Below are 72,089 nucleotides of genomic sequence, written 5' to 3' on the forward strand. Positions count from 1 at the left end.
ATAGAAATTGTGATTGGATGACATGAATAGTATAGCACCTAGTTCAATTTTGTCCTAATTGTTCATGTTAATTTTTGCTTGTTGAAAATTAGGAATAGAACTAGGAAAGATTTTGAAATTGCATCCTGATAAACCTCTATTTCATGGTTTATCTTGTGCTCAATTGAGTGGTTTTTATCAACTCTTTACCCACTTATTCATACTATTTGCATGGGTTTACATTCTCCTTCCTGATTTTGTGCTATGATTGAAAACATGCTTCTTTGACCTTATATTTGCTAATATTAATCCTCTCTTATTACCATTAGATGCCTTGATATGTGTGTTAAGTGATTTCAGATATTACAGGGCAGGAATGGCTCAGAGGATGGAAAGGAAGCATGCAAAAGTGGAAGGAATACGAGAAGTTGAAGGAACTGCAAAGCTGTCCAGCCTGACCTCTCTGCACTCAAACGGCTATAACTTTAGCTACAGATATCCAAATGACGTGGTTTCAGTTGCGTTAGAAAGCTAACATCCGGGGCTTCGATTTGATATATAATATATCATAGTTGCCCTGACACTAGGTGACGCGACCGCGTGCTCCATGCGGACGCGTCGCAGTGACGGAAATTCAACATGTTTGAATTCGCAACCAGCGAATTCTGGGTTGTTTCTGACCCAGTTCTCGGCCCAGAAAACACAGATCAGAGGCTATAAAGTAGAGGAATGCATCCATTCATAAGGAGACTTTCATAATTCACAATTTTAGGAGTAGATGTAGTTTTTAGAGAGAGAGATTCTCTCCTCTCTCTTAGGATTAGGATTTAAGACTTCTCTTAGTTTTAGGAGTGACTCTCAATCTCAGGTTCTTTATTTTTATTTATTTTTGCAATTTAATTCATGAACTCTTCCATGTTACATATGATCTTCTTTGAATTAATATTATTTGAGGTATTTCAGTTATTATTGCTTTCTTTTATTTACATGATTATTGCTTCCCATCTGGAGGCATTTTTATTCCAGTAGATTTATTTTCCTTGTTTTGGTTAAGAAATCAGTAACTCAGGAGTTATCCAATTCAACAGCATAATTGATCATTGTTATCTTTGTTAATTTGAGCTTCAATAATCCCAATCTTTTCTTAGGAAATAAATAGGATTTGAAGATCAACTTAATTAATCCCTTGATATTCCTTTATTTTAGTAAAGGTTAACGAAGAGGAATTAAGATTCAATTGTCATCATCTTTGATAAGGATAGCTAGGATAGGATCTCTTATTTCTTATACCTTGCCAAGAGATTTTATTATTATTATTTTATTTTACTTGATATTCAACATACTGCTCCCTAATTTCTAAAACCCCTAATTTACAAACTCATAACCAATAATAAGAACATACCTCCCTGCATTTCCTTGAGAAGACGACCCGAGGTTTGAATACTCGGTTATCAATTTCAAAGGGGTTTGTTACTTGTGACAACCAAAATGTTTGTACGAAGGGATTTCTGTTGGTTTAGAGACTATATCTACAATGCGACTGTTTTTATAAAATTCTTTACTGGCAAAAATCCTAACATCACATCCATCACAACATACATACATACATACATACATACATATAGTAAATAAGTTTTGGTAAAACAACAAAGAATTTTCAAGAAACCCCTTTTTAGGGCATTCCATTGATTATATTTGAAACTTGTTTTTGAACTTGCTTGAAGTATCTTTTTATGGAACATAGAAAAGAGATTGAACAAATACCAAGTGAAATTTGAGCTTTAATTGTGTGGTTGCACATTTTCAATCACAATTTTTTGTTCTTGTGTGATAAACTCCTTTTATGATTGTGATCTTAGATTTGCTTTAGTCTATATGTCCTACATTTGTTGTTTTGGATTGTATTTAGTATGATTGAGGCCATCTTTGTATAGCTCACTAACCCATATGGCCAACCCTTGCATCTATCTTTGTAAACCACTTTTTGAGCCTTTAATTCCCCTTTGTTCTCATTATAAGCACATCATTCACCCTAAGTGAAAAACCATTATGTCCATTGATTGTATCTTTGATTAGCTTGGGTTTGAGTGTGTGTGTGTGTTAATCAAGTGTGGGGGGAATTTGTGAGAAATATTGGTAGTTAGTTAACTTTGGGTGTTCATTGAAAATATGGCAAAATGGGTAACTACTCATGCATCTATTAGTTAAAACATATGCATCTCTTTCTGTTGGATTCTGCTTGCTTTTTCTTTCTATTTTTTTATTATTTTTTTTTTTTCGCCTAAATTTTTTTTTCTTTTTTTCTCTTTTTTTTTTCTACAAGCTTTGTTCTTTGCTGCTTTTTCTTGCTTCAAGAATCATTTTTATGATTTTTCAGATTATCAAATAACATGTCTCCTAGTCATCATTCTTTCAAGAGCCAACATATTTAACATTCTTAAATAACAACTTCAAAAGACATATGCACTGTTCAAGCATACATTCAGAAAACAAGAAGCATTGTCACCACATCAACATAATTAAGCTAAGTTCAAGGATAAATTCGAAACTCATGTACTTCTTGTTCTTTTGAATTAAAACAGTTTTTATTTTAAGAGAGGTGATGGATTCATAGGACATTCATAACTTTAAGACATAGTTACTAACTACTAATGATCATGTAATGAAGACACAAACACAGATAAGCACATAACATAGAAAATGAAAAACAGAAGAAATAAGAACAAGGAATGAATCCACCTTAGTGATGGTGGCGTTTCCTTCTTGAGGAACCAATGATGTCCTTGAGCTCTTCTATGTCTCTTCCTTGTCTTTGTTGCTCCTCCTTCATTGCTTTTAGATCTTCTCTTATTTCATGAAGGATGATGGAGTGCTCTTGATGTTCCACCCTTAGTTGCTTCCAATAATTGTGTGGAAGAAAATGTATCCCCTGAGGTATCTCAGGGATCTCTTGATTTGCAGTCAAATGTTCTACCACTGAGCTATAGACCCTTGATGGAAGCTTTTGTCTTCCCTTTCCTCTTTCTAGAGGTTTCTCTGGCCTTAGGTGCCATCAATGGTTATGGAAAAAAAACAAAAAGCTATGCTTTTACCACACCAAACTTAGAATGTTGCTCGCCCTCGAGCAAAAGAAGAAAGAATGAAGAAGATATGGAGGAGATGGATGGGAGTGTGTATTCGGCCATATGGGTGGGATTGGGTGGGAGAGAGATGTTGAATTTTGAAGGTAGTGGGTGTATGGATGTGAGTGGTAAATGGAAAACAGAAGGGATGATCATGAATGGAAAGAGAGATGATGAGGTAGGTGGGGATCCTGTGGGGTCCACAGATCCTGAGGTGTCAAGGCATTTACATCCCTACACCAATTTAGGCATGTAAAATTCCCTTGCACACAACTCTGGGCGTTCAGCGCCAGGTTGGTGCCCATTTTGGGCGTTCAACGCCCCTTTGCTGCCATTTCTGGCATTGAACGCCAGAACCATGCTTGTTCTGGGTGTTCAGCGCCAGGATGCTGCCCATTCTGGGCGTTCAGCGCCAGAACCATGCTCTGTTCTGGCGTTTGAATGCCAGACAGATGCTCCTCCAGGGTGTGATTTTTCTTCTGCTGTTTTTTTATTCCGTTTTTGATTTTTTTTGTTTATTTTGTGACTCCACATGATCATGAACCTACAAAGACATATAACTAAGAAAAATATAGTTAGATAAATAAAAATTGGGTTGCCTCCCAACAAGCGCTTCTTTAATGTCAATAGCTTGACAGTGGGCTCTCATGGAGCCTCACAGATGTGCAGAGCTTTGTTGAGACTCTCCAACACCAAACTTAGAGTTTGGATATGGGAGTTCAACACCAAACTTAGAGTTTGGTTGTGGCCTCCCAACACCAAACTTAGAGTTTGACTGTGGGGGCTCTGGTTGACTCTGCTTTGAGGGAAGCTTTTCATGCTTCCTCTCCATGGTTGCAGAGGGAGATCCTTGAGTTTTAAACATAAGGGAGTCCTCATTCCATTGAAGGACTAGTTCACCTCTGTCAACATCAATCACAGCTCTTGCTGTGGCCAGGAAAGGTCTTCCTAGGATGATGGATTCATCCTCTTCCTTTCCAGTATCCAGGACTATGAAATCAGCAGGGATGTAAAGGCCTTCAACCTTTACTAACACGTCCTCTACTTGTCCATAAGCCTGTTTTCTTGAACTGTCTGCCATCTCTAATGAGATTTTAGCAGCTTGCACCCCATAGATTCCCAGTTTCTCTATTACAGAGAGGGGCATGAGGTTTATTCCTGAACCAAGGTCACATAGAGCCTTAAAGATCATGGTGCCTATGGTACAGGGTATTATGAACTTTCCAGGATCCTGTCTCTTCTGAGGCAATGTCAGTTGATCCAGATCACTTAGTTCATTGATGAACAAGGGAGGTTCAACTTCCCAAGTATCAATGCCAAATAATTTGGCATTCAGCTTCATGATTGCACCAAGAAACTTGGCAGTTTGCTCTTCAGTAACATCCTCATTCTCTTCAGAAGATGAATACTCATCAGAGCTCATGAAGGGCATAAGGAGGTTCAATGAAATCTCTATGATCTCTAGATGAGCCTCAGAGTCCTTTTGTTCCCCAGAGGGAAGCTCCTCATTGATCACTGGACGTCCCAGGAGGTCTTCCTCCTTGGGATTCACGTCCTCCACACCCCTTGTAGGTTCGGCCATGGTGCTTATGTCAATGGCCTTGCACTCTCCTTTTGGGTTCTCTTCTGTATTGCTTGGGAGAGTACTAGGAGGGATTTCAGTGATCCTTTTACTCAGCTGGCCCACTTGCGCTTCCAAATTTCTAATGGAAGACCTTGTTTCATTCATGAAACTCACAGTGGCCTTAGATAGATCAGAGACTAAATTTGCTAATCTAGATGGATTCTGCTCAGAATTCTCTATCTGTTGCTGAGTGGATGATGGAAAAGGCTTGCTATTACTAAACCTGTTTCTTCCACCATTATTAAAGCCTTGTTGAGGCCTTTGATCCTTCCATGAGAGATTTGGATGATTTCTCCATGATGGATTATAGGTGTTTCCATATGGTTCACCCATGTAATTTACCTCTGCTATTGCAGGGTTCTCAGGATCATAAGCTTCTTCTGCATAAGAAGCCTCTTGAGTACTGTTGGATGCAGCTTGCATTCCATGCAGACTCTGAGAGATCATATTGACTTGCTGAGTCAATATTTTATTCTGAGCCAATATGGCATTCAGAGTATCAACTTCAAGAACTCCCTTCTTCATAGGCGTCCCATTATTCACAGGATTCCTTTCAGAGGTGTACATGAACTGGTTATTAGCAACCATGTCAATGAGTTCTTGAGCTTCTGCAGGCGTTTTCTTTAGGTGAATGGATCCACCTGCAGAAGTGTCCAGTGACATTTTTGATAGCTCAGATAAACCATCATAGAATGTATCCAGGATGGTCCATTCTGAAAGCATGTCAGAAGGACACTTTTTGGTCAACTGTTTGTATCTTTCCCAAGCTTCATAGAGGGATTCACCTTCTTTCTGTCTGAAGGTTTGAACATCAGCTCTAAGCTTGCTCAGCTTTTGAGGAGGAAAGTACTTGGCTAAGAAAGCCGTGACCAGCTTATCCCAAGAGTTCAGGCTGTCTTTGGGTTGAGAATCCAACCATAATCTAGCTTTGTCTCTTATAGCAAAAGGGAAAAGCATGAGCCTGTAGACTTCAGGATCTACTCCATTAGTCTTAACAGTATCACATATCTGCAAGAATTCAGTTAAGAACTGAAAAGGATCTTCAGATGGAAGTCCATGAAACTTGTAGTTCTGCTGCATCAGAGAAACTAATTGAGGTTTCAGCTCAAAGTTGTTTGCTCCAATGGCAGGGATGGAGATGCTTCTTCCATGTAAATTGGAATTGGGTGCAGTAAAGTCACCAAGCATTCTCCTTGCATTATTATTATTTTCGGCTGCCATATCCTCTTCCTGTTCGAAAATTTCTGAAAGGTTATCTCTGGATTGTTGTAATTTAGCTTCTATTAATTTTCTCTTCAGAGTCCTTTCAGGTTCTGGATCTGCTTCAACAAGAATGTTCTTGTCCTTGCTCCTGCTCATATGACAAAGAAGAGGGCACACAAAAGAATAATAATAATAATATGGATCCTTTATACCACAGTATAGGGATCCCTTTGTGAGTGGAAGAAAAGATGGGGAGACAAAGAATGTGATGTAAAGAAAGAAACACAACTGTGAGGATGGCAGAGATGTGAGATGAGATGTTAGTAAATGAATAAATAAATAGAATGAGATGAGAGAGGGAGAATTTTCGAAAAATATTTTTGAAAAAGAGTTAGTGATTTTTGAAAATAGTTTTTGAAAAATGTTAGTAGTTTTCGAAAAAGTTAAGAAACAAACAAAAAGTTAGTTAGTTAGTTGAAACAAATTTTGAAAAGATAAGAAGTTAGGAAGTTAGAAAAGATATTTTGAAAAAGATAAGATGAGAAGATATTTTTGAAAAGATATGATAGAAATTAGTTTTTGAAAAAAGATTTGATTTTTAAAATCACAATTAATGACTTGGTTCATAAGAAATCACAAGATATGATTCTAGAACTCAAAGTTTGAATCTTTCTTAACAAGCAAGTAACAAACTTGAAATTTTTGAATCAAAACATTAATTGTTATTGTTATTTTCGAAAATTTGATATAAAAATAAGAAAAAGATTTTTGAAAAATATTTTTGGAATTTTCGAAAATAACTAAGAATTTTGAAAAAGATTTGATTTTTGAAAAAGATTTTGAAAAAGATTTTGAAAAAGATAAGATTTTCAAATTGAAAATTTGATTTGACTCATAAGAAACAACTTGATTTTAAAAAAATTTTGAAAAAGTCAACTCAATTTTTGAATTTGATGAGAGAAAAAGGGAAAGATATTTTTTTTTTTGAATTTTTTATGAAGAGAGAGAAAAACAAGAAAAATGATGCAATGCATGAGAATTTTAGATCAAAACATGTGATGCATGCAAGAATGCTATGAATGTCAAGATGAACACCAAGAACACTATGAAGATCATGATGAACATCAAGAACACATTTTTGAAAAATTTTTAATGCAAGGAAAACATGCAAGACACCAAACTTAGAATTCTTTAATGCTTAGACACTAAGAATTCAAGAATGCATATGAAAAACAAGAAAAGACACAAAACATGAAATCATCAAGATCAAACAAGAAGACTTACCAAGAACAACTTGAAGATCATGATGAACACTATGAATGCATGAATTTTCGAAAAATGCAAGATGCATATGCAAGTGACACCAAACTTATGATGTGACTCAAGACTCAAACAAGAAACACAAAAAAATATTTTTGATTTTTATGATTTTCTAATTTTTTTGTATTTTTTCGAAAATTATATGAAAAAGAAAAATAAGGATTCCAAAATTTTTAATATGAATTCCAGGAATCTTGCATTCTTAGTCTAAAGCTTCAGTCCAGGAATTAGACATGGCTCACTAGCCAGCCAAGCCTTCAATGAAAGCTCCGGTCCAAAACACTAGACATGGCCAATGGCCAGCCAAGCTTCAGCATGTAATTCAGATATGACATGCCTGACATACTCATTCCCAAAGGAATAGACATGGATTTACAGCCAGCCAGGCTTCAACATGCTTCATGAAACACTAGAATTCATTCTTAAAAATTTTGAATAAAAAAAAAATTTTTTTTTGAAAACATTTTTTTATTTTTTTGAAAACAAAACAAAAAGAAAATTACCTAATCTGAGCAACAAGATGAGCCGTCAGTTGTCCAAACTCAAACAATCCCCGGCAACAGCGCCAAAAATTGGTGCACGAAATTGTGATGTCCAGGCTCGAACAATCCCTGGCAACGTGAGCAACTTGGTACGCGTAATCGTGATTACACTTTAATTATGTAAAATTCATGGCTCTTTCTTGTCTCTGGCAATGGCGCCAAGAACATGGTGCCAATACCATGGTTCACAACTTCGATACAACTAACCAGCAAGTGCACTGGGTCGTCCAAGTAATACCTTACGTGAGTAAGGGTCGAATCCCACGGAGATTGTTGGTATGAAGCAAGCTATGGTCACCTTGTAAATCTCAGTCAGGCGGATATAAAATAATTATGGAGTTTTCGAATAATAAATAATAGAATAGGGATAGAGGTACTTATGTAAATCATTGGTAGGAATTTCAGATAAGCGAATGGAGATGCTTTTCGTTCCTCTGAACCTCTGCTTTCCTGCTATCTTCATCCAATCAGTCTTACTCCTTTCCATGGCTGGCTTTATGTGATACATCACCACTGTCAATGGCTACTTTCGGTCATCTCTCGGGAAAATGATCCAATGCCCTGTCACGGCACGGCTAATCGTCTGGAGGCATCACCCTTGCCAATGGCTTCATCTTATCCTCTCAGTGAATAATATGCTCACGCACCCTGTCACGGCATGGCTATTCATCTGTCGGTTCTCGATCATGCTGGAATAGGATTTACTATCCTTTTGCGTCTGTCACTAACGCCCTGCAATCGCGAGTTAGGAGCTCGTCACAGTCATTCAATCATTGAATCCTACTCGGAATACCACAGACAAGGTTTAGACTTTCCGGATTCTCTTAAATGTTGCCATCATTCTAGCTTACGCCACGAAGATTCTGGTTAGGAGATCTAAGAGATACTCATTCTAGCTTATTTCATGTAGAACAGAAGTGTTTGTCAGGCACGCGTTCATAAGGGAGAAGGATGATGAGCGTCACACATAATCATCACCTTCATCACGTTCTTGGGTGCGAATGGATATCTTAGAAGCGAAATAAGATGAATTGAATAGAAAATAGTAGTACTTTGCATTAATCTTTGAGGAACAGCAGAGCTCCACACCTTAATCTATGGAGTGTAGAAACTCTACCGTTGAAAATACATAAGTGAAGGTCCAGGCATGGCCGAGATGGCCATCCCCCTAAAACGTGATCAATAGTCTCCTAAGATGAACAATGGATTAAAACTGAGACCAAAGATGTCTAATACAATAGTAAAAGGTCCTATTTATAATAAACTAGTCACTAGGGTTTACATGAGTAAGTAATTGATGCATAAGTCCACTTCCGGGGCCCACTTGGTGTGTGTTTGGGATGAGCTTGAGTGTGGCACGTGTAGAGGTCCTCCTTGGGGTTGAACGCCAGTTTTAGTGCCAGTTTGGGCGTTCAACTCTGGTTTTGGCTCCTTTTCTGGCGCTGGATGCCAGATTTGGGTAGAAAGCTGGCGTTGAATGCCAGTTTACATCGTCTATTCTTGGCCAAAGTATAAACTATTATACATTTCTGGAAATCCCTGGATGTCTACTTTCCAACTCAATTGGAAGCGCGCCATTTTGAGTTCTGTAGCTCCAGAAAATCCACTTTGAGTGCAGGGAGGTCAGAATCCAACAGCATCAGCAGTCCTTCTTTAACCTCTGAATCTGATTTTTGCTCAAGTCCCTCAATTTCAGCCAGAAAATACCTGAAATCACAGAAAAACACACAAACTCATAGTAAAGTCCATAAATGTGAATTTAACATAAAAACTAATGAAAACATCCCTAAAAGTAACTAGATCCTACTAAAAACATACTAAAAACAATGTCAAAAAGCGTATAAATTATCCGCTCATCAAGTATGCATGAGTGAATGTGAGAAAGAGAATAAATGGGTAGTTAGGTTATTTTGTTATGTATATGGGATGATATAGGATTAGGTGGAATACTTGAGCTAATCAAATATCCAATCTATTAGCCCACTAAACCATATTAATCCTACCCTTACCTAAGCCCCATTACAACCCACAAAAGTCCTCATGATATTTGCATTCATTCATCAAGTATTAGTTGATTGTTAAATGACTTGTAAATCTTTGAGAAACATGATTAAAGGAGTATTGAGTGATTAAACCCTACACACTGAGCGATTAGAGTGTAAACACATCCGGTGAGAGTTTCAATTGCTGAATTATATGTTTCCATTGCTTATTTTGTATCTTTTTGCAAGTTATTGAACTTAATTTTGAAAATTTCAAATCAATCTTTGGACATTGATCATATTGCTATATTTTCCTTGTCTTGGCCCTAAGTTCCTACTTTGGAATGATTGAGATTCTTTTGTTTGTTTTTGTCAAACTCAATAGGAATCATAGTGTAGATATATATAGATAGCATTTAGTATAGTTACATGTATGTAGGTAGCTGCATTAATAATTACCCCTTCATTCATCTCCTTTGGTTGGTTTAGCATGAGGACATGCTTGGTTTAAGTGTGGGAGAATTGATGAATCCATATTTTACGATATATTTTGGTTTGATTTGAGTGGATTCCATCACATAAACCCACATTTATTCACCTAAATAGCATGCTTTTGAGATTTCTTCCTAAATTGTGCTTGAAAGTGAAAACATGCTCTTTTGTGCTTAATTTAGTCAATTTTATTCACTTTAATCCCATTTGGTGCCTTGATGTATTTGTTAAGTGATTTTCAGGTTTCCAAGGCAAGTATGGGTTGAAGAAGTGAGGAAAAGAGCATACAAAAGGGAAGAATTCAAGAAATGAAGGATTTGGAAAGCTGCCAGCCCTGACCTCTCTGTACTAAATTGGTCATAACTTGAGCTACATAGGTCCAAATGAGGCGGTTCTAGTGGCATTGGACAGATAACATCCAGGGCTTCAAAATGATATGTAATTTGCTTTAGTGGACATAAGTCTAAGTGTGCGTACGCACAAGTACTTGTGCGTATGCACAAGTCAGGATTCAGCATGTGTGTGTGGACGCACACATCTGTGCGTCCGCACAGGTCCCTGCACGTGACCTCATTAACTGCAACTCATTGGCAATGATTTTTGGGCCCCCCAAAACCCAATCCAACTCATTTTTTTAAGCTATTTAAGTCCAAATTGAAGAAGGATGAAGGGGCAATTAGGGTTAGCTTTTATGATGTTTTCTCTTAGTTTCTAGAGAGAGAAGCTCCCCCTCTCTCTAGAATTAGGTTAGGTTTAGTTTAATTTCCTTTAATTTCTGTCTTTAATTCATGTTTTAATGTAGTTTCATTTATGTTTCTTTACTTTATTGTCTTACTTCTCTTAGTTCTTCTTCTTAATTTCTCTTTTATGTCACTTTTCATGTTATGAATACTCTTTGTCAATTTTAATATTATTTAATGCAATTTATGTTTCCATGTCATTTATTGCTTTCTTTAGTCGTTATTGTTCTTTTCTTGCTTTGGTAGCTTTAGAATTTATTTTAATATATTTTAATATTATTTTATTTTCATGCACACCAAGTGTTTGATAAAATGCTTGGCTTAGTTTTCACTTAGTTTTTCTTCACTCTTGGCTTGAAATTGTTGACTTTGGTGAACCTTGAGTCATTGATGTCCATTCTTGTTTGATACATTAGAGTAGTTAGTTGATTTGGTCTCCCTTGACTCTATGTGACCCTTTAGTGTTGACATAGGACTTAGGGATTGAAATTAACTATGCCTATTTGACTTATCTTTGATGTAAGGTTGACTAAGTAGGATTAACTCTTCATAATCATCATGTGTTTATGGTCAATGACTAGGATAGGTAGCCTTAATCCTCAATTACTTGCCAAGAGATTTCTTGCATTTGAAGTTTTATTGCTTTGACTTTTACTTGCTTTCATTTACTTTCTTGCATGTTAAGTTACTTTCTTGCCATTTCCTTTCCTTGCATTTAATTGCTTTGATGTTTAATTTCTTGCATGTTTAGTTTTCACACTCTTGGTTGAGAAATTGGGTGTTTGGGTAGAATTGAGTTGTGGATGTCCATTCCGCATTGTGTGAGAATGGTTAATTGATTTGGTTTCCATTGACGCTAATCTTTCACTAAGTAATTAGTGAGTTGACTAGGACTTATGGATTGAGATCAATTACACCTTTTGACTAATTCTCAAGGAGGATTGACTAGTTTGGATTGCTTCCACACAATTGTCATGTTTGTGGTCCACAACTAGGATAGGAAACCTAGATTACTCACTCCTTGCCAAGAGTTGCCATTTACATTCCTTGCATGCTCATTTAATTCCTTGCTATTTACATTGCCTTTCTCTCTTGCATTCACAATCCCCATGCTCTCTCTCTCTCTCTCTCTTTCCTTCATAGCCAATAATTGTACACTTAATTGCAACTCCTAGGGAAGACGACACGGGAGCTAAATACTCTCGGTTATTTTGTATTGACTTTATTATTTGATATTGAGAATTCATTGTTGGTTTGGACTATGCTACCAATGAATTGATTCTTGTTTTGATTGATTCCGAACCATACAATAATTCTCATTGTCAGGGACCATGATGAACATCTGGTCTACTAAACTCGCAACCCATGGCATCACTGGGGTGGTCGAAGTAGAGGGAGAGGATCCAGAAGTCCCATAGGTACCGAAAGAAACCCTCCCTCGACCCTGACCATGGCTACAGCCACAACCTGCAGCACCTCTACCTGTCGTCATGTCTGTACCAATTAACAGAAATTTAGCACAACAAGTCAACAATAAAGTGCAAGTATGAGGAACAAGTTCAACACTAATGTACTTCCTATAGTCAATAGCACAAGGTTAATTTCGAGAATTGAAAAGTGTTCCTAATATAAACCAAATAAACATCCAAAATTAACATACTTGGATTATATAGAATCAAGGAGCTTAAAATTGTATTAATCTTGGACTATTGGACAAAGAACCTCAATCATGAAAAAATTAAGATTTAGTCAATTAAAAGCATTTCACATCCATTCATCAATGGATAATAACAGTAAGAATGTGAAAGCAAGCTTTGATTTCCAAGTATTGAACCAAAATTTTATTAAGAACTCATTGAGGCATATTGTCGAACTCTTGGCATACCAAAGTGTAAACGGCACAAAATGACACTAACAAGCATCCTCTGAGCACCAATTTAAAAGCTCAACACCAATAACACCAAACCAATAGTATAACTCATGAACTTAGTAGCAAATCAATCAAAACAGCCTTAATAGTGAAATAACGCAATCAAAACTTGCAATAAAATAGAGAATCTTCATACAATCAAATAATTATCAAACAATATCAGCAATAATTTCTCAACAAAATAGTCATCAATGCAGCAATTAATACAATTAGACAATTTCAAACACTACAACAACTCAAAACCTAATGTATTGAATCTAACATAACTTAATCAACCTAAATCCACTAAGATTAGAAAACTAAATTGAACTAATTTTGAAACTGATACAAAATTAAAATTGAAATTCTAATCAAACATAAACTAAATTAAATTAAAATTAAAGAAATTGGAAAAGAGTTGTTCAAGAACCTATAATGAAGAACAGAGCAAAAAATAAGGAAAGAGGTGGATGTTGCAGCGGTGGTCGCCAAAGTTACAGCTAAGCTTGCTGGAATGAAGGGGACTACTGCAACTTCGGTTCTGTGTCAATGAGACAGAGAGAGCAGGAGGCAACGGTTGAGCCTGAGAGGAAAAAATGGAAGAAAGAGAAGGGGCTTGTAGTGGTGGCAGATGGTGGTGACGGCGCCACTGGAAGGAGAGAGAGGGAGGGAAAGAAGGAGAAGAATGAGGGGTCAACGGTGGGTTGCCGGCGACAAAAAGGGGTTGCCGACGATGGTGGTCTCAGAGATGGCAGCAGATGGTGGTGATAGCGACTGGAAGGAGAGAGAGGGGGTATGGTGATGATGATTTCGAATGAGGGAGAAGAAGGTTCGTGATTTACGCCCTTTACCGTCGGAAAATTCCAACGGTATAACACATTGCAAGACGCCAAAATGCAGTATTTCACTAATTGGAGTTACCTTCAGAAAAATCCGACGGTAAACCACCGGTAAATGACGCGCCAAAATAATTTAGTTTTCCTCCAGATATTACCGTCGAATTTATCATTAGAAAACAGAATTCAACAGTAATTGCTTAACCTTACGAATTCGACGTCGTTACCACCGCTAAATCCAATAGTAAATTCAGCGCTACTCTGCAACGCTAAATCCAAAGTACTCATTGTTTTTCTTATAGTGGGACAAAGGAATTAAAACTGGGATTGTAAACCCTAACATTTTACTTAACACTTTTGCATGGTGCGTATTTAGAAAATTAATTTTTATATTTATATAAATAAAAAAGCCGTTCTACATAATATATGATATTAGAAATAAATTTGTCAGAGAAGAAAATTATTTGCATGGTGAAATAAAAGTAATTAAGTAGACATAAATGGAGCAAGGGATTCAATAATAGGATAAATTTTAATACTAGCTTAGCTACATTAAAAATTAGTTGGCATAACTCCATTTTTAGCAGAGTTAATTCAAAACATAAGATTAATTATAAAGACTATATAGAGTAAATACCCATAGTCATCCTTGAGATTTGCGTAAATACTCAATGTAATCTTCAAGATCCCGATTTTTCTATTTTAGTCCTCCAGATAGAGCTCCGAGCACTCAAAGTGGTCCTTGAGCATATTTTTGGTGATGAATCATCACCGGAATGCTGACCTGGGCTCTGTTTGCCATGCTGGAGGGTTCCAATTTCCAATTTGTACCCACGTTGGTTTTCCCTTTATATCTAACCCTATATTCCCAAATTTTCGTAAACCTCATCTCTTCTTCTTGTTCATCGCACTCTCCTCACCTCACTTCCCTCCAACATTTAGCCATTGCTGATTGTCCCAAGTTGCAGAATATGGAGGGAAAAAAGCTGTCTGCTTCTCTAATACAACTCAACATCTGGGGAAGCCCTTTTCTGGGCAAACGATGTCAGATGAAGGATCCACAGCTTTGGCCCAAAATCTCCCACATTCCCGCCATTCAAGTTGATGACACATGGATTTGGTAATCCAACAACTTCAATAGATACACACACAACATTATTATTATTATTCCCTCAATATATATTTATGTTTTTCATCATGATTTATACTCTGTATATAAACTGACTCACGAGTTTTCATTCTTCATTCTCTCTACAATATTCTTATTCTTCATTTTTAATCATTCTTATAGATGTGTTCTACCATTCTTTGCTTAATACTTGTACCTTCTCGTACAGATTATCCATCGACCCAACAACACAACTTCTTCCATAAACGATTTCAAACACCTTCATTGCCTTCACAACCGCACCATTCTGGCGGTTCCGATTTTCTGCTCTTGGTTGGTGTTCTCATATGGTTCCAACTAGATGGAAAACGAACAGAGCTTCCACCTACAGTGCTACCCCCACCCATCATCGACATGAGTAACAGTCCCCGACGAAAGAATGAGGAGAGTGCGATGAACAAGAAGAAGAGATGAAATTTACGGAAATTTGGAGATTTAGAGTTAGATATAAAGGGGACCAACGTGGATAAAAATTGGAAATTGGCCAGCTCAGATAGTCGTTGGACCCCTCCAGCGTGGCAAACAAAGGCCACGTCAGCGCTCCCACTACTAGAATTTAGACATTTACTAACACTTTTTATGTAACATTTTTTAAAATGTTAGTTATACTAATAAAATTATACTTTTAGTAACATTTATAAAGAAAATATCATTTTTATTTTAAAAAAAAAAGTAAAAATATACAAACGTTACCAAATTTCATTTTCCCCCAATTTCATAAAACCTAGAGTCTCAAAGTGGGGTTCTGTTCATTTTCTCTTAATTTCACGCGTCTGAATCACTCCTACTCTTGGAGCTATGAAACCACCTCTCGCTCCTCCTCTTCGATCTCTCGCTCCGCCTCTTCGACCTCTCGTTCTGCCTCTTTGATCTCACGGTTCGCGAATTGAAACCACAATCTAGTGTTCTCACTCTCACTCCAGCTTGCGTTGTCTCGCCCCTGGTTCATTCTCTCGTGTCGTCATCTTCTCGCCTGCACTACCGTCTTCTCGCCGGTTTCATCGTCTGCTCGTCCCACGGCCTGGTAACTTCCAGTTCTCTTGTTTAGTTAGTTTCTTGCTCCTTCAATCCTCTTTAATCTTTACATAATAATTAATTTGATGTATAATTATTAGTTGATTTAAGTTTTTAATTGGTTATTTAGTAGTTAGGTTTTGAATTTAGGTTTTCATTTACCGATCTTGAAACATGTTTATTTGCTTATTAAGTTGTTAAAAATCATACATTATTAGGTTTTCATATCCTCTGTTTTCTAGTTGCTTTTTCTTACTAAGCTAGATTCTAATTTTTAATTTCTGTTTTGTTTGATATTGCCAATTGAAAAAACTCATATTGATTCTAGATGAAATTGTTGTATAGAGTAGTAATTAATTTGATACAAAATAAGAAGATTTAAAAAAGATGTTATGATAACAATTCTAGTTCAAATGAAATTAGACATGGTGGACTTGCTATCAAACAGTGATAAGGTATGATCTCTCACTCTTTCTCTAATTTATTTTCTATTTTTCCCCTTGAAAAATAGCAGATTAAGTATTTTCTTTACTGGAATGTGAAAGAAAGAAAATATATCTTTTTGTTATGTTTTTCCATTCTAACAAATGTCCTTCTATTCTTGTTTGAGATCAATTAATTATTCTTGTTTAAAGCTGCTTCTGTTGTTATTCAAATCCTTCTGAATTTATTGTTTGTATTTACACAATTTTTCTGACATGCTGCCGCGATGAGTTCTATTTTTTTTTTTTTAATTTCAGTAGACTCTAGTTATGTTTTCTCCTCTTTTACTTCTTTAGTTTTGTTTGAATATTTTGACAAATAGAATTGGAATCTGTGTAATCTCAAATCCTCAATTTTATTGCTCATGGCATAGAAGGACTCGTATATAGTTCTTTATTACACAGCCTATTCTATCTGGATGCTCTGCTGGAGGATTGGCTGCTATATTGAACTGCGATCGCTTCAAATCCTTCCTACCAAATAGCGCCAGAGTGAAATGCGTGCCAGATGCCGGCTATTTTATCCATGTGTATGACTCCTTACTTAGTTTTGCTCTGCTTCTTCATACTTGATACTTGCTTAAATATGTTGTGCAACAGACCAGATGTCTCCAGAATAAAGCACATTGAAAATTTCTACAAAGGAGTTGTTGAAACTCATGTACTCTACTCTAGTCTTGGCCTTCTTTAACTTTTGAATTTATTTTTCTACTTTTCACCATAATGAGTAACATAACTCGTCTCTGTTGTTATAGGGATCAGCAAAGTATTTGTCCAAGTCCTGCACTTCAAAATATGGTGCTGACCTAGTAAGTCTATGATTGATTTGTGTAACTGTGCAAGCAAGAAGCACATTATTAGTGTAAAGCACATGGTCTCTTCAAAGCACTGGACCTATTTATCATTCACGCATTATTAGTGCAAAGCACATGGTCTCTTCAAAACACTAGACATATATGCATTATCTAGCATTCTTTGCCATGCATCACCAGCAATATTACTCTCAGAACTTTGAGTCAGTTCTTAGCTATTGGTAAGGTGAAACTTGAAAATACCATCTTTGGAATCTGATGTAAGTTTAATGTCAAATCCTGAACTTGACACTCTCCTAACAGATGGGCAATCAAACGCCACAAAGTGTTCTAAAAATGGTGGAAGGCCTGGGATATTTTCAAGCTTCTTGCAATCACTTAAATCCAATGATTTCAAGCTTAAAAGATGAGCAATACTCTCAGGAAGGTCCACAATGCTGCTTTCGTGCAGCGACAATTCCCTTAATGATGACAAGTTTCCAATGTCGCTAGGAAGTTCTGAGAGTTTCTCACAGCGAGAAAAATCAAGCTTGGAGAGAAGGTTTAGATTACCAATGTTGTTTGGAAGAAACTCAAGATCTTTGCACAAGTTGAGCTGCAAGGTTTGAAGCCCAACCAAATAAGCCAAGGATGAGGGTATTTCTTTAATTGCTGCTTTTGCCAGGTTCATGTGAGCAAAAGATTCTGCAGGTTCCATGATCTCTGGTAAAGTCTTCAGCATTGAGCAACCATGCAAATCAAGCTTTGTCAACTTCAGGTTGAAAATGCTGCTAGGAAGAGATTCAAGTGCTTCACAGTAGGTAAGATCAAGAATGCAGAGTTTGCTGAAACGTCCAATTGAAGATGGAATGAATACAAGGCTTCTGCAACCATGCAAGCTCAACTCCTCAAGACCTACCAAATTTTGCATTGTTGAAGGTAATTCTTGTACTCTTGATTCATTTAAGATGAGCACCATTAAATTTTTCATATCCTCTTCTATCTCAGGGAGCTTCTCGAGATTTGAGCAGCCACGAAGATATAGTTTTCTTAGCCATTTTAGCTTAAAAAGGTTAATTGGAAGGGATGTGAGGGATTCACAGTAAGAGAGATCTAACCAACAAAGCTCTGAGAGACTTGGAAATAATGATGAAGGTGAACCTTCTCTTAACACTTTCAAGTTTAGTAAGTGTATATTATCCATTGGTTCATCATCTAAATTAGCAGCAGCACACCCATTGGGGTCAAAAGTGTCAGAAATTAAAGTTTTTATCATTGCCATTTCACTACTAGTTTGTCTTATGTTACCTTTCTTATAGTTTTCTATCTCCTTTTTTATTGTCATTGATCAAAGAAACAAATATAGGAGTTTATTTGCTAGTATATATATTTGGAAGCTAGACATGTGTGACTGTTTAAGTAATAAGAAAGGTTCTATTTTCATTTCTTGCATCATTCTGACAACAATGATTTGTACTGTTTATGAAACCCCAGTTGCCACTAGTCCATAGATGATGGAGAATCCCTTGTGCACATTGTTTTTATATTTATTTTGGTTTAGCTCCATTCCTTCACTTGATTTTTGCTCTTGTTTAGTCATCCAATAATATAAGCTTTCACTATGGCCTTGGGGTAACTCACCGATTCGAAGCCAACCAATAAAGTGTTACATTCATTTGAGTTGGCTATTGTTCTTTGTACCTCTCTTAATTCCTTTTTATTTTTATGGTCTTGCAAAAATTTGTTCTACAAAAATTGGTGGTATTTCCTCTCAAACTTCAAGATTTGTGGTTTTTGAACAATTATATGGGGAACTGTTTGGATAAGGTAAGAATATTAGAATAAATCAATGAAATTCTTCATTGCTATGCTGATTAAAAGTTGAAAAGCCTGAAACTTTTTTCCTGTTTTTTGTGATGAACTGTTGAAACTTTCCTCTCCTGATTTCTTGTTGTAGCTTGTAGATAGCTATCAGTTAGGTCAGGAAAATTATGTTAATAACCAATTTTATTTTTTACTTTTATTTTATTAGAGGTGAGTGGTTGGAAAGTGAAAACTTTACTTGGGATTCCAAACCACCTGCAGAGGTGATTCCATGATTATTTTTCTTAAGGTTTTATTTCTGCCCACTATATGAGTTCTTATTGCTTTTTTGTTTGATGTGCATCAGATGAACTTGGTTGACTGGTTTAAGGGAATGGTAATAAGTCGTCGCAGCGATGAGCTAGTCAAGCAGATAAATACATTTTTCTAGGATTAGTATAAGGATTAAGTTTTTTATGTACATAGTATCATTTTTTCTTTTCTTTTTTATATGGAATGTTTATAGAGTTTAAGTGCTATAAGTATTTTTTTTCTTTTTCCATTTTATTTGCATCACGAAGCAAATTTGTACAATGATTATTGATTAATGAAAGAGGCTATAAAAATTTCATTTTGTGAATTTGTGAATTTAATGAAATATTTCATGTTGTAGTAATTAATTTTAGTATAGTTATATTATGTATAATATAAAATAAAAAATAGTATAATATAATTAAAAAAATGTTACTAAAAATCTTTTGTAATATTTTTTAAGTGTTACAAAAAATATCTATGGTAACATTTTTTGAAGGGTTACAAAAAAATATCTATGGTAACATTTTTCTAAGTGTTACATAAAATATCTATTGTAATATTTTTTAAGTGTTACAAAAAATATCTATGGTAACATTTTTCTAAGTGTTACAAAATATATCTATTATAATATTTCTTTAAGTGTTACTAAGAAAAGTCTATTGTAACATTTCTCATAATATTACTATAGAAGATCTATTGTAACATTTTTATTAAATGTTATTAAATCTTTAGAAAAATGTTAGTAAAACTCTTTAATAATATAGAGTATATTTAACATTTGTTAAAATGTTACTAATATAAATAGCTAACATTTTAATATGATTTGGTAACATTTTTTAAATGTTAGTAAAAGTCAATTATGTAATAGTGTCCGGTGATAACTCATCACCAGAAATATGCTCAGGGACCACTTTAAGTGCTTGAAACTCTATCTGAAGGACTAAAATGAAAAAATTAGGATCTTAAGAATTACATTGAGTATTTATACGAATCTCAAAACGGCTATGGATATTTTCTAATACTATATATCAAAGTATCAATACTTTATTATAGAATGGAAATCTAAAAATAACACTACAAGTCCTTCACTTAATTGTGGAGGTTATCATATGATACATCGTGCATGGTGGATCCACAAACGAAATTCTTTATTTGTATAGTTCTTTAATAAATCAAATGAAGTTTATTACAGTAAACATATATAATATATAGGTTTTGGATAACAGTAGTAGTTTATATGAAGATGGCGTATGCGGCGTGCACATGCGGCAGGACCAGGGTCACATATTATTTATTTTATAATTTGATGGCCTGGTAGCTATTCATGCACGAGGGTTCCGTCTATGTTTTGTTTCTACCGACCGTCCGTGGAATTTTCGTTTCGAGTGAATAGAAAAATAGAAAAAGCTTTAAGATGTGATGAGTGGTGGCAATACAATATTACTACCGGCCTTGGTAGCAGGTGACAATGTTGTCCAGCCATAAAGATTTCGGCTGAATAATTGAACTAACCATATCCATTCCTTTTTAATTTCTTTTCCAAAAGAGAGAAGCAAGCAAGTCCTCTTGTATGTTTTTGAACAATGTTATATTACCAACAAAACTCGTTATTTTAGGTCAATATTTAGTCAATAAATATAATTTTATACATATCTAAGAAATATAAGATTAACTAAATCATATATTCTAAAATTTAAATTTGTAAATTTTAATAATATAAAAATATGATATTAACCCAAAATATTATTAATTAATATCGATAGACCCTCAAATTTCTCTCATAATTATTGTGACCACCAAGACTTCAATTAAAATATGTATGTTCAATATGCTCATGTTTAAAAATTAAATAGCCGTACATCAACTTCAGTAGCTTACATATATATTCAGATTTAGATATAGATTTAAATATATGCAGTCAATATGCTGCCACTTGTTATTGGTCCAATCCAACTATATTTTTTCATAGAATTATTGAATAAAGTGGCTCTTTAATTCAAATACAAACTGCGTTAACCACTACTTCATGTCAATTTTGTTATATCCTTATCCTTATTAATAACTAAATTTTAACTCTGCATTTTTTTTGAGTCATATGAAAATATACTTAATACAAAAAAAGAAATAGGTGAACAATATTTTTTTTCTTTATTTTTATCTAAAATTTAAATTAATATTAACCAATTCTCTCCCTTTTTTTTACAAAAAAATATTCATCCCTAATTAACATTCTTCTTTAATATATATGAAACAACTTAATTATGTTAACTAGATTTCATATATAACTTTCTGTTCCGTGGGTTACCTGAAACTGTAGGTCGATCTCGGACGAGATCTTCTGTGCTGGTCGGAACCGATGTGTCCGGCTGGTGAATGGTGACCGGAGCTGGTACGTCCGATTTGTTTGGACTTGAACGTGCTGCTAATCCTCTGTCACCGAAGGGTGGGGGGTACCTGCAAGAGACTCCGATACTTAAGTTAGCATGGGTATTAAACAGGTGTTATGTAGAATCAGAGTATGAGTTATACCTGGGTGCTCCAGTGTATTTATAATGGTGAGAAGTGACCTTCTTAGATAAGATAAGTTAGTTATCTTATCTTATCTTATCTTATCTTTGGGCGAGGTCAGCTTATCTTCAACGGAACCGCCCTTCTCTCTGTAGGCTTGAGCCGCCTTTGGATTGGGCTGTGTTCCTTCTATTTAGGCCCTTATTGGGCCTCTGTAGCGTTTTGGCCGAGCTCTTTGTGAAGAGGTCGGTCATTGGCCGAGCTCTTTGAGAAGAGGTCGGATAGTCTGACCTGAAGAGGTCGGTCGGCTTGTTGCTAAACATCCCGAGTCGGACATCTTGACCCAGGGTATGAACAGTGCCCCTGCTTGAGTTCGATCTTTCCATGAGATCGAGCTTCGATCTCTTTGGAAGTCGTGCTCAAGCATCTGTCTGGCTTGTTTCTTCATTGCTTTGCAATTCTGGCAGATTTTCTAGAGGTTTGGTACTTCACAGTCCATCCTCTTTTGAGTGGTAGTGTGGGTTTTCTACCCTTGCCTTCTAGATCACGCCTTGCTTTTGTGTTGACAACCCTCTGCTTTGGCGAAGTTATCCTTGCGGCTTGATATTCGGGCTTTTAGTGACTTGTCCAATGACTTTTTAGTGTTCTTTATATTGAACCTTTTTAGTCTCGGATGACGTACGTAGCCCTGTTTGAGATTGTGCCTTCTTTGAGTGGAGTTGTATCCCTTTTAGCTAAGAACATTTGAGCCTTAAGTTGTTTCTGAACCTTTTGGCTTGTTCTTTTTTGAGATCGTACTTGCGCCTCTTCTTAGCTGACGTCGAACTGTACGACTTTGCCCCTGCTTGAGTTTGGACCTTTCCGCGAGATCGTGCTTTCGGAGCTTCGATCTCGTTGAGGCCGTGCTTTTCGCTTTTTAAGTAGTGTCTTTTTTCAAAACTTCATACCTTTCAGCGAAGCATTCCTGGCCTTCCTTTGGCCGTTTGTGAGATGTCTTTGTCCCCTTTGTGGATCTTTATAGAGTGTCGGTACTTTGTTGTCCGACCTCTTTTGATCACTTCTGGTTTTGTCCACTTTCTGTTTGGTCAAGGTGGTCCTTGGGGCTAACTTGTCTGACGACTTTTTAGTGTTCTCGTAGAACACTTTTTAGTCATTCTGAACAATTTTGATAGCCTTGTTGTGGAGTCGTGGCTTTTTGGGCGGAGCTATATCCGTTTTAGCGCACGTTTTTTGTTGGTCCGACTTCTCTTGTCGGTCCAAGTTGTAGCTTTCGTTGGTCCGACTTCTTCTTGTCGGTCCAAGCTGTAGCTTTCGTTGGTCCGACTTCTTCTTGTCGGTCCAAGCTGTAACTTTTGCCGGTCCGACTTCTCTTATCGGTTCGATCTGTAGCTTTCGCCGGTCCGACTTTTCTTGTCGGTCCGATCTGTAGCTTTTGCCGGTCCGACTTTTCTTGTCGGTCCGATCTGTAGCTTTTGTTGGTCCGACTTCTTCTCGTCAGTCCAAGTTGTAGCTTTAATTGGCTCGGGCTGACTTCTTCATGTCGGGCCCTTCTAAGTTATTTTTGTAATCCTCTTTCTTGGACCTTGTTCAGGTCTCTTTCAGGGATTACTTTTATAACTTGTTTTTTGTAGGAGACCGACTTCGTCATGTCGATCTCTTCTAAGTTATTTTGTAATCCTCTTTCTTGGACCTTTGTCAGGTCTCTTTCAGGGATTACTTTTATAACTTGTCCGTTGTAGGAGACCGACTTCGTTATGTCGATCTCTTCTAAGTTATTTTTGTAATCCTCTTTCTTGGATCTTTGTCAGATCTCTTTCAGGGATTACTTTTATAACTTGTTTGTAGGAGGTCGACTTCTTTACGTCGTCCTCTTTCTAAGTTATTTTTGTAGTCCTTTTTTTTGGACCTTTGTCAGGTCTCTTTCAGGGACTACTTTTATAACTTTTTCATTTTGGGCTAACTTTGTCATGTCTGGCCCTTCTAAGTTAAAGTAATCCTCTTTAATAGGGTTGGCCAGACCTCTTTCCAGGGTTTACTTATAACTTGGGTTGACTTGGTCCGACTTCTTAACGTCAGCCAGTCTTTAAGTTATTATTTTAGCAATCCGTAAGACCTCGTCAGGTTCTTTTTTGGATCACTTTCGATAACTTCTTACATTATTCTGTGTTCATCTTTGCCGATTTGTAGAAAGTGGTTGTCATCTCTAGATCGTCTTTTGGGTGAATCGCGTTTTCACCTTTATCGGACGATTGTCTTTATCGTGATCGTGCAGTGAAATTATTTTTCACTTTCTGCCGATCTGTTGCTTTATAATCGGACGATGAATGCTTCAGATTAATGCGTCTTGGTATAGTAGTGAATTTTGTTTTCACTTTGTCGACCTTTGTCGAAATCAAACGATGAATTCGGTTTTCATCGTGGTCGGGTGGTGAAGTTGGTTTTCACCTTGCCGACTTGTCGCTTTGTAATTGGACGATGAATTTGGTTTTTATCTTGCCGACCTGCCGTAGTCGGGCGTCTTGGTAGGAAACTTTCTAGGGAATCTGCAATCTTTTAAACAATAAGATGAAGATAAGAATGTGTACATGTTAGTACTTACCTTTCTAGGTCGGAAATCTTTTTGGATCTCGGCCTGGCGCCCTTTTTAGATTGTAGGCATGCCATGACCTTGGTAGCTCTTGTCCCTCGAGGTTGGACACTTTGTAGCAACCTTTTCCCAGTTTTTCTGAACAACTTGGTATGGTCCTTTCCAGTTGGCTGCCGACCTATTTTGATGTCATTTCGGATTAGGATGAGATCGTTGTTGTTAGATTACCTTCTGATTGTATCTTGAGGCCATTTGACATTTTAACGCCTCTTCCTTGATCCGAGCTCTTTCTCGGGTTTCTGGAGGTAGGTCGAGTTCTTCCTTTTGAAGTTGGGAGTTGGCCTCTTCACTGTAGTGGATCACTCTGGGCGATCCTTCTTTGGCCTCCATTGGGATCATTGCCTCCATTCCGTAAGTTAATCGGAAGGGTGATTCCTTTGTAGTGGAGTGTGGGGTTATCCGATATGCCCATAAGACTTATGGGAGCTCTTTAGGTGGGGCTATAGGGAAGTTGGCATGTAAAGCTTTGACTTTGTATTTGCTCTGTAGAACTTTGGTTCTTTTTGCAAAAAGTTTGCATCTTTGATCGTTTGTTGTCACTTTTCTTTTGTCATTCGCCTTTGAGAAGAATGTGTGCTTTGCTTAGGGTTTGATTGTTGTTCCTGTTTCTTTTCATCGTTGCCTGACTCCTTTTGTACAAAAGTTCTAGCTTTTGTTTTGACCTTTTGTTTGAGAGGTGTTCGGACTGTTTGGGTATAGATTGTCGACTTCTTTTCTCTGTGTTCTTGCCTTGTTATTGCCTCCAAAGGGTGCCCCTGGACTTTCGTGTGAGTCTTGGGGTTTCCCTTTTACTGCCACGTCTGTCACTTGATGTTCTGCTATTATTGTCCGAGTTGTTTCCTTATTTGCCCGAGTTGTTTGGTAGTAATCCCATAGTCGACCTATGTCTTTGAGATGTATACTAAGATCCCGGACGGCATGTCTGATTGGCTGAATTCCATAGTTTTAATGCGTGTTACTGTGGCTGACCCTGAGTACATCCCTTATACCGCCTTCGAGATTGACTTGTTGTGGTCTTGTTATGTAGCCTGGATGAGGCTTCTGTTATTGCCCTCTGGTTTGGTGTTGGCTAGTTTTGAAAATGCATCAGCTTGGGCATTCTGCTCCCGAGGCATGTGTCAGACCTCATATCCCCGAATTGTCCGAGCTGTTGGTGCTGGCTGGTTTTGAAAATGCATCAGCTCGGGCATTCTATGTGTCGGACTTCATTTTCCCCGATTTGTTCGAGCTGTTTTCTGTTTTTATCCAGGATCCCCTGAATTGTCCGAGATGTTCTCTGGTTTTGTCCAGGGTCCCCCGAATTATCCGAGCTGTCCTCTGTAGGATTCTTCCAGCTAAGTTTGTTTTCTGTAGGATGCCTTTTATGGGCTGGTTGGTCCGAACTCTGATAGTGTGAGCTTGAAAGTATGGGTGGAGTCATTGAGAGGTGAGTATGTGGGCTTAGGCAAACTTTTTCTATCTTTTGATAGTTTAGTTCGGTCCCTTGTAGAGCTTTGCTGATGAAGTAGACGGGTTCTTGCCCACTTCCGTCTTCTCTGACTAGTGCTAAGGCTATTGCCCGACTTCCCACTGCGAGGTATAATATGAGTTCTTCACTTTTCCATGGTCTGGAAAGAATGGGTGGTTGCCCCAAGAATTTTGAAATCTCGGAAGGCTTGTTCGCACTCCGTTGTCCTTTTCAACTCGTCTGACCTCTTTGGTGTGAGGTGGACCTTCAACTTGTCCGACCTCTTTGTTGTGAGGTGGACCTTAACTCGCCCGACCTCTTCGGTGTGAGATGGACCTTAACTTGTCCGACCTCTTTGATGTGAGGTGGACCTTCCACTCGTCCGACCTCTTTGGTTTTTTATTGGGCGAGGTGGTGGGATCTTCTCCATGTTGCATATTTCTCGGTAAACCTCCACAAAAGACACCCGAAGAGGGGTGTAATTGCGGTATTTTCTAGGCTTCCCGGGTTGATATTCTTTTTTCTTGGACTCTTTATCCTTGTCCTGTGGTGGGTTAGGAGAATTCGGTTTCTGAGCTCTCTCCTAGTCGAGAGTTCTCCTCCATGTTGATGTGTTTCTTTGCCTGTTCCTGTACCTCGTTTAGAGATGTTGGGTGCTTCTTGGATATTGAGTGGCTAAAAGGTCCTCCTCGTAGGCCATTGATGAGACCCATGATATCTGCTTTTGTTGGTAGACTTTGTATGTCCAGGCACGCTTTGTTGAATCTTTCCATGTAGTTGCGAAGACTTTTCCGATCTCCTTGCTTGATCCCTAGCAAGCTTGGAGCGTGTTCGACTTTATCCTTCTGGATGGAGAATAACAGATTGCATCTGAGGCCTCCGTGAGATACATTCTGCTTCTGGAATTTCTAAGATGATGGCTTGGATCTGATGTGCCGTCGTACGGGGTCATATCGGGAGCTTTGAAGTCCTTTGGGACTTTAGCTTTCATCATCTCTTTGATGAATGGGTCTTGATCTTTGTGGGGGCTGTCTTCGTGACCGGATCGAGTTGTTTTGGCCTTGAGATCCGCTTCGAGTTTTAGGAGCTTGTCCTCTGACGTCGTCTTATTTCTCTTCCGAAGGTCTCTTTCGGCTTCCCGTTAATGTTCAGCTTCTTGTTCCAGCTGTTTAAGGCGATTCTGTTGCTCACAGATAGCTTCCAAAATTTCTGTGTTTGGGGTTGCTTATTTCCCCCGTTTTGAGGTGCGTCTTTGGAGGTGGCGTCCGTGTCTTTGTTTGGCGTTCGGTCCACCAAACTAGAGTTGTGATCGTTGTCATGGTTGTTCGTCATGGTGATGGGATGACTTCCAAGTTTCCCGACAACGGCGCCAATGTTCCGAGGGTTACCTGAAACTGTAGGTCGATCTCGGACGAGATCTTCTGTGCTGGTCGGAACCGATGTGTCCGGCTGGTGAATGGTGACCGGAGCTGGTACGTCCGACTTGTTTGGACTTGAACGTGCTGCTGATCCTCTGTCACCGAAGGGTGGGGGTATCTGCAAGAGACTCCGATGCTTAAGTTAGCATGGGTATTAAACAGGTGTTATGTAGAATCAGAGTATGAGTTATACCTGGATGCTCCAGTGTATTTATAATGGTGAGAAGTGACCTTCTTAGATAAGATAAGTTAGTCTTATCTTATCTTATCTTTGGGCGAGGTCAGCTTATCTTCAACGGAACCGCCCTTCTCTCTGTAGGCTTGAGCCGCCTTTGGATTGTGCTGTGTTCCTTCTATTTGGGCCCTTATTGGGCCTCTGTAGCGTTTTGGCCGAGCTCTTTGTGAAGAAGTCGGTCATTGGCCGAGCTCTTTGAGAAGAGGTCGGATAATCTGACCTGAAGAGGTCGGTCGGCTTGTTGCTAAACATCTCGGGTCGGACATCTTAACCCAGGATATGAACACTTTCTAATTATATAAATTAGCATCCGATGTGTGTTACACAAAGGGTTAAACTTTGAAGGTATGTCATGATAAGGCATATTTGAATTGTTCCTATTATTGCTGTTAAATGTTAATATTCCGTCCTTTTTGTTTGCAATAGTGTGGTGCGCTACTAAAAACAAAGCTTGCTTACAACCGTACCTAATAATAACTTGGAATGAATTGAGCGGTCAACTTTGGAATTCAATATTTTAAAGTAAAGAGAATAATGATTAAGTAGGCTTATGCACACTCAGTTTCAAAGTAAGTGTCTTATTTCTGTCTCCTATCTATATATTCCCACATAGTATTTTCTAATCTCCTTTAATATCCTTTCTTTATTTTCCCCCTCCCTTAGTCCTTTCATTCGTAAAAAAGTTCTCCCACAATTTTGAAGATTTCATATATATATAAAAATTTGTCATGTTTTTGACAAAAAAATTTCACCTTGCTTTAATTTATAGGTTCATTGATTGGTACTTATAATGTGGGAACGTTTAATTTATTCCTTTGCATACCTCTAATAAAAAGAGAGAAAAAAGATTTGACTAGGAACGCGAATTCGAAGTTGGGTCCAGTCCAACTGAATATATATAATGGGAAATTGAGAATCATTATGATATTAAAAGAGTTTGTGTATATATAGGAAGAAAATGAGAGATAGAGAAGAAAATGAAGAAGGATGCAAGGGAATGAAGGATCACAGAAGAGAATTCTGTATTTCTTATGACTTGTTATACAAGCTATTGAATGTCAAAACAATTAATCATTATTCAACATTTCATACAATTCCTTTTATATACATCAGTCATAGATGGAGGGAAGACTTTAAACCACACTAACTAACTTGTAACTGATTCGTCTGGCATAATTATTTTGTTACCCTTATCAGATATGATTTACATTTCTAATTCAAACCCCACATAGACGACGTGCTACATGTTTTTCCCCATGCGTTTGAATTGTTCTTCACTAGTTAGGACTTCACGTAATAATGATGAATTTTTAAGTGTAATACCCATGACATTATTTGAATATAATAATACAGCACATTACACATACATAAGGAGGGAGATTTCAAAAATCACACCATGCTCCCTTGTGTGTGTTATTATGCTACACATAGAAAACAGCAGAATTCAGCGAATCAATGCATGGGGATTGCCTAGATAGACGAATATTATTTAATTATTTTTTTATCCGAAAAATACTTTCATCCAATAACTATTAAAGGAGATTCTACAGTGCCTTTAAAATTGTTCCCTAACTTGTTTAGACATTATTATTTTTTTGTGATGAAAGAGAAAATATAAGTAAACCTCACTTTTTTATATTTGTGTTAGACATTTAGTTATAGACATCATGGCAATAATCAACTAATAAATACTTGAAAAGATGCATTACTGTGAACAATGAATTAGGGTTAGTAAGCGCCAAGCGGTGTTCGGTGAGAATGACGAGAATCAGTTAATTATTTGCTCCAAGCTAAGGACAAGTAAGGGCTAAAATTTTTATATATGAATAATTTTAATGTGAAATACAAAAATATTTGATCATTTTAAGTGGTAGTACAAAATGTTATTAATATTTTGTAATAAAAAAAATTTAATTATAAAAAAACAAAATATTACTAACATTTAAAAAATATTATTTTAATTATTAAAATACAAAATGTCATTGATATTTTGTTAAAAGAAATTTATTTTAATTGAAAAAATATAAAATATCACTGACATTTTATAAATGATCATAATAGTATTTAACACACAATTTAATTTATTATGAAAGATTTCACCTCTAATAATACAATATTAAAAAAAATTACAAATAAGTTAGTTTTTTTTTTTTTTTGGTCATGACAAGTAAGTTAGTTAAGCACGCGATCATATCATATATTCACTTTCAGTTACGTTGCATGGACACTTGTTTAATGTGTAAGAACAACGCTATATATGGTTTTCCATGCGCACACTTCCACTTACCAGGTTTCAATTCGGTCTCTTAGATCTCTCCCACTGTACTCCTTAAATTAAATGATAAGCATTGTTTATCATAATCACATTCTTCATAATTAGCAAGGACGTACACTGAATGAAAAGAATAAAAAATAATTAAGTATTTATTAAATAATTTAATTTTGATAAATAAATTAATTTTACACGTATATTAAATTATGTATATAATATAAATAAATAAAAATAATTTTTTTTTATATTAACAACCTAAATAATTATATAAAAAAATAAATGTGACCGAATAAAAGATTTATTTTATATTATATATAGATTAAATTCTTTATTAATTTTGTTGAAAAAAATTGTGGTTTTTGACATCTGTAGACTACCGGCAGTTCTTGAACATCAAAGTTTGTCGTTAAACAATAATCTATTATCTGCATGTACCAAAAGTGTAGCCATTCAGGTACACTTGAAAAGTGTAGCCAAAAGTGAAAAAAAATGATGCCTTAGGCTATGGCTACGCTTTTTGGACTACGGCAACGCTTTTTAGGGTGATTCCTACTCGGCCGTTGCCTATTCTCAAAGGCTACGCTTTTCTGCACCAAAGACTACGCTTTTGGCGTTTGGGAATAGGCTACGCTTTTCAAGTGATGCTGTCTAGGACCAAAGGCTACGCTTTTCAGCTTTCATTTTTCCAGAATAGGCTACGCTTTTCAACGCTACTGCATCACTTGTAAAGCGTAGCCTTAGGTCCCTCTTTTTCTTTTTTTTTTTTTTGTATACTATAGCTACTGTATATAAGTGTAGCCTTAGGTCCCTCATTGTTTTTTTTTTTTTGTATATATATAATTTTTTTCTAAAACCTAATATTTAATAATATAATTATATATATAATCCTATCATTTTAATTAAATTAGTAAAATATTATAAAATAAAAATAATACATAATAATACAATCCAATATTCTTTAAATAATAAAAATTATCCTAAAACAAAATTTCGGTTGCCATAATAAATTAGCAGCCATAAGATCTTCTATTTGGGAATAATACACATTATTTCTCTAAAAATAAAACTTATTTCTCTAAAAATAAATTTCTTCAAAATCAATTGCACATGTACAGGGCGAAGTGGTTGTCTTTCTTTTTGTAGATCAGATGTTGGTATGGCCTGCTCCGATTGAGGCCTGGCTGACTGACTTTTGCGCATTTCCTTGTTTGAGAGTGTGCTTCTAATAATCCTTGCACTACCTTCATGCTTCTGATTCTGCTTCAAAGGTGTTGAGCCAACAATTGTTTTGGCTGAAGATGTTATATTATTCTACTCTAATAAACTATCTAAATCAGACCCCTGCACAATAAGAAACCCATCAAAATATGAAGTGATAACATGATCATACATGAAAAGTCCATAAATCACAATAAAAGGAACCAAAGAACAATCCACGCCAGAACTTATAGTGCATTCCTGATTCATCATACTCCATGTCATGAGCAATAAGAAACATATTAGAGGAAAATAATCCTCAAAGTCACTTTAGTATGAACCATTATGCCAACAAAATGATATGCATTATAATAGCATCTATAAGTAGTGCTTTCTCTACAGTACATTGACCTTTTTATCATTAACTGACAAGTAATAAACAAGTGCCATCCTTAAATCTAAATAAATTAGTTAATCTCTTTCCTTATCATTTCATGAGCCACTAAGGTTACATTGAAACCAACATTTATCAACAACTCCAACTAGTAAAAGGATGATTTAAGGATACTATCATCCACGAGAACATTCAAATAGAATGAATCAATCTAATTAATTAAAATTTAGGCGATAATTGCAGAAAACCAGATCAAGATGCATCTGATTGATACAAACTAGACATGACCAGTGGCAACTTATTGACATTGACGTCACAACATAAAGAAGCAGAATTTCAAAGTTACTTTCCATCAGAGTAAGAGCAGTAAATAAAACAACTTTCAAAGCAATTCAAGTAAGGTTTAAAGAAGCAGAATTTCAAAGTTACTTTCCATCAGAGTAAGAGCAGTAAATAAAACAACTTTCAAAGCAATTCAGGTAAGGTTTGTCCACACTGCATAAAATTGTCAGCACTTAGATCTTTTATGATTAAAAATGATCATTTATTCTAAATAGGAAAAGGGTAAATTGCGATGGCTTCTAGTGAATTTCTAGTGCAATTTAAAGTTATATAATACTTAATATTTCTATAGATTGTAAGATGTGGTATTAATTTCTTTTATAAACACAACACTAACAAAGTCAATGCAAACATTAAAAAAATAGTGTTGTATATAATTTAACTTTAACCTCAGGAAAGTGTCAGTGCAATTTATACAAAGGAAAAGGAATTGCAGTTACTAACCGTTTTCTCATACCACTCTTTGGTAAAGAAAAGTTTGATTCCATGAACAATCAACGAGGCATAGACAATGACAAAGAGATGATGTGAGTACCAAAATGCATTGAAGCCAGTTATAAAATTTGACTCTTAAATCACTCACCTTTAAGAGCAGAACTGCAGATGCTATAGAATAGCGACCCTGTTAAAATCTTTGTTCATCGTCCCTTAAAGTTTTTCTATATCTGCAATATGGTATATTGATTTGAAGTCATAAACTATAAACATTAAAAAAAGTGGAATGGTTGAGTGCTAATAAATCAAACAAAACTATGGATTTCTTTATAGGAAATAGCAGAAATGGGTTCTCAAGGTAAATATTTTGTTCGATTTGAAGCAGAGGTAAGTGCAAAAACTCCCTTGAAAGAAGATCTAGTTACACTTACACGCATTTCAAGAATGAGCATGTGACAGTGACACTTTTTTCAGCTAAAAGTTAGCGATCCATTAAACACGGTATACACATGAGCTTTGTGCAGGTGAATGGAATCATTTTAAAATTGAGAGTAAAAAGTAAAACATTACCGTTAAGCACAACATAACAAATAAAAGTACACGTTCATGGTGCTACTTGCAATGCAATGTTTCCATGTAAAAGGGACAAGTAAAATATAGGCAACTCATGGTATATACTATATAGTATACAAAGGAGGGATAAAAAAAAAGAAAATCAAATCAATGAGGAAGAAAACCTTTATATTCCGTTCAGTTTCTCACAAACACATGTAGCTCCTATCAAGGCTATATATCCAAACATAAGAAAAACAAAAAGCGTGAAGCAATGATATTACCAAATGCAAGCAAGATGAATCTGAGATTTGATATTATAAATACTCCTATTATTACTAATTAAGAAGGCCCCAAAGTTTGGAATCGGTAGCAGCAAGTCTTATTAATGAATCTGAGATTTGATATTATAATTTTTAATTGTAGTTGATAAGAAGAAAGATGATTAAAAGTGCCGAAGAAAGCATAAAGCAGAAAGACAGCAAATTAGAAATCTATGGGAATCTGCAGGCTGTGTTTATAGAAATGGATAGCGCTCAAGATATAAGCATAAACCTTCAAACCTTGTCCCAATTACTACATAAACAAAAACCAGATTACAATTTTTTAAAAACTGTAAACAGATTATCTTCCAAAGTTGTTAATCACATGTCACCTTATCAATTACCACATAATTTTGATTTCAAGGCATGTTTTGTTTGATGAAACTAAATTTCCTTATCATGAATTATTCAAAGCAGATTCTCCATCTCCAACTTACAATCAATTTTCTCATACTGTTTTAACTTTTCCTAATTTTACTACTATATCATTTCATAATACAAGTCAAAATTCTACACCTACTGCTACCTCAACAAATGAGATAAGGGATGCTAGAAGAGCAGAGAATTTCAAAAAATAGTGAAGCATCAACTCAAGTGAGAAGCATTACTAACAAAATGAGTATTTATAGCATGAAGACAGAAATATATTACAATTAAGAGAATAGATGAGACTTGGAATCATTGAAGATGTGAAATAATTGAGTACAAGGTTTATATGCTAGTATGAAACAATGATTACTTATACAACTATGAAGCTAAAACGAACTTAACAAGCAAGATGCAAAATCAGAAAGCAAATTCTAATGAAGCAAGCAACATAAATTCAAAAAATTAGAAAGACAATACCACAGCAAAATAACTTTAACTCCTATCATGTACTATTCATACAGTAAAATAAAAATGTTCACTCAAACAGAATTCAGAGTAGATTCATAAGATAATACGCATTCAGAAGCTAAAACCCCCAAATTAAAAATCATAAAATCAGAACCCTAAACCGCAGTACACCTTCTCACAAAACCAAAGTCAATTCATCACAAATTGAATAAAGAACAAAATTAGAATTCAACACTAATAATAACAAGCAATGATCAAATGCGATTCTGCACGGAAAAGCTTCTAACACAGACAGCACGGCAGAAATTGAACCAGACATAGAAAAACCCTAATTAAATATGAAATTGTGATATAGAATCCTAATTAAATTTAACCCTAATTGCAGAGTATAGAACAAATTTTCTTCAATTGGCAATTTTACTATGGTGGTACAGGGTGATCAGCAGAGCATATAAAAGTGCCGTTAAACATCTCACCTTACCTTATCATGTGAAAGAAGTTCAAATAATTAGGGCCAAAATAGCGCTCACAGAGATCTTCCATTACCTGCACAGTAAAATGGACTTCAAGTGTCAACTAATTAATCAAAACAGATGTACGTAAAAGAGAATAAAAGAAAGATTATAACTGAGGGCTGAAAATATTATGAAGCAGGCAATGAAATTAAACAGCCTTCCCCACAGAAATTGGACCTAAGTGGCTAACCTAACACTGGGGGCCTTCTTCAAAAGGAATATTGAGCCCAGCTGCATCAACTTGAGCCGTGTGTTTTGTTCTTGACAATGAGGATTAAGAACCCTAATTGCCTAAATCAGAGAAAGAGAGGATACAGAACAGAGAATGCTTACCTGGTGACAGAGGATACGACCATGGTGATGAGCGGCGACGGTGAAGAAGAGATGAGCGGCGACGTAACGGCTTGGAGACGGTGCAGCAACTCAGCGACGAGCTCCAGTCGATGGCAGCGCGGCGACAGAGCACAACGGCGGTGAGACATCCCATTCGAGATCCTCGGCGGCGGTACATCAGCCTGGCGGTGGCAGAACGGCGACGGCAACAAGCCCTAGCAGCGGCGGTGGAGCTTCAGCGGCGACGGAGCACTCCTTTCTTCTCTCCTCCATTGCGTTTTCTCTTCCTCGAGCTCTCTCTCTCTCTCACTGGCATTCGACGACAACGACGGCAGATCCCTAGCCAGTTAGCCGCCGTCGTTCTTCCTTCCCTCTCCTCTCTTCTTCTTCCCGTTCTCCCCCTTAGCTTTCTGATTTCTTCGTGTGTGTTGAGTGAGGAGGAGGGTGTGTATTGCGTGAGTGAGGGAGTGAAGGTGATACAGGGCAAACAAAATTTCACTCAAGTGTTTATTTGGTATTTTAATATTAGGAGACACTTCTGAAGCGCACCCAAAATTTAACAAATGGGTTACTTTTTAAAAGCGCTCCCTTTGATCTAAAAAATGTATCCATAGCTTTTCAGATTTGGCTACGCTTTATAAGTGATATTTAAAATATCTAAGGAGACGCTTTTGAAGTGATGCCTCAATAGTGTTTCCTTTTCTCTTATAAAAGGGCATCATGCGAAAAAGCGTAGCCTATTCTAGGAATAGGCTACGCTTTTTAAATGTAGCTTAAAAAAAGTGTGGCTGAATGGGTATTTTTCTTGTAGTGATTACATGAAAGGCTGGAGTGATGGGTGACCTTTAATTCTTACCATGTAAGGATAGTATTATTTCATGAGAAAAAGAGACAATATTATTTATAGAAAAATATTTTAATACTGTTTTTACGTAGACTTCTCTTATATTATTTTTATTTTTGATATTAAAAATATGAGGAGTGCTACACATACAAGTCATTTTTGTTTACAAGTCTTACAAGTTGGGATTAACACGCGTGTTACTGAACCATCTTCGCATGTTTCATCTTCGTTTCCTTTTTTATGAAGAAGAGCGTGAATATAAATGCCTTCATCTTCGTTTCCTTTTTTACGAAGAAGAAGGCGTGAATATAAATGACTTGTATGATTTGTATGGAAAAGCGTTATCTCTTTGCCTTCGATCTCCTTCTGTTTTTTTCGATTTTCATGGTTTCTGAAATCAAGTTTTGAAATTGTTTGAAGATGATGGAACTTCAGAAATACATCCGAACGATTACAAAAATACACCCAAACGATTACAGAAATACATCCAAAAGATTACAGAAATACACCCAAATAGTTACAGAAATAAACCAAACGATTACAGAAATACACCCAAAGGATTACAAAAATACACCCAAAGGATTTAAGAAATATACCCAATATAGGGAGAGACGGTATATTTCTTCTTGAAATCAATACACCCAAAGGATTAAAGAAATACACCCAAAGGATTATAAAAATATACCCAAAGGATTTAAGAAATACATCCAAAATTCTTTGAAGTACACCTTATGCATAATTCAGAACTCTTTCTCTTTTTCCTCCTCATCTTCTGCTGCTTCTTCTTCTTCAAAAACGATTTCAGAGCTTGACGTCCAAAAACAATGGAAATCGAGAATAACGAAGAAAAAAACAAAGAGCAAAGCACGTAAATGAAGAAGAAGAACAGGAAGAGGAAGAAGAACGTGCAGTAAGAAGAAGAAGAAGGAGAAAGAGAAGGCAAGAAACGTACCTTGAATAATGTTTCTTCATTTTTTCTGGTGATTTTGATGAAGGAGAAAGAGAAAACGAAAAGAGGAGAAGAAATTTCAATAAAAAAAAGAGGGAGGAAGAGAAAAAAAAGAGACACGGAGAAAAAAGAAGAAGAAGAGGAAGAGGAAGAGAAAGAGGAAGAGGAAGCACGGAGAAAGAAGAAGAAAAAGAGGCAAAAAAAAAACGTGAAACGGCGTGAATATAAATGACTTGTATGACTTGTATGGAAAATCACTTGTATGTAGAGAATTACTCTAAAAGTAATTGATAAAAAAAAGAAAAAATTTTCTTTTATATCATATAAAAGATATAAAATTAATTAAGACACACAATAAAATTACTATTAGTAAAAGTTTTTAAATATTTTTTAATAAATATAAAATAAATACATTAAAATTTTAAATATTTTGTATATAAATTTTTTTTATTTTGTAATTTTAATATATGTCTTTAGAATATAAATTAGTTAAATCCAAAATTATAAAAGAAATATATAAAAAAATGATAGAATATTTCCTATTTTTTTTATCTATAACTTCAAAAAGGATGGAACATTGAAGGAGCAACTCTCACAATCAGCAACTTTATTAATATTCACGTTTTCCAACTATCGTCCTTCATATTTTCTCCTGAATTTCTTTTTTGATAATTAAATTCATCATTTTTTTTACTGCCATAAAAGTTGTGTAATTGTTCGATAGAATTTACCTTAATGCTCTATATGTTAACCCTTCTTCGTACCCCATTTAGAATACATATGGACATGGTTACACGATCATGATAATGATCCAAATTTCAAAAGTTCAAAGAGAGTAGAGCCTGCGACACCGAGATGGTGGTAGCCCCACATCCTTCAAGTATATATCGTGGTCCAACTCCAGCCCCCTTTGCATCACTTTATATGCATGGCTAGCTAGTTCTAGTTACGTTTCTCCTTTATCCATTGCACTTAAACTATAGGTTTGATTTTAATCTTGAGACATGAAAATCAATGACTGCTTAAGGGTAGTTTTTGTCGTCATATGTCATCTTCTTGCCAAGAGAGCCAAGGTTTCAGCGTCAATGGAGTTGGATTGTGATGCTAGCTTAATAGGAGTGTTGCCTTCTTTATCTGCAGCATTTGAATTGGCCCCTCTGTAAATAACAAGACAGTAGGAAAAGTAAACATTAAACTGAAATTTGAAATTATCTAAGAATACAAGGATAAACAGCGTTATTAAGAATATATGTCTAAGAAACCCATCCAGCAATGTTAATTAATTTACCTCATAAGTAGCACTTTTGCAGCTTCAGTATTCCCTGCAGTAATACAGTAATGAAGTGGTGTCTGACCTTTCGAATCGCAAGCATTAATGTCTGCACCATATTGTAGGAGCAACTCCACCATACCAGCATCAGCAGTGATGCATGCCAGGTGAAGCACACCAGAACCAAGTTGTATGTTCTCATTCATCAGCTGATTTTCACGTTGAGATGGTGATGATATGTTTGATTTATCTGACGAAGTCATGTTGCAAGAACCTTCTGCAGAGCACCAAACAATGGTATTCACACTAGAAACTTTTTTGGGGCTCAGATTTAAAAGATATTTACAAATTTAATATTTAATATTAATTTTATTAATATTGAAATAAACGGTTTATTAATCGTTTCTTTAATTTTCATTTAAACGGTCATACATGAGTTATGATCTTTGGCATTGAAAGGTTGCAATGTAGTGTTGTACCCATTATGCAATGAAAAGTTACAACCTTTAAGTTCATACGTGACTTATGATTTGGTTGGCTTTGTGCTTGTATTTTGGTTACTTCTTTTGTATATATAAAAAGATAATTGCCCACTGTATGAAAATATATAACAAATACCAAGTGTACATTTTATTTAACTATGGAGAGTGTTCTTTGTTCAACAGAGTTAAGAGTGTCTTATTATTGGTAACTAAAAAATTTAATGGTTTCATTATATCTTGGGAGAATATTGTCATCAATCCTATAGTAATTAAGTGTGGGGACAAATATCTCTCTAAAGAAAGCAATCTAATTGTGTCTTAGAACCACAACAATTTCTTGGGTAATAAGACATACCAGATAATGTGTGGCCATTGATGGCATTGACATCCACACCTGACTTGACAATATGCCGGTACGCTGCTTTCATGTCATTGGCACAAATGCTTTCCCACACTTTTTTTGCCACAGAGTGGCTTTCTTTTGTTCGGCAAATGAACATTTTCTCAGAGTACTGCAAAAATCATGTTCAGGCAATGAAATCCTACGTTTTTTTTATGTTTTTAACCTAGTATGCAAAGTAGAATCAATTGCAGCTATAGTGGCTTATATATCAAATAGGTTTGGTGCAACATATGGGGTGCCCAACTAAAGAAAATAGAAACTGATATTCACAAAATTGAAGCCCCCCCCCCCCCTTCTCTTTCTACATAAGAATAGCATTAATTAGTAATTTCAATCTTGTTTAAGGTTACCTTTGCATGAATGAACTTCTCCTTTAATGAAATAGAATCATCAGGTTTCGGTTTTTTTACTTTGTCTCCGCTGGCATTGGATGAACTACATAGCAGGTGCTGGTTAGCATATGTCTGAACAGTTATTCTCATCAGTGTTAGCAATACTTACCCAACAGATGCATTATCATCAGTTTGCAAAGTACTCTTTGAATCTAACTCTTCCCAAACTGAGTTTGCAAAGTAATTGCCCAGTGCCTTAAACATGGCTAAGACGTAAGGGTCCCAGACTTTCACATCAAGTGTCAATGATCTTACCTGCCAAAAATGTTTTTCACCTTAGCTGCAGAAATGAGTAGTAAAACGAAAAGGATTTTGTTTCCATCACTGAGTTTACAAAGGAACGAACCATACATAACATTGAAGGTAAACTTAAAACTGCAACCTTATTGACTTACTTTTGATATATGTACTCCAAGATTACGATGAACACCGGAACATTCAATGCATATAAGGATGCCAAGGTTTAAGGATGCCCAATCTGGTTCAGGTTTACCACAATCTGCACATTTGTCATTTCCACTCACCCTTCTTAGAACTTCAATTGGCTTTTCACTTTTCATATTGTGTCTTTGCAACTGCAAACTCTTATATGTACGATATTGGCTACCGGGAGTAGTGCATTTCCTTGATTCAGACTTGTCAGTCACGGTATGACCATCATCTAGAGAACTTTCTGGCACATCAGTCTTCTTAGCAGTGTCACTGTCTCCAGTTTTTCGCTTAGCACAGGGAGGCTGTCACAGAAATGTTATATAATCATATTAATCAGAAATAACATGAGCATTGGAGGATTAATGAATTTGAAAGAAAAATTCTACTATGTACCGTTCCCAGTGACTGGACGCTCAACAAGGATGCAATGACTCCGGTTATCTTTTCCATCCAATCCATCTGGTCCACTGCATTTTCTGCCTGCATTGCTTTCCATTGCATCATCAGAATTTAGAAGTAAGAACAAATTTAAAGAATGTAAAAACCAAGTACCTGCAATGTATAGTTCTTTGATGGTGAGATAATCCTGAAGCAGAATCTTAAATCTGACTGATCAGAATCAGCTTTAATTGTGGATGTCAGCAGGTTTACTGTGTGACGTGCTGCGTATCTTTCATCATGGACACCTCCATGGTAATGAGAAGAAAGCCATCGACTTAGAAGCCCAGAACCATTTTCAGTGCCACCATTCCATGGTTTGCGATAGTAGTATAGCATTCCCCGACTATCAAGAACAAAATACCTTCTTTTCCAGTCACCCCTTAAATTAGAGGATCGCTTTGAGAGAAAACCTTGTCTAATGATTTCAACCTATATGTATAAACCATGCACTTTTGAGATTAAGATAGGCTAAAATTAAATACATTGTCAGATAAATTAGACATTGAATATCGTATTCATAGTGTAAATTGTAAAATACCTTTCCATTTGCAGCAGATTCCTTCACTACATCAGCCACTTCATTTGATATCCTAGAAAAAGGATGGACAGAGTCTCCATTAGGAGAACCATAAGGGCCATTTAAGGACATTCTACTCTCTTGATAAACTCGTTTTTTGTACTCTTCCATTCTTTTATAAAGAGAAATCTGCTCTTCATCATAACTTTCTCTTGATTGCTGTACATAATCCAAAATCTGCAACATGGTCGAGTTAGATATTTCAGCAATTGGCCCTTTCCCTCTCAGCATCAAGTTGAAGAAAGAAAGCTCCCATATTTCGAACTGGCTCTCATGAAAGACTATCATGTCCTTAGGTTTCTCATTTTAGCCACTAAATTGGTAATTATTTCTAGACAATGCTGTTGAATACTATTTTTAAATGTGCTATACTGAATAGTATTTCTAAAAGAAATGAAATGGCACCTCAGACATGAAAGAAAATTTTCCATTCAGTCAAATGTGTTTCCCTAACCCAGTAATTGAATGGTATGTTTTTATGCTGCTTGATCACCCTTGGTTTATAAGTTTAGAAAATTCAAGAAACTACTTCTGCTTATCTGTGGAAAAGTACTCTCTCTACAATGTATGGCATGAGCAATCACATAAGTGAAAAAAAAAAAAAAATTATAGAAGTAGTAGCAAAACCTCGCTAAAGAAAGGTTGCATCTGATGTAATAGTTGATATCCCTGCAACAGAAGGGACCTTGAAAAATGTATTAAGTGAAATACTAGATATGAAAAAAGGAAAATATAAAATAATAATAATAAGGAGAAAGCCATGTAATGAGTATTTCATTACCTGTTGAAAGTATCGAAGATGAGCATCCATGATTCCAGTGATAGCCTCTAAGAACTCAAATCTCTTTTTGGCCTCAATATTATTGAGAGCAACAACCTAGACGATGATAAATGTTTTCGTTTTAGACATAACGAGGATTTTATTTTCTTTTATTGTTATATTATAACGATATATATGCTATAATTCAGAAGCTCAAGTTAATGTAAGATATATGTGCAATTGACATTACCAGATTGAAACGTGCTTCTTCAAATGAGGTTCTTGCATTCTGCAATTCCTGGAATTTCTCTATACCAAATTAGATTTAAAAGATCATACAAACTCACAACAAGCAACAGGAATACGTTATGAATAAAAATTCCAAAGAGAAGCTATCAGAATTACCTCTTCCATGGTAGTGGCAATATCAGGCTTTGTGCTTTTTTTCAGTGACATAAACTTTTCTCGTGCCTGTAGCAAATAATATAATGGACATCGCTATCGTGTTATGATCAGGAGATCTGCAATTGAAATTTTTACAGACACGCAGGCACACATTGTTGCCTCTACTGATCTAAATAAAAGTTAAATCTCAACACAAATGAGAAGCACCTGATCATATACAGCAGAAGCTTTGTCAAAACGCTTCCGAGCTTCCTGCATAAAAAGGCAAGAACATATGAATATATTGTTGAACATTAAATGGTTAAAGAATACTAATTTTTCACACTGATCGGTCTTAATTTCCACTAAACATAGCTTCTAATCACTGTTTCAAAATCATGATTTCAACTCTTCTCCCACTGTGTCCATTGTTGAATGCAATTGATAATCCACTGGAGATAAGTCATATCTTCAAGTATGACATCCTATTATCCTAATATTCCATAGTTTTAGCATATGATAACCAACTTTGTTATGTGTATGCATTAAAAAAGAAAAAGTAAATATCTACTACCAAAGTCACAGCATACCTTGACTTCATGGATATCAACATTCATAATGTGTTGTAACCGGTCAGTGAGCATCTGCTCTACCTAAGAAACCACAATAAGTCAGGACAGAATACGAATTCCAATAAGCACAATAGCCTGTGATTTACCAGGAACAAATCATTACCTGTGACCGAAGAAGTTCTTTGTATGTACTGATTTCTCTCAAAGCAGTAGTAAATTTGCTCATCACAGGTTCTGGGAATACCAAAGCAAAATTCTTCAGAGTCAGCAGCATAGACATAAACCTTAGTGCAATCTTATTCATAGTCAACGGAAGCACATAGGTTAAGAAATTAAAAGCATAGCTAAGAGTAAATAAACATAGCAACAACTGGAGTATACATCTGATCTGCTGAACCTGAACCTTCATATCAATTGAAGGCTAAAATAACCAATGATATTAATTTAATTTTAGTAGAGAAAGAAAGAGAAGATGAGGTTTACCTCCTAAAGCAGCAAAATGAGGATCATTATGGCCACTTCCAAAATCTTCAAGGGCAGTAGCAAATGCCACGTCCCCTTCATATACCTCTCCTAATCCTTCCCTGAAAAGATTTAAAAAAATATCAAATATTTATTCAGAGAATAATCCCAATCCAAGAGTGACGTACGTATATTTTCGACATCCTTTGTGAAATTTGCAGCATCTGATGCGTAATGATTCTGCACTTTCCTCCAAGCACTGCAGCTGCAAATGCATCCATCATACACAACCACATTCGTTAAATTCCATTTTTTAAAAGCAAACTCTGTTATAGAATGCTTTCTTTCCGCCATATTAAAACATCCTCAAAAAAAAAAAATTCAAGCATGAATGATGAGATTGCATAGGAGGCACCTCGTGCTGCTCAACATGACGTGAATTACGATAAAATCAACATAGATATAGATGTTTGAATAAATTGAATATGATATGGTAAGAAGAAGAACCTGCTGGCGGAACATGGGGGAATCATCGAGCTTTGCGAAATGCATTTTTATTTTGGGTTCCGGAAATGAAGATTTGGTTTCTTCAACAAAGGAAGTAAATTTGGCAATGTGATTATGAATCTGATGATGACAGATAATTTTTTTTTTTTTCCAACGCAAAGCTTAGCTTAATTTAAGAGAAAGAAAGAGAGACAGAGGAATGAAGCAATGGTTAATGGTTCTGTTTTTTTATTTATCTTTGATTATTAAAGTTAAAGTTAAAGGGAAAGAGTAATTAATTAATAAGACTATAAAGAGTATTAAAAAATGGAGGGAAGGAGGTTGAAATTGGAAGGAAGATATAGGTAACAGTGACTTAGATAAGACATAAGAGTTTCACCTAATATAATTATTTCATTAGTCACTCAACCTTTTTCCTCTTCTTCTTTTTTATATTTTTTATTTAGAATTAACTACCAAAATGTCTCCAAATTATTTTGGCACTATCATGAATAATTTTTTCTTTTATTAATAATAAAATACCTTTAATATTATTAAAAATGTATCAAAAATATTTATATAGAACTAAAAACACTTCTTATTTTAAAGAGGGACGAGTTATTCACATTTCATTTAATGATCAAAGACGAATTTAAAGTTAGTAATAATTCTAAAGATTCGCCTAACTTATCACTTTTTAAAGATCTTCTGATTCATTATGTTAAATATAAAAAAATTCTATTCCGACTTTAAATAAGATGTCTTTTTAATGAATAAATAGAGATACTATCTCATTTATTTCGAAAATATTATTTTAATATTTGGTCTCAACTTTGAATGATCCATATAAACGAATTATTTTGAGAATTTATTTCATTCTTTTGGGGGCTATCTTTTAAATATAAGGCTAAACTTTTCAGAGGTACAAAGTTAAATTAGTGTTAAATTCGTGCGATGCACGGGTTTATATTTTAATTTGACATGATAAATCAAAAATAATATTTTATTATCATAAATTTCTCGTCATCATTATATAATAAACGTATTGAATATATTGTTTTATCTTTATTCAAAGGTAAATGCAAATAAAATAGTTTGAAATCTATAATTTGAACTATAAGAAAAGAGACATGAAAAAATAAGAATATATATAACTATAATAATAATATGTCAATTTTACACGAAATTTTATATCAAAAGGCTGATGAAAATTTATCGACAACCTAGTATTTTACTAACATGATTAGAAAAGCAATTGATATATGATGTTTTGTTGTTTGTTATACATTTCATTTCAAGTCTGAAAGTAAAATTATAGATAAATTAATTATATCTATAATAAATGTGAGGCCTACTACACATACAAGCATTTTTGGCTTACAAGCTATACAAGTTGGTCCAAGTCTAAGAAAAAAACACGCGCATCACTCTTTTAAATTGAGCGTCCAACGCACGCGCCTTACAACACGTTCATTATGCCGCACTCTTCCTCTTCTTCCTCAATCAAAACGCAAACCGTCAAGATTCAAACGACATTCGAAACAAACTACGATTCTGCGAAGGGTAGAAGAAATCAAGAAGAAAAGATACAAATCTCCATAAAAAATCACCAGAAAAAACGAAGAAACATTATTCAAGGTACTGTTTTACTGTTCTTCTAAGTTTTTTTTAGATTGTCTCTGTTATATGCCTCATCCTTAACTAGCAAAATATTAAAAGATTTCAAGAAGAAATATACTGTCTCCCCTCTGATATTGGGTGTATTTTTTAAATCCTTTGAGTGTATTTCTTAAATCTTTTGGGTGTATTTCTGTAATCCTTTGGATGTATTTTTGTAATCGTTTGGTTTATTTCTATAACCCTTTGGGTGTATTTCTGTAATTCTTTGGGTGTATTTCTATAATCCTTTAGGTGTATTTCTGAAGTTCCATTATCTTCAAAACAATTTCAAAGCTTAATTTCAGAAATCATGAAAATCGAAAAAAATAGAAGGAAATCGAAGGCAAAGAGAGAACGCACGAAAGAGATGGAACAAATTTAGCAAGAAACTCGAAAAAGGAAATGAAATATTTTGTAAAATGGAAGTTATATATTCACGCGTTAATTGATTTGGATTGATTTAAAAGTCTGTTAAAAAGGCCCGTAACATAAGCAGTGCGTTTATGGAATTTCGTTCTCTTCAGACTTATAAAGCTTGTAAGTACAAAACACTTGTATGTAAAAATTAATCCAATAAATATTCGTGCAAAAATATAAATCATAACATGTTATAAAATGAAAATACTATTTTTCTTACCTAATTATTATTAAAAACTTCTTAGAACATATAATATTTCCACCAAAACAAACGATATTTTTGTCCAAAATATTAATATAAATCAATAACTATCACAATTTTCCTATTTAAATTTGATTCTATTTGTTTTTTCTTAACCCATTCGGTAACTGTGAAAACGAAAAGAATAGACACTATCCTTTAAAATATAACAAAACAAATTCAATACTAATAATTCTTCTAACTCCTTTTAAAAAAAATCAAAATTCAAAAATTAAGATTTTCCTATTCATGTTCTTTTTTTTTACCTTGTGTGATTTAAGTATTTTTTTCTTATTTTTCTTAATAATAAATTAATAATGCTTTTACTCTATCAAATTATTTAACTCTAAACCAATTAATTAATGGATTATAGCAAAAATAAAAAAATAGAACAAAATAAAACACTAACAATGAGAGAAGAAGAAAAAAAAGAAAGAAAAGAACAAAAAAATATATCAATGTTGACAGAAAATGAAAGAAGAGAATGTCATAAGTAATGACCATGGAAGAAAATAAAATTGTAAATTCGTGTAATTTCACGAATTAACTCGCGACTCTAAACTATCTTGACTATTACTATTATTATAAAGATAAAAATAAAAATAAAAATATTAAAATATTTATTTCTAATAGAAAATTGGTATGGTTTAAGGCTTAGGGACGCATTCCGTTAATGCTTGGCAAACGGAGATGCAAACATGACATCCTCATTTAATCGTATCCCCAATTATAAACAGTTAAGCGATGTTTTGGTTGGAAGAAAAAAATATAGATAAAAAAAATAGAAAGAAAAAAAAAATGAGTCCATTTTTATTTTTTTTAGACGTATTTAAATAAAAAAATATTATAAAAAAATAATTTTATTTTTATTTTAAAAAATATATTAAAAAAATAAAAAAATAATATTAAAAATAGAAAAAGAATTAATTTTTTCCTCATCTTCTTACCAATATTAAAAAATAAAAATTGATAAATCACTATTTTTTTTTCATTCCTCTTCGTTCCTCTCCCTTTTTTTTTTAACCAAACAATACAAAATAATCATTTTCTTTCCATTTTTTTTCTTCCTATTCCAGAATCATTGAACTGGCCGTTCAAACCGAATCCAGACCTGGCCGGTTTTCACTTCTCAGCCCTAATCAGTAATCAAAGCCTCACTCTTACTATCTCTCACTCACCTTCACGCATATGCTTCCCTCTCTCAAAAGAAAAATCTTAGCCTCCGTTGCTGCTCTCTTCTTCAAGCTGTGTCACCGCTCCGTTGAATCTGGTCCGGCCATCGTCCCCACTGTTTCAGCGTCGTCGCAGCTCGTCTCTGCCGTTGCATCGCGTCGCCTCTGTTCCGCAGCCGTCGTTTGCTAGTGCTAATCTGCTCTCAGCCTATCCCAGTCTCGCTCTCGCTCTCGCTCTCTGCCTCTGCTTCTTGCGTCTCACCGTCTCCTTGCAACTCTAAGCTCTCCCTCAGTCCGTCTCGCTCAGCTTCATTGGTTAAGGTTTGCTAATTGCTTTGCTTCATATAATAATTATAATTATATTTATACAAATCAAAAGTTGAATATGCCAACATATAGGGTTTGATTCTTTATGTGATTTCCTCATTCTTAAAAGCTTTTTTATTGTTACTAGGAAAAGTCAATTATAAATTGTTGTTTTTAACATTTTATTGTAGCTGTTCAAATGGAGTAAAGCATTAACCTGCTGCTTTTTTATTTTGATATATTTGTATTAGTAAGCAGGTATTTAAATGTTTGAAGCTACGTTCCTATATTATGTGCCATCATAAGTTTTTCTAGTCACTTAGGTTCTACGCTACGTTTTGGACCCTGTACGGCTGTACTATCCTTCCATTTCTGTATAGAAACTCGTTCCTGACTTGCATACACATCGGTACCATCATTCCACAAATCGTGCCGAAAAATGAATCCTCGGCCACAACCGTCGCCACCTCACGATGATGACGACAACAACGAGGAAGTCTTCATTGACGAGTCTGATATTCTGCAAGAAGTTTCCATGGACAATGAAGACCTTCCAGATGCCGATGATGACCAAGATTCGGATCTCGAACATCTCGGTATTACGTTCCACCTTATCAAGTTTATCGAATTGTCAAGTTAACTAGTAAACACTTTAGAAGTGTAGCCCCCAAGTTGAGTTCGTGGTTTTCCCAGTAGAGAGTTTACTATGCTTAGCTTGGCCCCACAACTGTAGTTAAATTCTAGACTTTAATTACCTTGAACCTAATCGTAATTTTCATGCTTTTAAGTTTGTTCGTGTGATTTGGTGAATGATATTATCTGAAAATTTCTCAGATGAGGCTGATGATTCTGCGCATACGTTCACTGGTCATACTGGTAACCTTTCTAACTCTCTTTTCTTTCTTATTTTGATTTTTTTAAAAAAGTGATTATTCTATTGCAGGCAATAATGGTTGCAAGGGAATTTATGGTGATTGTGTGTGTGTGTGGTTTCTTCACTTCTTGTGCAGGGGAGTTGTACTCAGTTGCATGCAGCCCAAGCGATGCAAGGTTGGTGGCAACAGGGGGTGGTGATGACAGAGGATTTCTCTGGAAGATCGGCGATGGAGTTTGGGCTTCTGAGCTAAAAGGTATTTCCATAACACTAGAAAGATAATTGTGTGAAGCTTGATGTTGTGGTGCTGATGTACATTTTACTTTGTTGTTAATTCTATGCAGGTCATAATGATTCTGTATCTAGTTTAGCTTTTAGCCACAATGGACAGTTTCTTGCATCCGGAAGTTTAGATGGAATTGTTCAAGTATGGGATGTTTTTGGAAATCTGAAAGGCACACTGGAAGGTCCTGGAGGGGGAATTGAGGTGAGAGAGGTTGCTCGCTTTATTGTTTGTTATTGTGTGTGATTACGAGAATTAATTCATTGTGATATCTTTCAGTGGCTCAGGTGGCATCCGAGAGGACACATACTCTTAGCTGGTTCTGAGGATTCCACTGTTTGGATGTGGAATGCTGAAAGAGCTGCTTTTCTTAATATGTTTGCTGGTCACGGAGCTAGCGTGACCTGCGGTGATTTTACTCCTGATGGTAATATCATCTTTTCTTCTTGGTGCATTTTCTTCTATAAGTTTGTATTTATGTTACGCATGTTTTAAAATCCTTCAATTTCGTTTTACTTGGTGCCTTAGGGAAAATAATATGTACTGGTTCAGATGATGCAACTCTGAGAATATGGAATCCAAAGAGTGGAGAAAACATTCATGTTGTGCGGGGTATGTAAAGCTAACCCCATTTTCTTGCTTCTACTTTTGTGTAGCCTTGTAAACTATGATTTACAGGTCATCCGTATCATACTGAGGGACTAACTTGCTTGTCAATAAGTTCATCGTCAACCCTTGTCCTTACTGGTTCCAAGGACGGATCTGCCCATATTGTGAATATCTCTACTGGGAAGGTATGCATTATTAGCTTTTGCTGTGTTTGATATCCCTACACTGTTTTCATCAATCAACTTGTCTTGTGTGTCTTTGTTTCAGTTTATGATCTCTCAATAACTTGATAAAGCTTTTGGCCATGTAATAAAGTAATGTTTTAAAATTTTATTCATGTGGTTTCCATTTTCATAAGTTTAAGCGTGCTACTTAACTCCTTTGAGCTAATAGTTGCTCAAAGCAAAATTTGATCATAAATTCTTCTTATCCAGTTATTGATGCCAAATACATTCATCCAATGTATGATAACCTCCAATGTCAATCAAAATTATTTGATTGGATACGAAGCTTGATGGAATATTTTGGTCTGCCCATGAAGTCATACTCAATATGGCCTCTCAACGGCTAAAGGGAACCATCCTGTCAAAATATATAGGAGTATCACATAAAAAAGAATTGAGAAAGACCAGTTCCTCACAATTATTTGTTTATTTACATGAATGAAATTATATCTTTCACAACAGGAAGGAGGGATGCTCTATTTGACATCAACTTTAAGCTAGTTGCTAGCTTATTATGTCTCCAGATTGGCACGTTGTGTTATGCTTGGATATATGAGATTTTAGGTATTTGGTTGATTAGTTTATGGAAGTTGATTTATTAGAAATGTGCCTTGGTAATTTTCTTCCCTAGCAACTAGCAAGATGACGAAACTTGGACAATCTTTGATTCAACTGTATTTGGCTTTCTTGAAAGTATAGTTCTTTGAAAGTTGTCCTTGCATAATTAGCCCAGTAGTAATGGTGTAACTTATAAGAATCTAATCCTGAACACTTTCAACACTTTTTGCAAGCTCTAAGAAAAATGAGTATTGTGGTTGACAGGTTATTAATTCCGCGCCTCTTCATTCAGATTCCATTGAATGTGTTGGTTTTGCGCCAAGGTATGTGTTAACCTTTTGTGGCCTGTGTTTGTGCAGTGTTGCACCTTATGTTTTATTTGATTGGAAATAATTGAGTGGACAATAACTTACTGCGGACAAAAAATTGTTGTTAACATGTAAAGTAAAATCTGTGATCATTAAATAACACAAAGCAAAGTGCTTTGACATGGTTTCTAGTGTATCGCAGTTTTCAGACATAATTCCATCTTATGTTCAAGGAATGATGGACCACAAAAGACCTTAAATCTTGCTTAAGTATGAATATTTTATATTTTATAGTGGTGGTGGAGATATGAATATCTGATGTGCTGCTGGTCATTGTTGTCATATATGTGAACCATAAAGTAACTTTGTTCATTAAAATTGTGATAGTGATTCCTGGGCTGCAATTGGGAGTTTGGATAAAAAACTTGTCATCTGGGATATAGAGCATTCCTTATCTCGTGCCACTTGTAACCATGAGGTTTGTATGAATTGTTCTTTGTGCAAATGGCAAGCTCGTATATCTAGGAACTAACCGAGCTCTGGTTGCAAGCATACTTCAGCTTGAAATTTTAAATTGTTATTGCATGTCTGATAGAAGAAATGATGTGAACAGGATGGAGTGACATGTTTGGTGTGGCTTGATGCTTCGTATTTGGCCACTGGATGCGTGGATGGAAAAGTAAGATTATGGGATAGCCGGTCCGGTGAATGCACAAACACATTCAGGGGGCACGAAGATGCCATTCAGTCTCTTTGTGTGTCTGCTGATCACAATTACGTTGTCTCGGCTTCAATGGATGGAACAGCTCGCGTCTTTGAGCTTGGCGAGCTTCAGTAAGCAACCCCCCCCCCCCTCCCTCTGCCCCACTGGTTGGTGTTCCTGTTTATCTATTGGGGAGGCTAAGTATTTTATACGAAGATTTTTTCTTTTTATTATTTGTGGGAGGAGTTAAAAGAAGTTTAAATATTTACATTTGTGTATCCTATGGTTTTGATTGAGGTGCCAATTCAAAAGATAAAGGAATGCAATCCTGAAAATTGCTTTTGAAAGAATCTTAAGATACTAATTTTGCTCTAGAAAATTTAGGACTTAAAGCTATTGTCTAGGATTATTAGAATGGAAGTAGTTGAAATTTTTAAAGTAAAGTAAAGAAAACTATGGAATGTATCAATATACGAGACGTTCAAAGTTAAAGTAGTTTAGTTTAGCATATGTTATTATATTGTGTTATGAGTTGGTCTTGCATTGTCGTCCAAATCATGAAGGTTTTTTCTCCCCTACTAATAGGGGTGTTTGCGGTGCAGTGTAGATTGGTTGAGGTAAAAAGCCATCTTATCCGAATATTTATTTCATATGCAGTGCGGTTTGAATTGTATTACTTTTTTTAGACAATCCGACCAATTTCAAGTAGTGCAATTTGAATTGAATTTGTGGTTTTTCAAATAATAATTCTAGCAACAAGAAATAAGTCTCAATGCAAATATACATCTAATATATCAAGTCTAAATAAAATATAGATTCAACATATAAAGAAAATTAACATAACAAATCTTAATAAAAACATAACATAGTCATCCATAATAACAAAAATAAAATCATCATAAACAGGCTTGAAGTTGAGAGGTGGAGCACAACTCAGATTCAAAGCACTCCGTAAGATCAACTGGAAATGAATTGGATCGAATAACTTGGCACAGCTTGGAACCTATAATAAAAAACCTATAATAAAAAAGTAGCTACATAGCTAGAAAAAAAAAAATCAAATATCATAATCACCATTACTAATAATTAAGGTCTTGATTGAAAATATGTAATGCTGATTAGTACTTGCTAGTTCAAATTTAATAAATATCCCTAATAGAGTTAAATGTTTTCCGTCCCTTGGCAAGTTGCACTCATCTTCCTCCTACATAACAAAAACAAATAAGAAGGTGAATTCTACTCTACTCTTTCTAAAATAAAGGATAAATTACCTCTTGTGATATATACAGTAATTATGATAAATTATTCTTCTGCCAGAGCTCCAAGATTCACGTTAATCGTTATTTTTTTTTTTTTTCAATTGACACTATGTTTCTTTTGAAACTTGATAATAATGTATTTTCATCATCCCCACCAATACACCTCTTCTCCAATTTTAAAACCCTAATTCCTCTCAAATCCAATCACCATTTCCAATCAATTAGGTTAGGATTTTGAACTTGTTCTTACGCTTTCAATCTCTAATTTCAACGAGCATATCTATCAATTTTTCAGCTCTCTCCTTCCTAAGATTTTCTTCCTAGTATTTTTCTTAAATTTCAGCCAGATCAACAATGGTACTCCTCTTCAGGTAACCAACCCCCATAGCCTTGTATAACTATATAACAAAAACAAACCAAAATATTAGTTAGTCATAAAAACAATGAGTCAATAATTACCATTTTAGGATTTTTATTATCTGAATAATGATTGAAAGATAATTTAAGAGAAATTGAAGATAAAAAAAATAAAATAAAATACTTTGACGTCCCCATTCACGCACCAATTATCATTATTTTTAACTAATATATCACAAATTTCTATGAGTTTTCAGCTCTCTCCTTTTTAGGATTTTCTTCCGATCATATTAGAGATAGCGATCATATTTGACGATCTCATTCGAACCTTGGAACTCTGGTTGAAAGATAATTTATCAATAATCACTGTATATGTCACAATGGGTAATTTACTCTTTATTTTAGAGAGGACATGGTAGAATTCATCTAAAAAAAATCTTGACAATTAATTTAAGGATGAAGTATATTTTTGTCCCTAAAGTTTGTCAAAAGTTTCAAAAATATCCCTAAATTTTATTTTGTTTCAATTTTGTCCCAAAATTTTCGAATTGCATTAATATACCCTAAGAACTAAATTTTAAAAAAATTTAGGACTAATCCGACCATAATGCATGATAAATATGTTTGATTTGCTTGTGTTAAAGGTTATTCTTGTGAAGTTATTCTTGAATTGGTCATAATCTTTTTGAAAAATTAGTCGTTAGGAGTAAATTTGATGCAAATAAAAAACTTCTAGGACAAAATTGAAACAAAATAAAACTTAGGGGTATTTTTGAAAATTTTAACAAATTTTAAGGACAAAAAAATACAACAATGGAGGATAAAAATGTAAAGCTATTTGGGTAAATGAGTTAAAATGAAGTAAAGGCCTCAATCATGTAAATGTACTCATACACAAAATATTAGATATAAAGAATTAAACAAGTCAAATATCCTAATTATAGAAAGAGAATAACACACAAGAATGAAAATAGTGGTTAATGTAATACAATCACACATTAAAGCTCAAATCTCACAAGGTTGTGTGTTCTAACTCTCATCTATGTTCCACAATATTTTTCAAGCAAGTTTAATAAAAAAGATCTAACTCAAATTAATGGAATGCCCTATAAAAAAATATCTTGAAAATTAATTATTTTGACTAAGCTTATTATGTGTGTGTGTATATATATATATATGATGTGATTGGATGAAAAATCAAAATCCTAAGTTCTTTTTCTATTCTCTATCGATCTAAATCATATGCATATAGAAAAGTAAACTAGGTCCGATTTGCACATTATTTAATTACAACTAAAAGCTAAATATATATACAAACCATATTAAAAAAGAAAAAAAAAAAAAAGCAAAACTACCCAAAATAAAAATGTGCAATAAACTAAAGAAAAAACTAGAAAGATAACTAAAATATATGCAAACCAAAATAAAATAGTGCAAAGCTAGAAAAATATCAAAATAGTAAAATACTAATAAATATCTAGAAAGCATAATAAAAATCAAAATGCAAGTGTTTGAAATGAAAAATTTTCACCCAACAATCGACTTCTAGTCGCTCAATCTTTCCATACTTAAAAATATGCACGGTCCTCCGTGCAATCAAGACAATGCTAGAGTTCTACCCGACTCCACCTTCAGCTGGTGGATCTTGCTTCTCCTCCGAGAGGGTCTCTGGTTAATACGGTGGATCGATTGTGATGATGGTGGTGGTGCTCCTGCTAGGAGGCATTCTCTCCCTTCTCTATCCATTGCGGCATGTTCTTTCTTTTGCTTTTCTTGTTGCTTATGATTACTCATCCTAAGAAATATAGAACAGAATATATTAAGACACGTAAATTCTAAGACAAGGAAGCATAGATTGTCAGAATAAGGTAATAATCACTCAAATAAAGTGAATTAACCAGTTTGTGACATTGATGAAAGCAAGTATGTGAATTCTAAGTTTATGCGTAGTTTAGAACTCATGTACTAGCACTTGAAAGTTATGTCACAACTTCCCAAAGTACACATATACTCACTTATTTTAATGTGCCTAAGATGCTTTAAAGATAAATATGCAAGTTAAAGCAACAAGAAATCAACAAGAAGCATAAGAACTTAGGCGAATAACCAAGCAATTGTGAAGTGGAAGGAGGAAAGAAAATTAATTGGATGTGTGAGTGAAATTATGAAACAAAGTCAACTAGAAATCACACTCCAATCAATAACATCAATCAAAGTTAATTGCATTGCCTATTTAACTAAAAAGTATTGGAACACAGTTGCTATGTACTTAGGAAAAGAAAAGAGGTTAGTTGAAAAAGAGTCAGTTCTCATGTAACATAGCAAACATGACCCTTAGAACTTGAAAATTTTTGAGAAGGGTAAGAATAAGCAAGCTCATAATCCAACTTCACAAATCATGCATTATGTCAAAATGAATGATTTAAAGTATGTGTAGTGCACATAATCAAGAAAATAAGAATCAACATGTCATCAAAGAATTAACATAAGCAATTGATGATGAATAAACAAGAAAAATTTTAAAACAAAGCATAAACAATCATCAATGCTTTCAAACACTAATATTGCAAGATTAATATGAAAAATGGAATGTTTCACGCCTAATGTAACTCAAACCAATTAAGAATAAAGAAAGTGAAGCATATGAGTTACATAGGTCAAAATGTGTCAAACTTGAAATAATATGCAAAAGAAACCTCAAACATGTAAAATGCGTAATTTTTGGTCACATAAAGATTGAAAATAGTCACTTCAATGCATTTAGATAAAATTCTAGGAAAACATGCCTTGAAGCAAGAGATTGACCAAAAAATTTTCATTAAAAAGCTTGAGGCCATTTGATAGTCATTTGGTATGCAAGGTCACATCAACACAGAATACATCAATAAGGACCTTGCAACACCAATTCCCAAAATGTAGCCCAATAAAACAAAAGCAACAAGTTATCTCAGCATAACAGTAGTAAACAGTAATTCATGCAACTAGAAAATTAATCAATTGGGCTTAGCACAGTTTCATAGCAATTCTAGCATAGTGCCAAACACTTTCATCATAATACCTCAGCTAAATTGACAGTCATATTAAGAATGAACAATACAAAACAAATCAACCAATTCTAGTAGCAAATTTAGAAAAATAGTAAGAAAACAGTGAATCCATCATCAACCATCAAACTCAGAATAATTTCAAACATATTACAGTAATAATGCAAAACTTATGAAACTAAATTAAACCAACAGCAACTAACAGTAACTAATCTGACAACCTAAAATCAACTAATCAGCAAACCAATCTAACTAAATAGAATTACTAAAACTAAACTAACCAAGCGAGATTAAACTAACTCAAAAGAAATTAAGGAAAAGAAAAAAAAGTAACAAAACCTGGACGTAAATAAGAACAGGGCAGAAAAGAATGAAACACAGGACTGTGATAGAGAAGAAGATAAACAAAGAAGAAGAAGAATGGTGTGCGAGTGCGAATTAGGGCTTTGCACAAATGGGCTGTTTATTTTGAATTTGTGCGTACGCATGAATTGGTACAAAATGGGGGTTGTGCGTACGCATCTACCATGTGTACTCATGGGTTGACAAGCATTTCACATTGATGCTTACGCATGGTGTACGCACAAAACCATTTCAGTTCTGGTTTGGCATCGTACGTACGCATAGTAGGGGTATTCAAAACCGATCTAATCCGAACAAAACCGACCAATCGAACAAAAAAAATCGATAACCAAACAAACCAAAAACCGAAAAAAATAACTTTTACATTTTTTTGCGGTTCGATTTGATTTTCAATTCTGGTAGGAAAAACACTAACCAAACCAGTGTTAGTAAAAACCCTACTATAAAAGCAGCCTCCCTCCATATTTCCTCTTAAACCAGCCGCAACCACCCCTACCAGAAACTCTAACTTCCTCGAGCCCTCTCTTATTCTCTCTAGCGCCGAATCTAAGCAGAACCTCCCCCTTCTTCTCTGCCATCGATGCTTGAAGAACGAAACTCTCGCGCGATCTAGAATTTTCATATATGAATTTCCGTTGCAAGTATAGCTTCTAGACCGACAAGAATTTCTTTCTTACAAAAACTTTGGTTGTCACAAGTAACAAAACCCAATAAAAAGTAATAACCGAAATATTTAAACCTCGAGTCGTCTTCTCAAGAAATTGCAGGGAAGTATGATTTATTATTGGTTATGAAAAACAGTGTTTTTGTGTTTCAAAAGGTTTGAACAAGGGAAATAAATTGCAGGAATTAATATATCAATATCTAATAAAACTCTTGGCAAGGTATGAAAATTAGAAGTCCTATCCTAGTTATCCTTATCGATGGTGGTGAGAATTGAGTATTAATCCCACTTAGTTAACCTTTACTAAAGTAAAGGAAAGTCACGTGGACTAATTAGTTTGATCTTCAGGTCCTAGCCAATTCCTAAGAAAGGACTAGAGTTATTGGAATTCAATTCAATTAGCAAAAATAACAATTATCAATCACGATGAGTTTGAAAACTCAAGAGTCTCCAATTAATCAATTAAAGCCAAGAATATAAAAAGCTAAATAAGAATCATAAATCTGAAATACCTCAGTTTATATTAAATAAAGAAAATCCTAACATGAATGGTTCATAAGCCAATTTGGCAACATAATTAATTAACAAATAAAAGCATTAAAGTATCTAAAAGTAGAAGAGAAATATAAAGTAAAAATAATATTGAACCTGTGACTGAAGATGAAATGAACTAAACTAATAGAAATCCTAAAATCCTAAATCCTAAGAGAGAGGAGAGAACCTCTCTCTCTAAAAACTACATCTAATCCTAAAATTATGAATTATGAATATATGATCCATTCTCTCCCATGAATGGATGCATTCTCCCACTTTATAGCCTCTAATCTGTGTTTTCTGGGTCGAGAACTGGGTCAGAAATAGCCCAGAATTTGCTGGTTACAAATTTTGTCAGGCTGATTTTCGTAGATGTGACATGTCCGCGTAAATCACGCGTTCGCGTCACTTATCCTCAGGGCAACTATGGTAAATTATATATCATTTTGAATCCCCGGACGTTAGCTTTCCAATGCAACTAGAATCGCATCATTTGGACCTCTGTAACTCAAGTTATGACCGTTTTAGTGCGAGAGGGTCAGGCTGACAGCTTTTCAGTTCCTTCAGTTTCTTGTATTCCTTCCACTTTTGCATGCTTCCTTTCCATCCTCTAAGCCATTCCTGCCCTGTAATCTCTGAAAACACTTAACACACATATCACGGCATCGAATGGTAATAAGAGAGGATTAATATTAGCAAATATAAGACCAAAGAAGCATGTTTTCAATCATAGCACAAATTTTGGGAAGAAATTGTAAAACCATGCAATTAGTATGAATAAGTGGGTAAAGACTTGATAAAAACCACTCAATTGAGCACAAGATAAACCATAAAACAGTGGTTTATCAACCTTCCCACACTTAAACATTAGCATGTTCTCATGCTAAGCTCAAGAGAAGCTATAAAGGAGTGAAGAGGAATGATAGAGAGTATGCAATGCAACCTATCTATGTGAATGCAACTATATGCAAAATGTTTCTACCTACTTAGTTAAAAGTGAATAAGTTCTTCAAGACAAATACAACCCACATTCCATTAATTCAAATCGTACAATAAAAAGCAAGTAAACTTGTAAGAAGATAGCTCATGAAAGCAGGGAACATAGAATTAAGCACTGAACCCTACTGGTAGTGTATATCACTCTAACTCTCAAGTGTCTAGGGTCAATCACTCTATTCTTCCCTAGTCATGCTTTCTCAACATTATTCTTCATCTAACCAATCAACAAATATTCATCATACCAATGCAAACATCATTAGGTCTTTTCAGAGTTGTAATGGGACTGAGATAAAGGTAAGGATATATGTATGGCCAAGTGAGCTAAAATATGAATCCTTGAGTAACCTAAGCTATCACCTAACATACATACATTCTATATAACTTCTAAAATCATGCATAGCTACCCACAATTCCTACTTTTGCATCATATACTCATGTATCAACTTTTCTTTTAATTTGTGTCACATATGCATTGATCTTTTATTAACTTAACATTGGGGTAATTTTGTCCCCTTATATATATATATATATATATATATATATATATATATATATATATATATATATATATTCTTTTTTTCTCTCTTTTTTTTATAGAGACATAAAAACTAAAATAACATATCAATGCATATGGAATTTTTAATTTTATGTTTTACATGAGTAGGTACCCAAATTTCCCAATATTCAAAATTAGAAACATGATATATTCTCTTATTAACCCATGTTCCCACAGTTTTCCCACACTTAGTTGATGCACAACTTCTATCTTAAGCTAACCAAAGATTCAATTGGGATATTTAATTTATTTTTTTCGCTTAAGGCTAGTGATATGGTAAAATATAGAACAAATGGGGATTAAAAGGCTCAAAGTGGCTAACAAAGGTAATTAAAAGGGTAGGCTTATTTGAGATAAGTGAGCTAAACAAATAATGGCCTCAATTATATGCAAGCATATAAATATACTAAATAATGGACATATAGAATGGAACAAAATATAGATTACAATTATAGAGAAGAAAACACACAAGAATAAAATATTTATGGTTAAATAATGTAACCATATAAATAAGCTCAAAATCTCACAGGTTGTGTGTTCTTTATCTCAAAAACCATGTTCCAATTTACGATCCTCAAACAAATTTAACACATAGAAAATTTTAATTTTTTAATTTAAATTAGTGAAATTTTTCAAAAATAGGATCTTAAAAAGAAACTTATTATTTTTCAACCAAGTAGTACTTAAATGCAAACAATCAACTACACATGCAATCTATTATACAATGCAACATTGAACAAACAAAGAAAATAGAGTATTGGTGTTGAAAAGAAGGTAACTAACCCCTGGAAGTCGGTATCAACCTTCCCACACTTAAAGATTGCACCGTCCTCGGTGCATGCTAAGATGTGCAAGTGGATGGGGGTTGTGGTTCCTCAGCTGGGGCTCTTTTTGTTCCTTTTCTTGCCGGTGGTTTGATAGTAGCTTTCTCTTTACCCTTCTTGGTGGCTATCCTGAAAAGGGAAAAAGAAAGTAACTTTTAAAGCTAAGGGTTAGAGCAAGGAAGAGAGCGGAAAAGGTGGTAATCAATGCACAATAAAGAAGAATGACGTTAACACATGGTCATGACTACATGTGAAAAGTTCATCAATGGAAATATAGCAAGTGCGTGTAATGACAATTAAATGCAAGATGTTTATTGGCATGCTGACAAAGGCATGAGTAGCATAGATCAAGCATTCCATGTCCAAGTTAGATTACCAAGTCTTTCAAACTAACATGTTTGAATAACAATTATATTTAATTAATAAAATATAAAAAGGGTTTTGTGAAAAGCAAGCATTTAGAGTAGTAGAATAAAAAAATAGTGCACAATGCCGTACGAGCGTTTTCACAAACACATAGCATGTATGGTAAATAAGTTATTGAATGTATTAAATTGAACATGCAAGCAACCCTTTAAAAAGTAATATATAATTGTCAAACAATTCCTTTAATAATCCACAAGCAAAATATAGGAAATAATGACCTAAATAAATTTCTAACACCAATAAAAATAATGCAATGAATGAAAGTATGCAAATAAATTAGATGAAATAGAATGGAAGTGAAGAGGGATGAGAAGTTAAAGAGATGAAGAAGAAGAAAGTAAGAAGAAAGAAGAAAAGATAGAAAAAAATTAGGGTTAGAAAAGAAAAGATAAGATAATTGGCGCTGATCAGGATAAGTTGTGCGATGCGGGCGACGCGAGCGCGTGGGTTACGCGTTCGTGCGGATAGCGCTTCTATGAAGTGACACGGACGCGTGGGTCACGCGTTCGCGTGGAGTGATTTGTGCCATTAGCACGAGGGCAGTCTCGCGGTCGCGCAACTCTCTCTTTTAAATGCATTTTGTCAAAAATCTGGGTGACGCGGTAGCGTGGTTGACGCGATCGCGTGAATGGCCATACTTTGAAAAACGACGCGGACGCATGGGCACGCGTTTGCATGGTGGGGCTTGTGCTTCTAGCATGGTTCCAGCCCCACTCCATCACAACTTGCTGCCATACACCCATTTTACGTCGATTTTTAGGGTCACGCGTTCGCGCGGGTGACGCGGACGCGTGGGAGGCGTAATTTCCAAATGACGCGGCCGCGTGGTTGACGCGGACGCGTGGGCATGTTTGTGCCAAAGGCACGCCTCCAGCCACGCTCTCGCATGACTCTCTGTTCACTTTTCTTTTCTTCCTAATGCACTTGTGACACGGACGCGTCAGCGACGCTTCAGCGTCGCGTGCGTGCTTCTTTCTTTTTCTTTTTTTTTTATGCAATATGCAGATGCAAATGCAAAATGCAGGTGAATATGCAGAAATTATGAATGAACACTAGTAAAAATGAAATAAAATAAGATTAAGAATAAAAAGGAATGAATATACCATGGTGGGTTGTCTCCCACCTAGCACTTTTAGTTATAGTCCTTAAGTTAGATATTTGGTGAGCTCCTTGTCATGGTGGCTTGTCCTTGTACTGATCCAGGAATCCCCACCAATGTTTGCAATTCCAATATCCTCCGGGATCCCAAACTAGGCGTATAAAGCCTTCAAGCAAGTCAAAACAAGTGACAAGGTCCCAAGAGTATTGATTGCTAGACTGAATTCTGGGGTCCCAAACCTTACTTTTGCACCCATCTTCTTGTTGATCATCATGATTCCATCAGGGTAGCAAGAAATCTGAATTCTCACTAAAGCGGCCAAACAACTTCCTAGATCCATTCAATTGAGCTCTACACCAACTTTTGCGTTTAAACTTAAAGCTTCCAACCATAATAAACCTTGCAGGACAATTCTTACCACTGACCATCTTCCTCTTACTCTTAATGCCACAAAGAGCTCTAAGTTGACCATTCGTCTCCAGTAGCCCATATTCAAGTGGAATTAGAAAGCTAAGGGATATGAATTTTACCCACTTGAATGTTGTGAAGGATGATGGCAACTTAGGGGGAGGGATCTCCAACAACTTTGGCAAGGTAATTGCAGGCTTTACTCCCGTGAGTGCTTTCTTAACACTTTCCATCTTTTTGTAAGCTTCTTCAATATCAACCTCTTTTTCTTGGTAGCTTTCTTCTAATTTAATCTCTTCTTCATTGCTTACTAAGGGCACGGGAGGCTGTGCTTCTGCTTCTTTAGTCTTCATCTCTTGATCAACCTCTTCCAAGTCTTCAACCATGATATGCCTCGGAGGTTGTACACCCTCTTCAACATCAAATTCAAACGTCTTGGAAGGAGGTTCTATGATTTGAATTTCCCATGGAGGTTTCGCATCTCCTAAATCTTCAACCATTTCTTCCTCTGCAACTATTATAGCTTCCTCCACTTGTTCCAATACAAAGCCATGTTTCTCATTGTCCACCGAAGTTTCTAGTGTCTCCTTCATGCTAGGCTCTTCTTTTGATTCTCCACATGCAGCCATGGGAGTACTTTGAGTGCTCAGATGTTGAGAAGCTAATTTATTTACTACCTCGGTTAAGGCAGTCGCAAGTTCCAGTACATCCCTTTGCATCTTCGTTTGCCCTTGAAGAAAACCACGAAGGATGTCATCCATTGGAGATTGGGGTGGATATGAGGGTTCATTATTTTGAAGAAAGGGTTCATAATAGGAAGGTGGTTTTTCTTAATAAGGATATGGAGATGGTGAATATTGAGGTGGTGGTTCTGGGTGTGGTTCATATGGTGGTTGGTGTGGTGGATATATGTTAGGGTCATATGATGGTGTTTGGTGGTAAGGGGCTTGTGAGTATGGTGGTCCAGAGTTGTGTTGAGGAGATGGTTCATAAGCATATGGCGGGACTTGTTGGTAACTACAAGGGGGTCCACCATAGTCATCATTTTGGTATGCATCACAGAATGGTTGTTGGTTATAGTGCATTGGAGGGGGTTGTTGCCAAGAGGGTTGATCAAATCTTTGTGGCTACTCCCATCTTTGATTCTTCCAACCTTGATGTCTATTTTCATTATAGTTTCCATTCCTTACAACAACATTGGAACCAAACTTAAAGCGATGGGGGTGAGAACTCATAATAGCAAATAAAAATTAAAAACGAAAATAAAAACAAATTTAAATTAAAAGGTTATTGAAATTTAAATTTTGAATTTGAAAATTAAATTTTGAATTTTGAATTTTTTAAATTTTGAATTTTGAATTTTTGAATTTTAAAATTTGAAATTGAAAATTTAAATATTGAAATTTGAAATTTGATTTTGAAATAAGATAAGGTTTTGAAAAAGATATGATTTTTTAAAAAGATTTGAATTTTAAAATTTAAAACTAAGATAAGATAAAAATTTTAAAATAGAAATCTGAAAATTTTTTTATGCAAATTTTGAAAATTCAATTAAAATAAAGAGAAAAGATATTTTTGAATTAAATGAGGAAAGAGAAAAAAACAATAAAATGACACCAAACTTAAAATTTTTAGATCAAAACGAAGAGAACAACTAAGAACAACTTGAAGGTTAAGATAAACACGAAAAACAAATTTTTGAAAAAAAATTTTAATAACTAAATAAAAACCAATAACCTCTTAATTTATGAAAAAGAAAAAATAAAAACAAAAATAAAAACAAATAAACAAGCAAAAAGCAAATATTTACAATAACCAATAATAAGGCACACGTTTGCAATTCCCTGGCAACGGCGCCATTTTGAAGAACGAAACTCTCGCGCGATCTAGAATTTTCACATATGAATTTCCGTTGCAAGTATAGCTTCTAGACCGACAAGAATTTCTTTCTTACAAAAACTTTGGTTGTCACAAGTAACAAAACCCAATAAAAAGTAATAACCGAAATATTTAAACCTCGGGTCGTCTTCTCAAGAAATTGCAGGGAAGTATGATTTATTATTGGTTATGAAAAATAGTGTTTTTGGGTTTTAAAAGGTTTGAACAAGGGAAATAAATTGTAGGAATTAATATATCAATAGCTAATAAAACTCTTGGCAAGGTATGAAAATTAGAAGTCCTATCCTAGTTATCCTTATCGATGGTGGTGAGAATTGAGTTTTAATCCCACTTAGTTAACCTTTACTAAAGCAAAGGAAAGTCAAGTGGACTAATTAGTTTGATCTTCAGGTCCTAGCCAATTCCTAAGAAAGGACTAGAGTTATTGGAATTCAATTCAATTAGCAAAAATAATAATTATCAATCACGATGAGTTTGATAACTCAAGAGTCTCCAATTAATCAATTAAAGCCAAGAATATAAAAAGCTAAATAAGAATCATAAATCTGAAATACCTCAGTTTATATTAAATAAAGAAAATCCTAACATGAATGGTTCATAAGCCAATTTAGCAACATAATTAATTAACAAATAAAATCATTAAAGTATCTAAAAGTAGAAGAGAAATATAAAGTAAAAAGAATATTAAACCTGTGACTGAAGATGAAATGCACTAAACTAATAGAAATCCTAAAATCCTAAATCCTAAGAGAGAGGAGAGAACATCTCTCTCTAAAAACTACATCTAATCCTAAAATTATGAATTATGAATGTATGATCCGTTCTCTCCCTTGAATGGATGCATTCTCCCACTTTATAGCCTCTAATCTGTGTTTTCTGGGCCGAGAACTGGGTCAGAAATAGCCCAGAATTTGCTGGTTACGAATTTTGTCACGCTGATTTTCGCAGATGTGATGCGTCCACGTAAATCACGTGTTCGCATCACTTATCCTCAAAAAAACTATGACAAATTATATATCATTTTGAAGCGCCGAACGTTAGCTTTCCAACGCAACTGAAACCGCATCATTTGGATTTCTGTAGCTCAAGTTATGACCGTTTTAGTGCGAGAGGGCAGGCTGACAGCTTTGCAGTTCCTTCAGTTTCTTGTATTCCTTCCACTTTTGCATGCTTCCTTTCCATCCTCTAAGCCATTCCGGCCCTGTAATATCTGAAAACACTTAACACACATATCACGGCATCAAATGGTAATAAGAGAGGATTAATATTAGCAAATATAAGGCCAAAGAAGCATGTTTTCAATCATAGCACAAATTCTGGGAAGGAATTGTAAAACCATGCAATTAGTATGAATAAGTGGGCAAAGACTTGATAAAAACCACTCAATTGAGCACAAGATAAACCATGAAATAGTGGTTTATCAATGCTGCCGGACAGCACCATCGCGGCGGCGTAGCCCTTTCCTTTCCTTCTCTCTTCCTCAAAGTCTCGTAGTGCTTCTCTCTCTCCCTCATCCTTTACAGCTCCACACCACCTCTCCAGCAGCCGTCTCCTCCACCAACCAACAGCCGTCGTCGTCTTCAACGAACCGCAGCAGCACGCACCAGACGCAATCGAAGCCGCCGCCGTTCGTCGCCCGTCTCTCATTTGTTGTTGATCTGTCCAGTCTTTCTAGTCTTTGGTTTGTCGTCGCCGCCGTCTCACCATCCTGTACCTCCGTCGTCCTCTGCAATGGAGCCTAAGTCTCAGGTTGTTTCTTTTTGTTCTGATTCTATTTTTTTATATTCCGATTTAGTCTTCTTATTGATTCTAATTTGTAATGAACACTTGGTTGGCTTGTTCTTGATTCTATAGTTGAGTTGTTGATTTTGATTTTGTTTTTTAATTCTGAAATTTTTGTTCTATTTTGATTTAGGGTAATTCTTGTTTAGGGTTGATTCTGAACTTTTTGTTTATTCAATTTTAATGCAGGAAATGGGAAGATAAAAGAGAAAGAATTTGTGGAATTGATGCACCACATGAACTTTTTTGGAATTAATTTGGTTGTATTTTTTATTGAGGTTGGTTCTATTTCTTGATTCAGTTTGGAATTGGTGTACCATTTTTGCAAAATTTTTGGAATTAGTTTGGTTGTGTTTTTTTATTTTCTTAATTCAGTTCAAGTTGATTATTGTTCTATCTATTTCTGCTATTTTTTCAAAAAATATTAATGATTTTAATTTGTTGTGCTTTTGCTAATTTGTTACTGATTTATGAGTCAAGTTGATTATTGTTCAATCTGCTTCTGTTGTTTTTGCAAAATTATTAATTATTTTAGTACCTGAATCGCACTATTAATATAAAATTGGATCGGATGGATTTTCTTTAAAAAAACAAACCAAACTGCACCGCTAACACCGCTAACGCACAATACTCGCACAAAATCAATTCTATTATGGTTTGGCATCGAGCGTACGCACAGTACTCGCACAATGCTCGCACAAATCACTTTTGCTTCTGGAAACGCGTTCATGCGTACGCATGATGTGATTTTTTTAAGGCTAAAAGAAAGTTTTCAACCTATTTTCTAACATCCTAGAGACCAAAATCAACTCAAAAATTACTTGAAAACTTAATAATGCAATAAGGATAGAAAATCAAATTAAGAAAGCTACAAACTATTTCAAAAGTGACATCAAACAAGATATTCAAGCATGAAATTAACAATCAAAATCTACCTAAACAAGCTAATAACTAAGAGAAATATGTACAAGAATAGTAAAAACATGTGAGGTTGGAAGATTTTACTATGGTGGGGTGTCTCCCACCTAACACTTTTATTTATTGTCCTTAAGTTGGACATTTTGGCGAGCTCTTGTCATGGTGGCTTATGTTTGAATTTGTCCTTGTACTTCCACCAATGCTTGGACTTCCAATGCTCACTATAATTCCAAATGATGTACGCCAAGCTTTGATGAAGTTGCAAACAACTTAAGAGCTCCTAAAATTAATCTTCACGTTGTATTCCGGGATCTCAAACCTTGTTTTTGCACTCGTCTTCTAGTTGATTGCCATGGTTCTATCCGAGTGACAAGACTTCAGAATCCCCCCTTAAATGCCAAACCATCCTCCTAGATCCATTCAATTGAGCATTGCACAAACCTCGAAACCCAAACCTTGAGGTTTCAACGCTAGTGAGCCTTGATTCATGTTGTCAACCACTACCCATCTCTCTCTTACTCTTCAATCCACAAAGAGCTCTAAGTTGACCATCCATTTCTATCAAACCATGCTCAAGTGGGCCAATAAAGCTAAATGACGAGATTTTTACCCACGCAAATAATGTAACAGATGGTGGTGACTTAGGAAGAAAGGCTTCCAACGGCTTTAGCGATGTGATCTCCACTCCCCTTTGTTCCTCTTGTATAATCTCCACCTCTTAATAAGCTTCTTCAAGTTCGATTCGTTGTTTTCTGACTTCTTCTACACGTTCCTTATTGCCCAAGTTATGTGTCAGCGAGGTTATGCACAGTCCTCCTCAACATCAATTTCACTCATCATGGAGGAAGATTAAACAATCATAAATAGTACATTGGTTGGTGTAGAATCATCTTCACTGATGGCGTTTGTTCCTTGCTCAACATCTCCTAACTCTTCGACTACTTCTTCAAATTTGATGCATTCAACCTTCTCCACTTGTTACAATTCACACCTGGCTCCTCTTCTTCTTCTTGAAGCTCCAAGCTCTCTCTCACACTATGCTCTTCGGTTGATCTTCCACATTCGTTAATCGGAGTACCTTGATTGCATGAACGCCTTGAGACTAAGCGGTCTACAGATTCGACTATGATTGCCACGTAGTGTTCTTACCCCTTGTGGGATTCCTCTTGCTTTAGGAGAAAATCTTTTTGTTCTTGGATTAATAGTTGAAGAGCTTCTTCCTCCATTTGGTTTTCCAAGCTCTCGTCCACACGATGTTCTTCGGTTGAAATTAATTATTCACATTTATTAACAGGAGTACTTTGATTGTCGTGTGAGGTTAAATGAGCTATGATTTCTGCTAAGGTAGCCATGATTGCGCCATGCCTCCTTTGGGATTCTTCACGATCTTGGAGAAAAATTGATGAGGAATGAAAAGCTTCTTCCATGGAGGATTGTGATGAAAAAGATGGTTGATTGTGTTGGAGGTAGCAATCATATATGGGAGGTGGTTCATAAGAGTAAGAGTGTTGAGGTTGTGTATATGGAGGTAATTGGTCAAGGGGAATTTGAGAGTATTGGTATTGGAATGGTGGTGATTCTAAGTGTGGTTCATATGCCTCATATGGTTGTTCTTGAGGCACATAAGATTGATAGTATGATGGTGGATATGGATTAGGATCATATGGAGGTGTTTGGTGGTAAGATGGTATTTGTGAGTATGGTGGTTGAGGACAATGTTGAGGAGGTGTTTGTGAGTATGGTGGTTGAGGACAATGTTGAGGAGGTGTTTGGTAGGCATATGGTGGTTGAGGTTTATAACCATAAGAAGACCCATTACATCCATTAGATTAGTAAGCATTATGGGGTGTATTATGTTCATAACGGGACGGAGGAGGTTGTTGCCATGAAAGTTATCCATACGAACGTGGTTCCTCCCACAATAGATTTCCCGATCCATAACGTGACATATCATTGAAGTTTTCATTTCCTACAACATAGTTACAACCAAACTCAAAGCCAAAAGGGTGAGAATTCATAGAGAAAAGAGAAAATAAAAACAAAAACTATCAAGAAACAAAGAAACACATTCCTAACTACTAGCAATAACAAGCAAACAAACAAAAAGAAAACTATTCACAATATTAACATATTAACAATAACCAATAATAAGCACACATTGCAATTTTTCGACAACGGCACCACAAACTTGATAGCGGGCTAAATGTTGGTTCAGAATTTCTTAAAAAGAATCTCGTCGATAGTATAGTTCCAAATCAACAAATGAACCGAATCAAAGTTTAGTTTGTTTGTTACAATTCAAATCAATAAAAACATGGAGTCTTAGATCTCGGGTCGTCTCTCAAAGAAATTGCAGTGAGGTGTGCACATCATTGGTTATGAAAAAAATGGTTGTGATAGTAAAAGACAAAAAATTAAATTGCAAGAAAATAAAGAGCAAACAAGGAATTTAAATACTAAAAGGGCATCTTGGCAAGGATTGAGAGTTAAGGTTTCATATCCAAGTCATTGACCACAAACATGGCAATTAAGAAGAGTTAATCCTACTTCGTAATCCCCAAATATTGGGAAAAAAATCAAATAAGCATAATTGATCTTAATCCACAAGTCCTAGCTAACTCACTAATTAGACTTAGTGAAAGACTAGCGTCAGTAGAATTGTAGAAACAAAACTAACTAACAACCCTGAATTGCCAATCAATATTGGATATTAATGACTCAAGGTCACCTAAGTCTTCAACTCCAAGCCAAGAATGCAAAAATCTACTCTAAACTAGAAAAAGTATTTTGCAAATATTTGAAATGCATAAAATAAAAACATGGTAAATTACAATAACAATAAAATCTATAACTACAAAATTTAAGGAAGTAATAATAACAATTCAAATGAGCAACAATAAACATAAAAACATCAAATTGTATTAAAAAGAAATTGAAATTAATAATTGTTCATAAATTACAATTAACAAAATAAAGAAACTAACAAGTAAAACTAAAGGAATTAAGATACTAGAACAAGAAAATGCAAAGAAAACTAAACTAGAACAAGATTAAAACATAAGTCTAAGGAGAATTTAACCTAAAAAAATCCCTAAATTCTAGAGAGAAGTTAGAGCTTCTCTCTCTAGAATTGACCTAAAACATGATACTAAAACTATTTTCTACACTCCTTTCTTGATCCCCCTTGAGTCTTGCCTTCAAATACTTCAAAAATGAGTTGGATTGGGCCCAAAATGAACTTGAAATCACAACCCACGTGTTTACTTAAGTCAATCACGTGCTGCTACTTGTGCGTACCCATCTGTCATGCGTACGCACAAATCCAAGGAGATGCGTACGCATCTGCCATGCGTACGCACAACTAGGTAAATTTCCAAAACTTCATTTATTCATGATTTCTCTACTTTTTTTTATGCTTTTTCTCCATTTCTTCAAGTCATTCTTTCATTCTAAACCTTAAATCACTCAAACAAACATATCAAGGCATCAAATGGAATGGAGGTGAATTAAATTTGACAATTTTAAAGCATACAAAGTATTTTTTCACAATTAAGCACAATTAGGAGAAATTCACAAAAACATGTAGTTTCAATAATTAAATGTAAGATAAGTTGATAAAATCTATTCTTTTCAAGCAAAAAATTACCATAAAATAGGGGTTTATTACTAGTTTATATCTTTTATTTTGATTAACTAATTTTAAAGTTTCTTTATGCAATTGAACTTTATATGGGATGATGAGCACGAGGCTCTCATTAGGAAGATATACGACTATTGAATGGGTCGGCGGTGCAATAGATGCTATAGGATGTTCATGAGAGGTGCGACCACCTCACGACCTGGCTCTGCTCGAAAATCAAAAAGGTTCTATTAGTTCACTGGGAGACTAATGAGGAGTTCAGGTATCGGCATCTCAAAAACAAAGCTAACAGGGCATCGGCTAGGTCGTCCAAGAATACCGGTGGCTCAACGACCTTCATGAAGACTAAGGCCAGGCTAGTATGTAGCTTCTTTAATTTTGTTATTAACTTAGTTATATTCTTTGACATATCATTACTAGGCATCCTAATCATATTGTTTCAATGAAACATGTGTAGTTGAAGTCGTTGTATCGCGATGCGACATTGGCGGAGACATTCAAGTACACCTACACTTTGAAGGAGCATAAATAGAGATTTGCATATTAGCAGTCTCAGGATCATTATGTGAGTAACATTTGATCTTGTGATATAAAATTATAGATTTACTGTATAGTTGTCATACTAATCATAATAACATGTGTGACACAGGAGTCCTATACGCATAGACTAGAGGCCGTGACATAGCAATCTCAGCAAAGTGGGGAGGATGCCGATGACTTTGTTGCTTCAGTCGTCGATCTCGATGCAGTTTGGCGTGAGACCGCCTCAGCGCCATACAAGAACCGCGTATACGGGTTGGAGTTGTTCTTCACCAGCAGCTTCCCCACTTCCATGTTGAGGCCATCGTCTGCCTATGCCACCAGTCGAGCCGTCGACTCCGAGAAAGGCATTGATTTGAGGTTGCAGGTGCAGAAGCTCACCCACAAGCTTTACGAGCAAGTTAAGGAGCTGACCGATTATCGGGAGAGGTATCAGGAGATCCTCACACGTGTGACGGACACAGATGACCTAAGGCTAGGGTGGAGGGAGTAGTTGGAGTGGCTTCAGCGGATGGAGGCTCAGATGGAGGTGTACCAGGCTCAGATGCACGTCGCTGGCATCATCCCTGTTGGTGGTAGCGGTCCTTCTGGTTGCAGCGATCCTGCTGGTGGCAGTAGTGCTGCTGGTGGCACACAGACATCACCGCCTTCTGCGTTGCCTCAGTAGGACCATGGGAACGACGATGACGACTACTTGGATCTTTAGTGATTAGGGCTTCGTTTTATTGTTTCATTCTATTTATTTGATTTATTTGACTTTCAATTTATTTGAACATTTGATATTTAATATTTTATAATTGATTTTTATTATTTATAAGTTGACCATTAATTATGTGAAAAATAAATTTAAATAAAAATTAAAAAAATTGCGTCACAATTTTTTTAAAAATATTGACATTATCGTCAGACTTACCGAGAAAATAATCCGACGGTAATAGTGCGGAAAACAACATATTGTAGCGCCAATATTACCGTCAGAAAAATCAACGATAACCAAATGATTTTTCAGGTAGGTAATCCGTTGCAAAATCCGATAATAATTACTGTCTGATGAAAAAATTCGACAGTAATCATTTATCGGCAAGGTTTATACCGTCTGATTCCTTCCGATAGTAACTTAATTAATATTGGATTTTATTTGTTTTTTTGACAGTAAAATCAACAGTACTTAAAATTTTTCTTGTAGTAAACGCGAGAAATGACGAAAAAGTCACTTCGTCTCATGGAGCTCAAGGACAAGAGCCGATTTGAACTCTCTTTCTTCTTCAAGGACACTTTGTTTATCAAAATAATGGTCAAGAGCTGAGTTAGATCTTTACTCCAATAAAAAAGCAGCAAGTTACTGATTTACTCAATTTGTATAACTATAATTAGAAGTTAAAAGCAATAATTTAGAATTGAAATTTTTAATTAACAATAAAAAAAACTGTTAAGAATAAGAAAATAACATAAAGAATCAAACCCCATATGTTGACATATTCAGTTTTTGATTTGTCAACTTTTCAATTAAGATACTCAAGAATCCAATAATTAGTACAATTTTTGTAAGCGATTAGTTAAAGCTAGTGTTGAAATCATCATTAGTGAAAAAGTTTAAATATTTTTTAATGAATATATTAAAAATTAAATTTTATACATTTTTAATTAAATATCTTCAATTAATAATTTTAATACGTGTCTTTAACTAATTATTTTTTTTTATAAAACTTAATAATATGATGCATAACTTAAGTTGTTACATTGAAAGTTTATCTATGTTGTATAATTGATTCAACCCAATTTCTATTTACAAAATTAGAGTAAAAGTTATGGATTTTTATCAATTAATTTGCATAAATTTTATAAAATATTAAACAAATTGATTATTTTCAAATTATTAATAGCTCCCCTCAAAATCCAAAATCTAATTATAGTAATAGGATTTTCTCTAAAAGACGAAATTTTGTAGAGTTGAGGTAGCTACATTTTCTAACGGGTTTGGTGCTGATGTTAAAATTAATAAACAAAGCAAACATCTAAATTTCCATGGCAGCTCCATTGATGAAGCTCTCCAGAATAATTAATTATCTCAAATCTTTTTTGTAATTTGTAAATTGGCAACCATCTTGCTTCCTTTTTCCAACTTTGTTACCAATGATTCTCCAAATTAAAAAATTTCTCAATCCCTCTCCAAAGCAATAATTTCATACCGG

The 72,089-nt window shown here is 35.2% G+C and overlaps 2 protein-coding genes, 1 long non-coding RNA gene and 1 other non-coding gene across 8 annotated transcripts; 2 read left to right on the top strand and 2 right to left on the bottom strand.

The window, feature by feature from the left end:
• Nucleotides 1-5,442: 5,442 nt before the first annotated feature.
• LOC112738864 (small nucleolar RNA R71) lies at nucleotides 5,443-5,550 on the top strand. The gene has a single exon (XR_003169817.1). It is a non-coding gene; the product is annotated as a small nucleolar RNA R71 (small nucleolar RNA).
• A 25,192-nt stretch (nucleotides 5,551-30,742) lies between these two features.
• LOC112732916 (uncharacterized) lies at nucleotides 30,743-35,387 on the bottom strand. 2 transcript variants are annotated; one of them, XR_011869912.1, is made up of 5 exons: nucleotides 34,778-35,387; nucleotides 34,411-34,475; nucleotides 32,366-32,447; nucleotides 32,227-32,243; nucleotides 30,980-31,190 (listed from the first exon to the last, which is right to left on the bottom strand). It is a non-coding gene; the product is annotated as an uncharacterized lncRNA (long non-coding RNA). The 2 variants fall into 2 exon arrangements; XR_011869913.1 differs by lacking the exon at nucleotides 32,227-32,243 and having other exon boundaries at nucleotides 30,743-31,190.
• Nucleotides 35,388-37,147: 1,760 nt separating this feature from the next.
• LOC112732918 (ADP-ribosylation factor GTPase-activating protein AGD1) lies at nucleotides 37,148-43,468 on the bottom strand. Its single transcript, XM_025781739.3, has 19 exons — nucleotides 43,253-43,468; nucleotides 42,934-43,010; nucleotides 42,767-42,867; nucleotides 42,447-42,517; nucleotides 42,302-42,364; nucleotides 41,940-41,984; nucleotides 41,733-41,798; nucleotides 41,578-41,625; nucleotides 41,349-41,444; nucleotides 41,195-41,236; nucleotides 40,529-40,744; nucleotides 40,102-40,419; nucleotides 39,943-40,029; nucleotides 39,513-39,851; nucleotides 39,227-39,372; nucleotides 39,076-39,160; nucleotides 38,678-38,834; nucleotides 37,859-38,117; nucleotides 37,148-37,727 (listed from the first exon to the last, which is right to left on the bottom strand). The coding sequence occupies exons 1-19, from the start codon at nucleotides 43,295-43,297 to the stop codon at nucleotides 37,619-37,621; spliced, it is 2,370 nt and encodes a 789-aa protein (XP_025637524.1). The 5' UTR covers nucleotides 43,298-43,468; the 3' UTR covers nucleotides 37,148-37,618.
• A 3,017-nt stretch (nucleotides 43,469-46,485) lies between these two features.
• Nucleotides 46,486-51,095, top strand: LOC112732919 (uncharacterized). Of its 4 annotated transcripts, none has more exons than XM_025781746.3 (11): nucleotides 46,486-47,041; nucleotides 47,407-47,622; nucleotides 47,861-47,902; nucleotides 48,037-48,156; nucleotides 48,245-48,387; nucleotides 48,463-48,610; nucleotides 48,712-48,795; nucleotides 48,862-48,977; nucleotides 49,839-49,897; nucleotides 50,270-50,360; nucleotides 50,496-51,095. In XM_025781746.3, exons 2-11 carry the CDS (start codon nucleotides 47,466-47,468, stop codon nucleotides 50,718-50,720), a joined length of 1,185 nt encoding a protein of 394 aa, XP_025637531.1. In that variant the 5' UTR covers nucleotides 46,486-47,041; nucleotides 47,407-47,465; the 3' UTR covers nucleotides 50,721-51,095. The 4 variants fall into 4 exon arrangements, with proteins under 4 accessions (XP_025637531.1, XP_025637530.1, XP_025637529.1 ...); XM_025781745.3 differs by having other exon boundaries at nucleotides 46,529-47,041; nucleotides 47,350-47,622; XM_025781744.3 differs by having other exon boundaries at nucleotides 46,549-47,041; nucleotides 47,278-47,622.
• The last annotated feature ends 20,994 nt before the right edge of the window (nucleotides 51,096-72,089 follow it).

The sequence above is a fragment of the Arachis hypogaea genome, chromosome 13 (assembly GCF_003086295.3).
Source record: "Arachis hypogaea cultivar Tifrunner chromosome 13, arahy.Tifrunner.gnm2.J5K5, whole genome shotgun sequence".
Taxonomy (NCBI): domain Eukaryota; kingdom Viridiplantae; phylum Streptophyta; class Magnoliopsida; order Fabales; family Fabaceae; genus Arachis; species Arachis hypogaea.

Bases quoted from the DNA above. Each gene is read 5' to 3' on its own strand.
- LOC112732918 (XM_025781739.3), bottom strand. From the start codon at position 43,297: ATGCATTTCGCAAAGCTCGATGATTCCCCCATGTTCCGCCAGCAG. The intron at 41,799-41,939 runs GTGCTTCTCATT...TATTTGCTACAG, and splicing joins CTTCTGCTGTATATGATCAG to GCACGAGAAAAGTTTATGTC. The intron at 39,373-39,512 runs GTAAGTCAATAA...CATTTTTGGCAG, and splicing joins TTGGAGTACATATATCAAAA to GTAAGATCATTGACACTTGA.
- LOC112732919 (XM_025781746.3), top strand. From the start codon at position 47,466: ATGAATCCTCGGCCACAACCGTCGCCACCTCACGATGATGACGACAAC. The intron at 47,903-48,036 runs GTAACCTTTCTA...CTTCTTGTGCAG, and splicing joins TACGTTCACTGGTCATACTG to GGGAGTTGTACTCAGTTGCA. The intron at 48,796-48,861 runs GTATGTAAAGCT...TATGATTTACAG, and splicing joins AAACATTCATGTTGTGCGGG to GTCATCCGTATCATACTGAG.